Source organism: Chelonoidis abingdonii, chromosome 4 (assembly GCF_003597395.2).
Source record: "Chelonoidis abingdonii isolate Lonesome George chromosome 4, CheloAbing_2.0, whole genome shotgun sequence".
Taxonomy (NCBI): domain Eukaryota; kingdom Metazoa; phylum Chordata; order Testudines; family Testudinidae; genus Chelonoidis; species Chelonoidis abingdonii.
In genome coordinates this window covers 11,638,178-11,709,146 of record NC_133772.1, presented here as the reverse complement: position 1 = coordinate 11,709,146, position 70,969 = coordinate 11,638,178, and the positions used below count along the sequence as shown (strand labels likewise).

At 43.1% G+C, this 70,969-nt stretch overlaps 4 protein-coding genes across 11 annotated transcripts in view; 2 read left to right on the top strand and 2 right to left on the bottom strand.

The window, feature by feature from the left end:
- TRAF3IP3 (TRAF3 interacting protein 3) overlaps positions 1-30,117 on the top strand; it is a 58,586-nt gene extending 28,469 nt beyond the window's left edge. For 2 of the 8 annotated variants that reach the window (XM_075064827.1, XM_032794145.2), the window contains exons 2-15: positions 9,576-9,987; positions 13,091-13,226; positions 14,096-14,153; positions 14,433-14,457; positions 14,986-15,015; positions 15,311-15,406; positions 20,111-20,182; positions 20,608-20,748; positions 22,119-22,256; positions 22,958-23,093; positions 24,156-24,218; positions 25,624-25,683; positions 26,564-26,712; positions 29,299-29,630. In XM_075064827.1, coding sequence (XP_074920928.1) covers positions 9,646-9,987; positions 13,091-13,226; positions 14,096-14,153; positions 14,433-14,457; positions 14,986-15,015; positions 15,311-15,406; positions 20,111-20,182; positions 20,608-20,748; positions 22,119-22,256; positions 22,958-23,093; positions 24,156-24,218; positions 25,624-25,683; positions 26,564-26,712; positions 29,299-29,586 — 1,734 coding nt within the window. In that variant the 5' untranslated portion in view covers positions 9,576-9,645 and the 3' untranslated portion in view covers positions 29,587-29,630. Of the gene's footprint in view, positions 1-503; positions 602-6,244; positions 6,382-9,575; positions 9,988-13,090; positions 13,227-14,095; positions 14,154-14,432; positions 14,458-14,985; positions 15,016-15,310; positions 15,407-20,110; positions 20,183-20,607; positions 20,749-22,118; positions 22,257-22,957; positions 23,094-24,155; positions 24,219-25,623; positions 25,684-26,563; positions 26,713-29,298; positions 29,634-29,879 lie in introns of those variants that run through there. The other 6 variants (XM_032794143.2, XM_075064828.1, XM_032794147.2 and 3 more) reach the window with 6 other exon arrangements.
- Positions 30,118-30,201: 84 nt separating this feature from the next.
- On the bottom strand, positions 30,202-33,646 carry C4H1orf74 (chromosome 4 C1orf74 homolog). Its single transcript, XM_032794154.2, has 2 exons — positions 33,299-33,646; positions 30,202-32,484 (listed from the first exon to the last, which is right to left on the bottom strand). The coding sequence occupies exon 2, from the start codon at positions 32,352-32,354 to the stop codon at positions 31,554-31,556; it is 801 nt and encodes a 266-aa protein (XP_032650045.1). The 5' UTR covers positions 32,355-32,484; positions 33,299-33,646; the 3' UTR covers positions 30,202-31,553.
- Positions 33,647-36,990: 3,344 nt separating this feature from the next.
- On the bottom strand, positions 36,991-50,966 carry IRF6 (interferon regulatory factor 6). Its single transcript, XM_032794167.2, has 9 exons — positions 50,921-50,966; positions 47,470-47,520; positions 45,787-45,963; positions 44,253-44,457; positions 41,146-41,268; positions 39,172-39,318; positions 38,529-38,921; positions 37,924-38,042; positions 36,991-37,561 (listed from the first exon to the last, which is right to left on the bottom strand). Exons 3-9 carry the CDS (start codon positions 45,958-45,960, stop codon positions 37,340-37,342), a joined length of 1,383 nt encoding a protein of 460 aa, XP_032650058.1. The 5' UTR covers positions 45,961-45,963; positions 47,470-47,520; positions 50,921-50,966; the 3' UTR covers positions 36,991-37,339.
- A 9,593-nt stretch (positions 50,967-60,559) lies between these two features.
- GUCA1B (guanylate cyclase activator 1B) lies at positions 60,560-69,816 on the top strand. The gene is made up of 4 exons (XM_032794169.1): positions 60,560-60,763; positions 64,368-64,517; positions 67,723-67,837; positions 69,689-69,816. The coding sequence occupies exons 1-4, from the start codon at positions 60,560-60,562 to the stop codon at positions 69,814-69,816; spliced, it is 597 nt and encodes a 198-aa protein (XP_032650060.1).
- Positions 69,817-70,969: the final 1,153 nt, after the last annotated feature.

The window sequence follows — 70,969 nt, the reverse complement described above, 5'->3', positions numbered from 1 at the left end:
GTGTTAACATTGTAGCTGGAAGCATGTCTCTCAGCCCAGGGCTTGAGCTCCTCTTTGCCTTCTCCCATCAATCAGGGTCTGTAGCTCTGGTTCTTATTTTCCAAGTGTTCTTGTCAAGTGTGTCTTCCAAGCTAACAGCAACCTTCTTCATATCTTCCTTCAGCATCTCAAACCACCTTTTTTAGGGGATCTTTGTCCTGTGTCTACTAGCTTTTGAACTCTCTGCCCAACACATCCTACGTCTTGTCATTTCACATGACCCAGTCATCTCTCTCAGCTTTTCTGTGATGGAGGCTACCTGAATCCTGGCTTGTACCATTTCATTGCATAGCTTGTCAGCTCTTGTCTTACCCAGCACCTGCTTGAGCATTCTCCTGTTGGCAGTGTGAAGTAGTAGTTCTCTCTGTTTCACTGGTCAGCATTCTGACTCACATATCATGGCTGACTTAATCATGATCTTATACGCTTGGCTCTTTAGTTTACCTGGCATATCCTTATCGCAGAGAATTCCCGTCAACTCTCTCTATTTACACCAAGCACTCGTCAGGTGATTCCTAACATCTGCATCCACATCCCCATCATGGCTCCACAGTACACTGAGGTATGTAAGTTATTGCACAGCCTTTAACTCTTTACATCTAGTTTTACTGACTTCATGTTGTCCCTCCCAACAAAGCATTGCATGTATTCCGTCTTTTGTCAGCTGCTTCTTAAGCCATTTTCTTCTAATGCAGTCCTCCATAGTTCTAGGTCCTTTCCCAGTTTGTATTCATCTTCACGGCACAAAAAGTATGCTCCATGGAGCCTCTCCCCTAATGTCCTGCATTGAGGCGTCCATTGCAATCACAAACGGGACTGGGTTTAAGGTTGATTCTTGATGTAGAGCTACACTCTCAGTGAATGCTTCTCACTACTGTCGTGCTATCTTCATACATATCCATCACAGTCCGAATATGTGTCTCTGGCAGATTGCACAACCAAAGGCATCACCAAAGCAATTTTCTAGGAACCCTGCCATAAACCTTCTCTAAATCTACAAACATCAAGTGCAGCTCCAGGAATTTATTCCCATACTTCTCCTGCAATATTCAGATTGCTAATACTGCCTCCATTGTTGACCTTCCAAACATAAACCCAGCTGTGTTGTCATATATTTGATACTCCAGCTCCTGCTAAAATCTTTTCTCTAATTCTTTCTAGCCATTTCACAGTGTTACTCACTAACTTAATGGTGTGACCCTGAGAGCCCCTTTATGCCAATTAGCAAAGAGTGCACTCAAAGAATATTTAGCCAAACTATGTCTCATAGAGTATCCTTAAAAAACGTGTGTGATGTACATACGGGTTGTGTATACAGAGTTATGTATTTATGCTGGAAATATGTTCTTAAAATATGTTGTGGAGACAGTTGATAAACTAGCCTGCCCTAGACAAAGGAATGTAGATTTACCTGTCTGCATGGATCAAGCAAACAGTGAAAGAGAAAAACATCATGGCTTGATTACAAGCACAGGCCAGTAGAAAGACATTCGTATCGAAGGTAAACAAAGTGATCAAGTGAATCCAAAAAAGCAAATTGACCCGAGGATGAAGAAGGGGCTTGGCACCTGCACCCCAAAGAATAAGCAGCAGGGGAGAGGAACTTTGTCTGGATTTATTTTCAAAGAACACATTTCAAAGGCTTTTTGGACTAAGGAGACAAAGGGATCAGCACCCTTTGATGCTGTGAATGGTGGATCCTTCTGCCTGAGTGGCTGGGGATGCTCATAGCTTGATGTGAATAAGAAAGCTGCTCAGGCAAAGATTGTAGCTTGCTAAAGTTAAGTTTCAGTCACTAGAAAGTAGGTTTGGTTTTGTTTGTAACCAGACCTATCTCTTTTCTTTTGCTCACGATCACTTAAATCTATATTAACGTATTATTAGTTATATTATAAACCATCCCCATCCTGTTATATTAAAGTGAGGCATATATCCTCAACTGAGCCAACAGGCTGAGGTGTATTCTGTCTCTTTGGAGACAGGAGACTTTGTTCATTTCGATGAGTGTCCAAGTGAGAGGGACTGCAGGCTGCAGAAAGATGCCTCTAGGAGACTCAGGAATCAGGGTTCACTAAATGTTATCTGCAAGGCAAAGTTTAGAATGGCAGAGTCTGGAGATATTTGCTGGTGAGGTGGACAGAGGCCTGGTCCACACTACGCCGTTAAATCGATTTTAACAGCGTTAAATTGATTTAACGCTGTACCCGTCCACGCTACAGTGCTCTTTAAATCGATTTAAAGGGCTTTTTAAATCAATTTCTGTACTCCTACAAAACGAGAGGAGTAACGCTAAAATCGATAGTATTACTTTGGAATACTGTTAGTGTGGATGGAAATCGACATTATTGGCCTCCGGGAGGTATCCCACAGTGCACCACTGACCGCTGTGGACAGCAATCTGAACTCGGATGCAGTGGGCAGGTAAACAGGAAAAGCCCCGCGAACTTTTGAATTATATTTCCTGTTTGCCCAGCATGGAGCTCTGATCAGCACGGGTGGCGATGCAGTCCCAAATCCAAAAAAGAGCTCCAGCATGGACCGTACGGAGATACTGGATCTGATCGCTGTATGGGAGACAAATCTGTTCTATCAGAGCTCCGTTACAGAAGACGAAATGCCAAAGCGTTTGAAAAAAAAATCTCCAGGCTACACAGTGCTGCGTGACAAGCGTAACGGGAAGCCAGAGACTCAAATGGACGCTCATGGAGGGAGGGGGGAGGGGTAGTGAGACTCCAGCTATCCCACAGTCCACAGCATCTCCGAAAAGTATTTGCATTCTTGGCTGAGCTCCCAGTGCCTGTAGGTTCAAACACATTGTCCGGCGTGGTTCAGGGAATAGCTCCTCAGTTTACTCCCCCCCCCCCGCACACGTGAAAGAAAAGGGAAAGAAATCATTTCTTGACTTCTTTCAATGTCACCCTATGTCTACTGAATGCTGCTGGTAGACGCGATGCTGCAGCAGTGAAGAGCAGTATCGCTCCTCTCCCCTCCCGGTGGCAGACGGTGCAGTAGGACTGGTAATCGGTCCTTATGAACCCGAGCGCCAATGCTTGATAATGTTCAATATCTAACATGTTGGCCTGAGATGAGGCCAGGCCCGGGCGGGTGCCTGGCTAAAAATAGAACAGAATGACTCCTGGTCACTCCCAGTAGATGTTACAGAACGGCTGGTAACCGTCTTCATCATAGCAAACTGGGGGCTGAGCTTCAATCAGCCCCTCCCTTTCATGTGTAAAGAAAAGATTCTGTACTGCCTGGACTATCATAGCAGTGGCATGCTGGCTCCTCTCCCCACACCGATTAATGTCCTGCCTGGACTGTCATAGCACCGGGAGGCTGCCTCCCCCTCATTTTATGTCACTAAAAACTCAGTGTTTCTTATTCCTGCATTCTTTATTACTTCATGACACAAATGGGCGGGACACTGCCACGGTAGCCCAGGAAGGTTGGGGAGGAGGGAAGCAACGGGTGGGGTTGTTGCAGGGGCACCCCCTGTGAATACTGACACGGAGCAGCTGTGCTCTCTGATACACTGGTCCTCTAGTACACTTGCCCCATATTCTAGGCAGGACTGACTCTATTTTTAGAAACCATAAAGGAGGGATTGACTCGGGGAGTCATTCCCAGTTTTGCTTTTGCGCCCCGGCCGATCTCAGCCAGGGGCACTCATGATAGCAGTAGACAGTACAGAAGGGGGAGAGATAACCGTCATCTCATTGCCAGTTTACTCCAGCAGTAGACGGTACAGAACGACTGGTAACCATCTCTGCTATCATGCAAAAGCAAATGAATGCTGCTGTGTAGCGCTGGAGTATCGCCTCTGTCCGCGGCATCCAGTACACATATGGTGACTGTAAAAAAAAAAAGCTGAACGGGCTCCATGGTTGCCGTGCTATGGCGTCTGCCAGGGCAATCCAGGGAAAAAGGGCGCGAAAGGATTGTCTGCTGTTGTTTTCCCGGAGGAAGGAATGACTGACGACATTTACCCAGAACCACCCACGACAATGATTCAACCCAGAATTCCAAGGGGCGGGGGAGACTGCGGGAACTATGGGATAGCTATGGAATAGCTACCCACAATGCAACGCTCCAGAAATCGACACTAGCCTCGGACCATGGACGCACACCACCGAATTACTGGGCCTAGTGTGGCCGCGTGAAATCAAATTTATAATATCTATTTTATAAAACCGGTTTAATGTAATTCGGAATTATCCTGTAGCGTAGATGTAGCCAGAGTGGTGTTACAGGAGGCTGTCACACTGTTTAAGCTCCAGGAAAACTCTCTCTTGCTGAGGCAGAGCAGTAACACAGTGAGCCTATGGTTCTGGACTCCCTGAGAAGAGCATCACAGATGGGTTGGTAATTACTATATTCCTGCACATCTCCTTTACACTTGAAGACAGGGACCAATGTGCTCTTCCTCCACTTGTTGGGCATTTCCCAGTACAGAAGGTTGAAGAAGTCTGTCATCATCATCACCACGACCTCATGGGTGAATGCTTTAAATCAGGGGTTCTCAAACTAGAGGTTGGGACCCCTCAGGGGGTCGTGAGGTTATTACATGGGGGGTCACGAGTTGTCAGCCTCCATCCCAAACCCTACTTTGCCTCCAGCATTTATAATGGTGTTAAATTTACAAAAAAAAGTGTTTTTAATTTATAAGGGGGGTCGCACTTAGAGGCTTGCTATGTGAAAGATCACCAATGATAAAGCTGGACAACCACTGCTTTAAATGCCTCATTTGGTACACTGTCCAGTCCCACTGCATTCCCATGTTTCATCATCTTCAGTGCTGAGGCTCCACACTGGTCATAGGTCTTATGAAGCTGCTGCTTGTGCATACTTCCCACAACTATTTCTTCGCATTCTCTTCACTGAGCAGTTCTCATAAAGCCTTGGCCATCTCCTAATGATTTCACTATCTTCCACCAGTTCTCTTCTGTATTCCTCTTTGACACACTTCGCAGCTGCCAAGTCTTGTGTGTTTCTTGGCTAATCTATATATTCCTTTCTCCCCTTCCTCTGTTAGTAGTCATGCATAAAAGCTTTGAAATGCTTTCCACAACTGCCTTTTTGGGGGGTGGGGGGTAGCAGGGCTTGAGCTAGTGTTCTAGAAATAGCAGTGTGGAAGCTGCAGCTCCAGTTACCAAAAAACTACTCAGGCTATCCACCCATTCTCAGACCCAGGGGGTCAGATGCGCTTGAGAGTCCATCTGCCATCTGAGTTGCAATGTCCACACTGCTGTTTCTAGCACGCTAGTTTGCTAGCAGGAGTCTGTCTCACTGGGCGGGGAGTATCGTTCCCAGCTGCAGTGCAGATATATTCTACTAAATGTCCAGTTATTCAAAAGAGCTTCGCACTCAAGAGCTCCTATTATCCTCAGTAGGGATAGAGAATATTCTCCATTGCTCTGAATGGGAGCTGCTGGCTCTGAGCACTTTTGAAATTCTGGAGACGGGAATTTTTTTTCACTCATTTGCACCTATATCAACCCACAGTAACTCCACTGGAATCAATGGAGGTAAAACCAGGGTGAGTGAAATGAGAACCAAGCTCTCGGCTTGGATCCTGTTAGCTGGTCAAAATAAAATGGATATTCCATCCCAGGGCTGCAGTGTGATACTCCTCCCCACAACGCCCAGAACCGAGCAGGGCAGACCCCTCCATCACACACTGTGTGGGCACTAGGACCCAGGCGATGCCCTCCACCTCCTGCACTCCACCAGCTATGTGTCCTTAAGGAAAAAGTGAAGGCTAATAAGGAGGTGTAGAAGGGAAAATGTAACATTTTAGGGATTTTGTCAGTGTGTGTCATGTTATGCTCTGTTTTCTCCCTCACTGGGGAAGAGGAGAAGACCCAAACACCTTCCATGTGGCCGCAGTCTAGTAAAACGAGTAAGAAGGAAGCTTGCAAGTGAGCAAAGAATTCTGTAGGAGGAAGTGGAGGGAAGGGATTATCATTCTCTCTGCACATGTACACACTGTAGGGAGGTAATGCCCCAACAAAGGAGCTCATTCTTAGGGCAGGCCTCTGGTGCAACCTACCTGCTTTGCTTGAGCTAGACACAAACAGAAGTGGACGCAAAAGGACTGGGCTGAGCAGTGCCATTCAGCTCTCCTGCTTGCTCTCCCCTCATCTCCAGTCCAACAATGTTTCTAACAAGAGTAAACATTAATGTATTTAATATTTACAACTTAAGGGGACAGGAGGCAGTGCCACTAGCCAGGAGAATTAAGGACACGGTATTACAGCCAGACAAGCTTTGGTGAGGAAAAAGAAAGAAAAACGTGCAGAGTGCAAACTGGAATGTACCATTTAAGTCAAGCTATTGCAAAAGGTGAGTGGAAAGGAAGAGGAGCTGAAATAATGCAACACTCAACATTAGGGTGACCATTATCTTCAGACACTAAGGGCTCTTAAAACTGATGAGACAGAAACAACATGGGATTTTCCCAAAGGTTCTATACAGGGCCGTCCTTAGGATTTATGGTGCCCTAGGCGGGATTATTAATCTGGTGCCCCTGTGCCTGTCTTGCTCTTAGCAACACAAACATGAGCTTACACTATTGGAAAACTTGCCACACGCATGTTATTAAAACCAGTTTAACGTCGTTAAGCACACTGTAATGCTGATGGACTAGCACTAAAGAAGTAGCACTATAGAAAAAATTCTGATTTGACAGAATGATGCAAATAATATAAATTTTTTTAATTTGTCAACATTTTATTGGAAATTTCTATGAAGAGGTATTGAAACAAGGATTTGTTTTTAATTAAAAGCAATCTTTCTGGCTTTTTTGGCTGCAAAATCAGTAATAATGTCATTGTATGACAAAGACAAAGTGATGTCTTGTTTGATTGCAAGAATAGCAAGACCAGTCAAGTGTTCCTGACTCCTTGTAGAGCGGAGATAGTTTTTAATGAGCTTTAGTTTTGAGAAACTCCGTTCTCCTGATGCTACTGTTACAGGAATTGTCAGTAGAATATGAGTGGCAATGTACACATTAGGATATATGTCAACAAGTTTGCTGGTATGAGTAAACTGTACAATGTCCATCATCGATTTTGCATGTGGCAACATTGATGACAGTGTACTCAATTCTTCATACAGTTCAAGTCCATTTAAATCAAAATGATCGCCGTGCTTCAGGAGGCTCTCTAGGTCAGGGGTCCCCAACACGGTGCCCATGGGTGCCATGGCGCCCACAGGGGCCTCTCAGTGCACCTGCGTACTGGCCGTGGACAAGCATCCGCTGAAATGCCACCGAAATTCGGCAGCATTTCGGCGAGCGACGCCTCTGGATGACAGGCGCTTGCCGCCGATAAGCAGCGTCATCCAGAGGCGTCGCCGCTGAAATGCTGCCGAATTTCAGCATTTTCGGCGGATGCTCGTCCACTGCCACGGTCCTTCGTCTGGTGACCGCCAGACGAAAAAAGGTTGGGACCACTGCTCTAGGTTCTTGCACTTTGTCATTAGTTGCTCTTGTTTTCCTATTTCGTTGAATTTAGTCTGCTCAGCCCACCTACCAGCTGAGTGAATGGAACCCCAGGCCGACAGCGGGTTGAGTGGCTCAGCCAGGGTATCAGCCGCCAGCCTGCTCAGCCTGCTGCCAGCCTGGGGTTCCTTGGGGGTCCCCAGGCCAGCAGTGGTGCTGAGTGGGGCCTGGTGGCCGGGACCCCGGGTGGCAATGGGGCAGCAGCTGGAACCCCAGAGCAGTGGGTGGGCTGAGCCGCTCAGCCCACGCTGCATGCCATCAAAAAATCAGCTCGCGTGCCACCTTTGGCACATGTGCCGTAGGTTGCCGACCCCTGCTCTATACACTAGTAAGGAGATGAGCATATTACAGTTGTTGGAGGGCTCTATTTAGCAGTAACAGGGCAGTCAACATTTTTTTTGTGTCATCTGATTGAAAAACTTTTTGTGCCCATTCCCCTTCCCCATACCAAACTTAGTGTGTCACAAATTAAATGTCAACTTAATTTTCTGTTTTTTTGGCTAAGATTATTTGATTTAAAAACAATATTGAAATTGATTCAGATTGTTAGCAAGCATTTTTGGGCACCCAAATTTGTTAATATGACAATCTAAATGGAACACAGTACTGCTTCATGCTTGGCTTCAACCCGCCCCCCCGCCTCAGCCTGCTGCGTTCAACTGCCTTGCAGTAGAGGAGGAGATAAACTTGAAAACTTGCCGTACCTAAAATCCACTCTTGGGTGCAGAGCTGGCAACAGCAGCAAGGCCAAACCCTCAGGTCAGATCACATGCCAATGGGCACCACCGCCCAGGCCCACAACTGACCATGGTGAAATTAGCACAGCATCTGATCTCAGGGACGGAGCACCTATGAAGCCACAGCAGCTCATCCTGCCCTGTGCAGCTCTCCCCAGATGAGATGGATCGGTGCCAGTCCGGGGGAGAGACACACTTTCCAGCTAGGGTGTCCAGATGCAGATGTCCTGATTTTACAGGGCCAGTCCCGATATTTGGGGCTTTGTCTTATATGGGTACCAATTACCACCACTTAGGGTGACCAGACAGCAAGTGTGAAAAACCGGGATGGGGGTGGGAGGGAATAGGTGCCTATATAAGAAAAAGACCCCAAAATCGGGACTGTCCCTACAAAATCGGGACATCTGGTCACCCTACAGGTGAGTTCCTTCCCTCACCCCTTCCCAGAGACCCCAGCAGCCAATCTCCTCCCTCAGACTTTGCTGCATTCATCTCTCTCTTGGACCCAGCAGCCCTGCTCTTACATGCTCCACTGCTTTCCGTCTGTCCATGCTCCCAGCAGAGCTGTGCCCCCAGACCTAGTGGTGCCCTAGGCGGCTGCCTGTTCTGCCTATGGCTAAGGATGGCCCTGGTTCTATAGAAAAATCCATGCAGACAAGCTCCATGTCCCAGGCCTCTCTGGGTGTGCACAGAAGGCAGATAGGATTTAGAAATACATGCAGCTGCATGAAAAGTAAATTATATAATAGCAAATTTCCTACATCTACAGTTAGTCTTTGGGAACAGACTGGAAAAATATATGTATGGAGGAAAGGAATGAAAGGCCACTACTACGGAAATACCAGGAGCCATTATTCTTGCTGCAATCTTACTTTTTTAGGTGGGCCAAGGGGTTATAACTAGGAGCAGCAGACTGAAACTGAGCAAAAAAAATTTAGACTAAACAGCAGGAAGTATTTGATAATGGCATGATCTAAGATTGAAGAATAAATCTCCCAGGGAAGGTGGTAGAAACGTCATCATTTTGAACATGATTGAAACTGAACTGGATAAAGCACTGGAAAATCTACTTCAGGGAGCAATCCTTTATTAGCTCCCAAGTGTGTGCGTGTGTATATTTATCATTTATCTATGGCTGGGGGTAGAGAGATGTCAGGAAAAGGATGCCACCTGCATCCACTGAATAAGGAGAATATTCCTAGAGTTGGTGTCTCTCATACATTTATTCAGCCTCCAGCCTGATCATTTGTTTTCACTTAAAATGTCTCTCCTTCCCCCACTCCCTTTGGTTTCATTAGGAAAGAACTTCACCAAAGCAGCCAGAAGATCATCACAGGTTGGTGTGTTGTGTGTGAAGCCGTGGACAATATGATCAGTCAAACTGAGACGTCCCCGCGCCAGTGCAAGCATCTGAGTGAGAGTTACGATGAGAAGTGCGAGCGCTGGCAACGGACCCGTGAGAGCTTGTGGAGGAGAAACAATGTCACCACATGTCGCCATGTGAGGCAATGTTGGAAAAAGGCAGAGGAGCAGTCCCAGAGCCCCCGCCAGAAAGAGTTCCTGAAGAGAAGGAACTTAGCCACCGAAGAAGAAAAGAAACAAGTGAGGTTTCCTACTGGGACACCAGTATCTCCGGGACCAGAGTGTGCAACAGGCATCCCCAAGGAAGCATCCTCCTGGATGGATTTGAGGTCACCCACATCCCTCCAGGTAACAGCTGCAGCTATGACAATCATACTTTTCATAGATGGTTGGCTACTTACTATGGGCCTTATCCAATGTTCACTAGAATCAATGGGAGTCTTTCCATTGACTACAAGAGGTTTGGGATTAGGGTCTAAATATTTGATGGCAAAAACTGAGAATTCAGTGACAAAAATGGATATTTCCTTGACGATTCACAAACTTGATCAAGGGCAAGATTTTGTCCTGTCACTCTTGTTGTGTTCCTCTCCTGCTTTCAAAATCTTCAACTTTGACCCAGAGGGAGATTTGCAGCCATTTCTCGTAGTTCAGACTTGCATTTTGGTAGCAAAATAATTGTTTTCCACTTGTGCAAATTGCTTCTCATTCTCATCAAAAGATCTGAGATGATCACCATAAGCAGTTGGCTTTCTTTGGATGAACCTATGGAAGCATGACTTCCCACCAGCATCTTCAGTGGGAGGAATTTTCTCATGTTGAGTTAGTAATGTGTGTCTGATTGTGTCCTAATTTCAGCATCCTTCTTACAAACTACACATTAACCTATATTTAGGCTTGGAAGTATTAGATTTTTATCAGTAAACATTGGTAAACATTGATATCACCACACATATACAACCAATAAAGTATTTTCATTGACAGTAACCAAAATTTACAGATAGGCAAAGTTTTAAAAATGCTGTTTGAGAACTTATTGGAGTTTGATTTAAGGATATTTACATTGTATATTTTGACAAGTAATGTTGATTGCCCCATAATTTCTCTCAACTGTGAAAAATTAAATGGATAAAAATCAAAATGACTCTGCCAAGCCTACTGATTTTATATGCAGCCAGCAGTGAACCAGATGAGCCAATGCATTTAATAAAACCAGATTACGATCATACATAAATGCTCCAGAGTCAGACAATCAGATTGTACCTTCTAAACTCACAGCCTTTCAAATGAAATAATTCCCCCATCTGTTTTCGTACCTAAGTAAAGTTATCCAAGGGTCTTTTAACTTAAATGAACAACCAAGGACAATAAAATAAAAGCACAGACATGCCCTGGGGGCTCCTCTACAAGGCATGAGTGTGGAGGATAATTATTTACCTCATGCTACCGTTTACTTCTTTTGATCACTGGGTTTAATTACAAGCCAGACAGCAAGACCTTGGAGCAGGCATTCACATGCTTGCAGCCCATGTGCCTGTAACTTTGGCTGCTGAACTACTCTCATCCTAGTACCTGCAGGGGGCTCTGAGGAACTGAAGTAAGGGAGAAAAGAGTTCATGCTCTTACTACCAGAGATCCTGGAAAGGCACTCAGATATAACTCTGATGAGTGCAGAACAAATATCTAAGGGCTGGTCTACACTACGGGGGAAAATCGATCTCAGATACTCAACTTCAGCTATGTGAATAACATAGCTGAAGTCGAAGTATCTAAGATCGAATTACTCACTGTTCTCACGGCATGGGATCGATGTCCATGGCTCCCCATGTCGACTTCGCAACTCCGTTCGGGTTGGTGGAGTTCCGGAATCAATATAAGCGCGTTCGGGGATCGATATATTGCGTCTAGATGAGACGCGATATATCGATCCCCGAGCAATCGATTGCTACCCGCCGATATGGTGGGTAGTGAAGATGTAGCCTAAGCCTACAGCTAGCCAGCTGCTAGCAGTAATGCTAGCCAGGAGCTAACTCAGGGCATCAAAACTCTTTTCTTACTCTCCGTGTAGTTAGTGAAGCAACTGGCCTCCTGGTCTCTCAGAGTCTCAGAGGCACTTTCTTTCCCTGCTGCTTCACAGTTTACCAGCAGTTAGCAGGTTCCCCCACTGCCCCGTCAGTGTTGCTGAGTGGCTTCACCTTGCACTGACTCCAGTGGAAGTTGAGGGTGCTCAGCACCTTCTGAAAAATTAGGCCTTGAACCCAAAAATCATTGTATACTTCAGTCTCCACCCATGTTATTCCCCAGGTCAGTTGCACAGTCTATACCAGGGGTTGGCAACCTTTCAGAAGTGCTGTGCTGAGTCTTCATTTATTCTTCGAATTTAAAGGTTCGTGTGCCAGTAATTTACATTTGAGATCAACTGTTTTTAGAAGTCGCTTCGTATATAGTTTAATCATATATAGAACTGAACTAGTGTTGTATGTAAAGTAAATGAAGGTTTTTAAAATGTTGAAGAGAAGCTTCAGTTTGTATATTAAATTAAAAAGTGCTAGATGCCCCCTGGACCATGGTCAGAGACCCAGGCAGTGTGAGTCACTGAAAACCAGCTCGCGTGATGCTTGTGCACGGTGCCATAGCAGAAGCAGGTGCGCATGAGGATGTTTCCGCGCCCTACGGCAAAACTCCACTGCGCGCTCCCCGTCCCCCCGCCCTGAGCGCCCCGCGCCGGTGGCAGCCCCCCCGCTACAGTGCCCTGAGGCATCCCCCACCCCGCAAGTGGCTATGTCCCTCCGCGCTAGCTGGGGAGGTCCGTGTGTCAGCTGCCACCCCAGCTTCGCCTCCTCACTTGAGCACAGACGTGGCTGCTTCACCTGCTTCCTCACCTCCCATGGTTTGCCACTACCTCAGCTGATTGGCGCCGTCATAGCCTTGGGAGCGGTCAAGTGAAGCAGCGACTGGTGTGCTTAGGGTGAGGCGGGGCAGGGGTGAGCTGCTTCACTTCTCCCGCCTCCCAGGCTTGTGGCACCTAAGCTGATTGGTGCTGCAAGCCTGGGAGGCGGGAGAAGTGAGGCACCCAGAAGGAAGGAGGCAGAGCAGGGGTGTGCTGGGGTGGGGAGTTCCCCTTTGTGCCACCCACCCCCTTACTTGCTGCAGGCGGCCGTCCCCGCACCCTCTGACCCAGCTCCCTCCACCTAAATGCTGGCAATGACCGGGGCAGCCGAAGATCCAGCCGCCGCAGTCGCCGCCAAAGAAAATGCCGCCTCCCAAATCCTAGTGCCCTAGGCGACCACCTTGGTCACGTAATAGGTTGCACTGGCCCTGGTGCCATAGGTTACCTACCCCTGATCTATACAATTCAAAGTGACACCATGCCACTTGATTAGTTGCTTCCCTTTTTCTCTCCTTATTTTTAATAGGCCATTATAAAAATTAAACTCTCATTTCATTTCAGAACTACAGCACCTCCATGGTCCATCACAAACATCCCCAGCACAGCCTCAATGATCCTCGCACGCAGAACAACTGGCACTCCTGTGACATTTCATCACAAAACATCCTCCCCAAAGACATTTCCAAGCTTAGCCGAGGTACAAGAAGACTGGTTAAATGAGGCTTAGGTTTTGCAAAAGGGAATTCAAGCTTACTGGGATCTGGGGACTGCATTTTATTTAAACCTCTGAGGTTCAAGGGAATCACCTGGATTATTTTGGTTTGGACTCCCAAAGCAGGCAGAGAAAGAGGATCTGTATTGATAAAGAATCCCCTCAGATGCCAAATCACAAAGTGCTGGAACCTGCACCTCTGAAAATCAATGGGTGTTTTGCCTTTGAATTGCATGGGAGCAGGATCAGACACAATACTAACATGCCAAAAGAGTTCCTGTTCCTAGAAGCCCTGTTCCAGTGTTTAAGGAGGATGTTCTGTATCAGCCAAATCTGACATTTTTCCGTTTCCAAACTCTGCATGATAGGAATATGTTTATTCACCAGGTGCTATTCTTTGTGCTGAGTCAGTAATGACCTCGGCGCCCCAGCCTGCTGCAAAATGGCACTGTGCTCCAGAGGGAGCCATCTTTGCATACAGCCGTAAAATGGAGGCTCTGAACACTTACAATCATTAAAATCTCCATGGCACTTTTCTCAGAAACAGGCGTGTTTGACAGTAGCTTGGCCAAATTTTAGCTTAGGTAAATTACTTAAATTCCACTTGCATTTTCAGTTGCATACTCCCGCTCTAAATTGTTGTGTTATGCTGCCGTGTGCAGTTTAAACTGCCATGTGTCATCCCAGAAATGGCTGCATTTCTGTGATGGCTGAAATAATCCCTATATATAGTTGGTAAAGTACTTTATGAGCCTTCAGAATGAAAGGGGCAGCTGTGAATGAGGGTTTTTATACTAGCTATCTGCTGACAATTTAGGAACCAGTAGCCCACCCTCTCAATTTTATCTTAACAGGCACTCAAACATTAACAGATTCTAGTGCAATAAAGAAAAATTCAAGCCAACAAACAGAGTAAGTATTTTGTCATCTATCCTATTAGGAGCACATTCTTCCTGCTTCTGCGGGGCTGGGGATTCACAGATACCTGTAAAGGCACTTTGACGTACTTAGATGCAAGGTGCTATATGAGTGAAAAGAATTATTTTTATTGGCATTATTTATTGTTCTATGAATCGTCATATGATTGCTCCTCTTCCTAGCAAGTATTTTCAGCGCACCCATTCTTGTGATCTTTTTCATAAATCTGTATCACGTCCATCTTAAGAAAATCCTTGTCTTTTTTTATTGTAGCTGTGGAATAGCAGTGCTAGATAAGGTAAGCAAAATGTACGGAAATGCCTACGAGAATCCTGTTGTCCTAAGAAACATGAACGTCAATGGGCCAAATTCTGCACTTCCAGGGTTTGAACAGTGCAACGAAAGCAGGATTTGCTCCTGATTATTTCTTATTGGAATGTAGATGACAGAGATTGCTGGAAACTTATTTACTGACAGGAAGATCTATGATAGTACATCTAATGCAGTAGACAGAGACAGTCTTGTTCCAGGGAAAGCACTGATTGCAGTAAAATACCTACTTTGGGTTGAGCCAATGAATGACACAACAGTTATATTATTGCACAAGCCTAAGCGCAGTAAAGGTCTGTACAGCTTATTACCATTGCCCAGAGAATGTGATAACTTAGGGTTCCCGTGTAATTCTTGTTAGAACTCATACCACTGATTGCAGGCTCTGGCGAAATGGTTTCCTTTATGGACGAAGTGATTGATTTAAAAATATAACCCAATAGAAGGTTTGCACCAACTGAATCTGGATTTTACTGCACTTTTCTTTCACTTTTAGGAAATCATTCAACTTTCCAACTACCTCAAGGTAAGCACAAAAATGATAAATACCGTTCTAGAAATGGGTGGAGGGTGCGTGTGAGGATGTAGCTTTTACTAAACTGGTATCATGCACCTAGTTTTAAGGTGGCCAGAAAAACAAAAGGAGCAGCTACTGAAGTCCAGGGAATAAGTTCCCAAAACACAGTAAAACAGAGGAGTGAAAATAGCTCTAATAAGTCCTAGAGGGGAAACAGGTCACCCCTGGATGTCCAGATGAACTAGGGTCAATGAGACACATTCAGAGCACCTATATTAGCCTGGCTTTCTCATTTTGCCTACAGGAGGCGTTACATCGGGAGCTGCTGCTGAAGCAGAAGATGGTGATTTTACAGGAGCTTTTATCCACATTGCTGCAAGCATCAGAAAAATCTTGGAAGGTACCAAATGGCTACGCTGCTACAGATTATGCCAGGATCTGCCAGGGCAGAGTCCCATGCGTGCAAGGGGGAAAACTCCATCAGGTCTTGCTTATTTCTGCCAGCTGAATTCCAGCTCTGTTTCTGGTCTTCTAATTTTGGGATTATCCTTCTCTCCTAAAGGAGAAGATGGTATAGCTCTGAAGCTGAGCTGTGTCTGCAAGGGGACATGACTGAGCTCAGAACTATTTAGCATGTGAATATCATTGCCCTTCCTCACAAAATTGTTTCATTTTAGAGCCAACTGAAAAACAACTCCCCATTGTTAAGAAAACTTTCTTTTTGTTTGAAATTTTCACTGTTTTTTTTTAATGCTTTTTTTGGACAAAAAATGTTGGGATGAAACGTAAGTTTTCATTAAGTTTTGAACTAAAAATGTTTCTCGTCTTGTTTCTTTTTAAAAAAGTTTTGAGGATTTTTCCCCATTTTCTGTCACTCATGTTTCTCCTCCTTTTCCAGTAGGAAAAAAGTCTAAGATCGTGGGGGGAGATCATAAAAAAATCTTAATTGCCACCCTGAAAAAAGTTTTCACTTTGAAACAAACTTTTGTTTCAATTTTTTTGAGGGGGAAGGGAAGGCCAAAAGATTTGAGCCAAAATGAATTTTTTCACATCATTTTTCATTTAGATTGAAGCACCATTTTTCAGTTGAGAAAACACTGATTTTTTTTTTTTTTTTTTTAAAACCAACCACCCCATTTTGTGTATTGAAACAAAGGGGGAAAGAGGGATTTTAACAAGAGGGATAGCCTCGATAAGCTCTGCAACAGCTTGTTTCTGTGTGTTCTCCTGCCAAAAGCTGCCAAGGTGAGGTGCTAAATAATAGCGCAAAGAATGAATCCAGAACCGAACGGAGCAGGCGTCTCAGTTTAAACCGCCAGTGTATGGGAAAGAATTTCATTCTGATGAAGGTGCTAGACACAATCCTGGAGGCTGAATATATCTATTTATCTGCCAAAACAGATACAACACAGAGAGCAGCAGAGCAAGCTTCTCCCACGCACTGTATCTCAATCCATTCTTGATATATGTTAGAGGGAGTCCCTTCAAGTTAAAGTCTGTTCACCTCTTTGCTGCTCTGTTGAAACAAGCAATCAGGAGATGACGCAGAGCCAGGTGCAGCAGCAGTTTATGTTATATGGACACTCTTCACAAAGCACAGGCCCAGGGCCCTGAATCAGCAAAACACTTAAACAAACACACCCTTAAGTGTTCTGCTGAATTAGGGCCTCCATCCCGCCAAATCTAGTTCCCATGGCTCATCAAACAGGTAGCGGATGGTAACAATTTCTGATTTCAGCTGACCCAGAGTAGATTTTTTAACCAGCAGCCTGGAGGTGACATTAAGCAACTACTTCTGAAAAGTATAAGCCATTATGGACTAGGTCATAAAGCAAATTTTAAAATAGAAATTTAAAATCAAGTTGCACTGCAAAATATTTGCTGTTAAAAAACGTTAATTTGGAACTAGGCTGAAAAAAAAAAAGATCTGAAAGAGTTCTGTCAGAGCAGAGGAGCCAAGTGATTGGGTGAGATGGAGCAAAAAATGTGTTAAGATGTACTGCGGTTTGAGACTTCCTCCGTAAACTGCTTCTGACAAATATAATACAAGCAGGAAAAAACACGCTGACACACACACTGGCAGGAAGTAGCCATGAAACCTCAGATTAGAAACAGGTGGGTGCACTTTGCTTCTTAATGTCTTTGCTATAGAAAATAGATTTCTCTGCTCTCTCTGCTTTTAGCTTTTCATGAGACAATCAAATTTATTTGTTGCTGGTGGTGTACCTAACAGAGCAAACAAAGTAAATGATATTTAGAAATTGGTCCTCTGGGAATAGTTGAGCACATAGGATGAAAAGAACAGGCCAGGGGGAAAAACGCTCAGAGAGGCTTCTGCAAGACCATGGCTGGCAAATGAAGTTGCCAGACTCTTAGGGGTCCCATCTGGAAGTCTCTCTAAAGCAAATTAGGTGACGGTTGCCATGTCCATAACTATCTGAGGCACCAAACCTTGAGGCAGCATTTTAGAACCAGTAGCTCCTATAATGGAAAGTCTGAAGGGGAAAGAAAAATGTGATCATGCTATACAACAATGGTCTGGTCATAATTACACTGAGAATCCCTGTCAGATCCTACTTAATATTTGTGGGTGCATCTAGACCAATATGATGAATGTGTTCATCAGTACAACAGGAATATATCTAACAGTTGGGCCAAGGGGCTACATTCAGGACTGTAGGATTCCATTTCCTCTGGGTTTTATTCCTAGCTCTGCCACCAACCTTCAGCAACCCACATAACCGATCTGTGTCTCCGTTTCCTCATGTGCAAGCAGCAGGATAACAACCGGGCTGTTGTAAAGCTTAATTACTGTTTGTAAAATACTTTGAGACCTTCAGACGAAAGGAGTTAACTAAGTTTCATGTTGTTATGGTAACTAGTGATGATTTTTTTAGACCTGTCTTTTGAAGTGTAAAAACACCACTGGAATATATTTTTTCCCATCCCCCAAAATGCTGTCTGACCTTGGGAAATTTGGGACATTTTCTGCATAGTTTAAAGACACTTTCCACCCACTCACTGCCACTTTCAGGGTTCACTTTTCTCCATTTTATTTGGCATGGGCATGGTGTTTGAACAAAGGGAATGCAGTCCAAAAACAACGCTTAAAATTGCTTCTTTAAACCAGGAATTTAAAATGACAGGTTTAAAAAAAGCAAAGAGGGAGGGAACATTAGACACAGTCTACCAATCATGGGCTAGCCAGGACACCACAGAAAACATGCTGTGATTCGCTGACAGCTGAACAGGGATGCAAGCAGAGGGAGGATTTTGCAGCCAGGTTTTTTGGAGTGGTGACTGACCATAGATGTCCCAATTTTGGGGAGCCCAACCTGAGATCCAGAGTACCAAGCATCCGGCGCTTCTATTCACTCCACATAGAATTGAGGTCATCCAGTCTCTGAAAATCAGGCCCGAGGGGTACCCAAGGACTGAGGCATCCAAAGTCAGCAGCCACTTTTGCAAACATTGGGCCTCCGACTAACTTTGAGCTCCCTTCTGTGCTGCCTTCAGGCTGTTGAGGCAGGGATCTGTGAGAAGTGTGAGCTGCCATCTTAAGAGAACTCAGACATGAGGAACAACCCTAATGTAACTGTGAGAATGAACAGCTAAGAGGAGCATTGTGGTGTCTTCTTAGCAATCCCTTCTGGGCTAGTAAATACAACCTGAGCCTTGTAAACAGTTTTAAGTTTCACCACCATGGGTATGTTGGTCAGGGGCGGGTTTTTTCCCCCACATGTAACCATCATATCTGTTCTGGCAAAAGCCCAGTTTAGACACAGTTATTCTGGCAAAAAAGTCCTTTTGCAGAGTAGAGCTTACTCCATTCAGGGAAATGGTCTAAGTTAGGGGGACCAAAGGGCTCCTGTGGGTGAAAGCTGCATCTCCATTTAGGGGGAGGAGGGAGTTTGCTGGTATAAATCTACTAGTACCAGCAAACCCTGTCAAGTACAGACAAAGTCTGATTCTCCCATCTGGCCCTCTGTGCTCTCTTACTCATATATATAGAGTGGGTGAGAAATGCAACCACTCTGACTTGGCAATGCTTTACATCCACTTTCCACAGGCTTAAAAAGACTATCAGTAGAATCTGGCATGAAATCTCTTCTGGTTGCTTGCATCTAAAAATATCTCTTAAAATTCCACCCCCTTCTTTTTATTTTATTTTATTTTATTTTTACGATTGGCCTCTAGTTTGTTATGGGAACTGACAGCTGGATTTATTGGACTTTACACTTTTGGGGCTGGGATGCGCAAACATCTCTGTGTTGACAGAGTGCCCGGCATGCCAGGGCTCGGATTTTACTTGGGACCTCTGGATGCTACCATGATATAATATTAAATAATAACCCAATGGATGTTAAGCGTGGCTTCACACAACAGTGAGCGGCAGTGGTGCTGACATCCTTCAGATCAGAGGTGGAAGACGAGAGTCCAGGCAAGCACTTTGCTAGAAGCCTTGCCTGGATTTGCATACAGCCTGCATTTTACAAATCCAACTGCAAAACCTGATCAACATTGGAAAAAAAAATATGACTCAGTTTCCCCATTCCTCTCTCCACCCTCAGCAAAGCTCCTTGTAGTACAAACCCAATCTGTTTTCTGTAGAAGCTGCTGAGACAAGATGCTGCCACCAGCTGGAGCTGTAAGCCAAAATTTTGTTGCAAGAGAGAACTGTGAAGCAGAAAACAAGGCTGTGTGTGTGGGCTTGGGAGCAGTTCTGTTCTCAGTACAGATTCATCCAGAGTAACCATGTGACTCCTTTGCACCTTTAACTTTTCTGAGAGCTCCTGCGTTCCTATAATTGATAGAGCTGGCTAGGAAAAAAATGGGGGAAGGAGGAGGACCTGCAAGTGTTTCATTTTTTTTCCTTTTTTCAAAACTTTGAAATTCTAAATTTTTCCCCACTTATTTTTTAAATTTTGAAAGTTATTCTAAACTTTGACTTTGAAAATAATTTGGCCAGCCTTGGGTATGACACTAGGAGCAGAAGAAAAATCAGAAACATGAGTGAGCCAAAGTATGATGGATTCACTTAGAAATCTGCAGAGGTTGTTGTGTAATTCAGTATTCCAGACCTTGCCTCAATTGTTTCTTCCAGGGTCAGCTGAATGAAGACAAACTAAAGGGTAAACTGAGGGCCCTTGAAAATCAGCTTCACACCTGTGCCCAGGTAACGTATGAGACTTTTTAAAAAAAAAAAAGCAAAGAGAACAGATAGAAAGAAAAAAATTGCATCCAAGTAAAAACACAGAACAATGTAATTAGATCAGGTCTTACTTTCCAGAAGGCTTTTATTAAATAGGGTGAAAAAATGTTATATTGTTTGCTGCAGCTTGTTGCATTTATCCATGTACATGCTAATACTCAGATCCAGTGAGATCACTGAGACTGGGCAGTAGCCCATCAAAGGTAGTGGTGTTTGAGACATTTAAAACTGAATCAGGACAAAGTTGTGGAGAATGTATTAGAGAGAGAGAGCAATCCTGAATTAGATCCTGGTGGATCTTTTTGAATTTCTAGGCTTGTCCCTCACCACTGGGTTAAGAGTCCATTGATAATATTTATTCAACTGTCCATTCAATTGTCCCTTTAAAGAATTACTCAAAGGACAGTGTGAAGAGGATTCTGATGGAGATGGAGGACCAAAAGCAGTCCTATGAGCAGAAAGCAAGAGAAGCTCTACAGAAGCTGCTGGAGGAGAAACTCCAAGCAGAACAGCAGCTACAGAATACTCAGGTGAGGAAAATGAATCCCACAACAGATGTCCTAGCTAGAAGGACGGGCCCGTTTTCAGGCTGCTGAAAAATGTAATCACATGGCCAGTTCAATAACATTGGGCCCAATCCTGCTCCCAGTGAAATCACTGGAAAACCCCTGGGCTTTAGTGAGAAGAGGATTGTCCCTTTTACCATCTTCAACAACTGTGCAAAATAATATTTTTTAACTACTGAACAAAGGCAAAAGTGGTTGTCCTCCCCCTCGACCCCCTACCCTCCAGCCCCATACTTAACAGTACAATGCCTTTGGGTTTGGGTGCATGTGTTTGGGTGCATGTGTGTAGACATATTTCAGTTGTCTGAGCCAAATGATGGGTGATTAAATAACGTGGTGGGAAGGAGAAATGGTGCTGCTTTGGGCAGCTTCATGGTTTGTAACCTCGATGTTGCTGTGTTTTTTAAATGTACGTCCAGAGCTCTGGATGGGTGCCCTTTGGTGTGGCTTTTTTTAGACCAAAATCCTAACAAATAATGCATACATCCAATGAAGTGGGTATTCACCCACGAAAGCTCATACTCCAATACGTCTTTTCGTCTATAAGGTGCCACAGGACTCTTTGCTGCTTTTACAGATCCAGACTAACATAGCTACCCCTCTGATACCTAACAAATAATGTCACTGAGAGAATCCTCCTGTGCCACATTTGTCAACTGGGCCAGGGAACAAAGTAGCATTTTCAACACTGGAAAACAAAACACTATGACAAAGCAGCACAGAAATAATCTGTTTTAAATCTACAGAAACACACAAGAGATCAGGTAATCCCCTATGTCAAACTCACAGCAGTTATACTAAACACTCCTCTTATATATACAGTCATATATGTACCTTTAACTTCCAGAATGAAAAGCTCCTGCTTGTTTCTCTCCCCCCCATCAAGTGGCACCGTATTCTAATATGTCTCTGTGCTACTTCACTACACAGAAACAGGGCAATGCAATCATGTCATATTACAAATGCACAGAACCTCCTTTCCCCTTGCATTTCCCAGAGGTGTTAGAGAGAGTGCTGTCAGCATACAACCTTGAAAGAGAAAACCCTACACATTCATGTGTGCACGCGCTTGGATTTTGCTGCGCTGTATTCATTTCAATGAGGGGAATGGGGAATATTTAAAGGAGGGGCATCAGGTTGAGTTCATCGCTAGTTCTATCAGTTGAACTTGTGCTTGTAAATGTATAGGTGCAAGATAAAAGCTGGTATCAAACAGATATAGGAGCTGTACTAGTTTAACTAAACCAGTATAAAATCACACAGTGCAGCAATGTTGTGTGTAGATCAGTCCTAAGCTAACAACGTTGCGTCCTGGATGTTGTTTTGTTCTTCAGAGGACCCTGGCAGTCACAGAAGACGACTGTGCTCTCTGGAAAGAACACTATGACACATTAAAAACAGAGTGGAGTGAGACAGTCACTAAGCACACTGAACTGGAGAACAAGCTCCAGGTTTTGCAGAACCAGCTGCAAGTAAGCTCATTCTCTACTGTATGGTTGTCTTGTTGCCTCTGCCGCTGTGGTCAGGCTGTCAGAGACCACGGATGTCTAACCATGAATGGGTTAAATTCAAACACAACTCCACTATGGCAAAGGTTTTATCTATATCCTCTTCTAAATCACAGTATTTAGGTGATTATAAGATTTTCCCTAGGCTGGAACTTTGTTTTAAAAGTCTATATACTCATTAAATCTCTCTATGTAATGTCATGTGCTCCATATGACTTTAACCCTGATGTCCCAGCCATCTAGTTCAGATAACTGAATTCCCCTTGAGACTCAGTTGCACACTGTGTTCTTTTGTGTGGCATTTCTATTTACTGTTAAATAGCCACCATATTCCACTTCAGAAGAGGCTGGATTGCAATTATAGGCCAAGTGGGTCCTGTAGAAATGGAATCAATTACACAATGAAATACATGTTTCTAGGTGTGCAGAAACTTCAGCATACACCTATGCGGGCCAGAGATTGAGGCCAATTTGAAAACAAAGCCTCTCATTTTGTTGATTAAACAATACTGTGTTATTTATGAATCAGACAGGACCAGATTTTCAGAGGTTTTGAGCACTCAGCTCACTTTGACTTCTGACAACCAGGCCCACATTGTGTTTTCTTTGAATTGTTACATATAACTACTTTACCAACCAATGCCCTGATGCTTTCTTGAACGTAGTGGGCAGACACCCAGAATGATCAGCTCCACCAGGCCCTGCGTAACTTGGAGAGTGAGCGTGAAGATCTCTATTCGAGAATTGAGGCTCTACAAGCAGACAACCAGCTCAGAATGGAGCACGTCAGTGCAATGGAAGGTATCGACTTTGCAAAGGGAAGAGCAGGATCAGTAATGGCAGAGATTTCTCCCTGACAAGTTACCATCAGGAAATACTTTTTTAAGAATCCCAGTTGCTAAAGCCTGACATAAAAAAATACCTTCCTTTAAGCATTTTGAACATCTCAGCTTGAAAGCAGACTCTGGTTTCCAAAAGGGATCCTAGATTAAGTTTTATCCAATTTTCTCCACCTAGCATGACTGAGCTATGAGGAGGTCAAGTGAGTTTCCCAAAAGAATGGGTGGTCTCGGAGCCAAGAGATCTCGGTTGAATCACCAACTCCGTCACAGGTTCTCTGTGTGCTCTAGTCTACAGCAAGTCACTGCATCTTCATGCCTCAGTTTCCCTACCTGTAAAATGGAGATATCACTAACCCACCTCATACGGTTGTTGACAAATTCTTTAACATTTGAGCTGCATGGGAACAGTGCTGGGCATTATGAGGCCATAAATAAAATGCTAATCATATTGACAAGTGGCAGTTCAGACAAGCAGTATCATGCGTCTGTCGAAGTGGGTATTCACCCACGAAAGCTTATGCTCCAAACACTGTTAGTCTATAAGGTGCCACAGGACTCTGTTGCCTTTTACAGATCCAGACTAACACAGCTACCCCTCTGATACTTGATAGTTCAGACAGGGGCACTGAAATTCAGTTACTACTAATGTGGCTATTTTAAGTATATCAAACACAAGTAATGACTGATAAATGACTAATGGCAGCCCCATCTACCTAATGGATTAGGCTTGCAAAACATAATTTAAACTAAAACCAAAACATACAGCATTATTAATAGAATGTAAAGGGCACCAGAGCTGCCATCACTGGTTAGACAGCATTTATCTGGGCATGTGTGATTAACAGGAAATCACTGGAGTCTTAAGGGAAAACATTAGCTCAGTAAGGCTCTCAACACCTTTCATTCCACTGTACAGAAGTTGTACAGATTTGGAGAGAAGAAAACTTGCAGCATTTACACAGATTTCCTCAGAGATTTTTTTGTCAACCCTGACTACTAAAAATTAATTTGTTAATTTCAGGTAAATTGCAAAATGAACAAAAGCAAAAGCTGGCGCTGGAGGTGACAATCACTCGTTTGCACAGTAAGTAGCACTGCAGGGCACAGGACTGCATTTTTTAAATATATTAGGTCTGACGCTGCCGTTGCAGTGTAACTCCAGTGAGCTCAAGAACCCTGGCTTACATGGATAAGATGAGAGTTAGGTCCACTGCTCTGTGAAATGCGCACTACAGGGAAATGCAAGAACATTCTCCAGTTGCATCTATTCTTCTCCATTCATGGATAAACTCCCCTGCACAGAGACTGATTGGATTGTCTTTCCTATTTGTTATATAAGAGCAGGTTTACCCATCACCCAGAATGACTGTGATTGGCTGTAACGGTGACCAGGTTATCAGAAGGTCTCAGCTGATTGATTCTGCACACAGAAAATCCAGAGATCTGGAGGGAGGGAGGGATGGAAGGAGGGTGTGAAATACCCCCACCATTCCCCCCGCACCTGCTCATCTCCACTAGGAACATCACCAGCGCTTGGCATTGATCATTAGCACAACTCAACCTCATTTTACAATGTGTCTTTGACACAGACTTTATCCCAGATTGTCTTAAATATTAGCAGAGAGAGAAAAAGTACAAGAGAAGAGGGCAGAGGAGATTGTTTTCACCTGACAGTGAAAAGAGATGGAGATACAGTGGTGGGCAAAAGGGAAGCTGTTTCAGACAACAGGAGAGTCAGAGGAGTTGGCTCTCACTTTAACACAACCTGGCTACTGTTAACAGGACACTGGGACTAGAGAGAAGGGGAGAACTATGAGGCGTGACAGACACAGATAGCCAAGCTCTGTGGCTGGAGCAAGACCATGGAGGGTTTAACATAGAAGGACCTGGATTTTCAAAAGTGACTAGTGACTCTGACAGCCTGACTTTTTGGGTGCACAACTTGAGATGCCTTAAAGGGGTTTGATTTTCAGACAGTGCTTGGCTCCTGCTTCCTGAAAATCTGCTCCCTTTAAGATCTTTCAGCTTGATTGCCCCAAATCACGTCATTTAAAAATCTTGGACATGGAGACCCACTTTGTACTGGGTCCTGCATGCTAGAGTCTATATTAATTAATCATAAACAAATAAGATTTTGCCTTTCAGAGTAAATCTGTCCAGACTTCACAGTATCTGTTTGGGTATTTTTGTATAAAAATCAATATTGGCAACAGAAGATCTAATTCTTTTGTCTTAGGGGATAGCCATACAACGCTTGAGCTTTTAGCAGAATAGTCTGGGTATAACCGGTGGCAGAATTTTCCAATAAATTGTATGAATGAAGCGAGTCAAACCATCCACAGAGTAGAACCAGTTTACAGTGAATTAAAACAAACAAGGAGGGCTGAGATAGGAGAAGGGGCAGATTAGAAGAGAAAGAGGAAATGCCCAGAATGAAACTGACTTGTGTACATAGTTTGGGTGATAATCGTGGCTTATTCTATTTGCAGACCAGTTACAGAACCAGTCCAAGGAGAAGGCGGCTCAGGAAGAGGTGGTAGTAAGAAAAGGTCAGCAAACTTTGTAACTCAGACTCTAGACAACCATTATGCTTCTAATCTCACATGAAAAGGTTAAACGGTAAATTCGAATGAAATCTGTTTATGTGTTTAGCATAAAGGAATTGTACTGTTCATAACAGGTTGCTATGTATTCCTAATGGATACCAAATTTAGCCTCACTATATTCGAATACGTGTATCTGTGATGGCAAATGCCTTAAACAATAAATTGATTTGATTTCAACACTCCTTCTTCAGAGACCCTGGCAGTCATTGTTTACTTGATATGCTCCAGCTCCAATTTCAGCTACCCCTGCACACCAAGAAAATCATCAAAGTTTTGACCCCCTCCCCACCAAAGGTAGCTTGTTTTGCCAGACTACTGTCAAACACTTCATAATTGTTTTAAAAATAAATGTTTCTAATTCACATTCATAGCTGAGCATGAAGACAACTAAGCCATGTCCTGCATTCATTTCCAGTTGCTTAGCACCTGAATACAAGTTGATAATCAACTTGTAGAACAAGGGTAGGAAACCCGCGGCACGAGAGCTGATTTTCAGTGGCACTCACGCTGCCTGGGTCCTGCCCACTAGTCAGGAGAGCTCTGCATTTTAATTTAATTTTAAATGAAGCTTCTTAAACATTTTAAAAACCTTATTTACTTTACATACAACAATAGTTTAGTTATATATATTATAGACTTATAGCAAGAGACCTTCTAAAAATGTTAAAATGTATGACTGGCACGCAAAACTTTAAATTAGAGTGAATAAATGAAGACTTGGCACACCACTTCTGAAAGGTTGCGGACCCCTGTTGTAGAACAATGAAGAGGCTGACCAAAAGCCTGGACTCATTTCTCACTGGAAGTCTGGCTGTTTTTTTAGATCAGGTTTTAACTATGCAGATCCAACCCCCCAGTCCAGTCAGAGAAAAACAAGATGCTTTGTTAAAGCATCCTGATGATGAGGGAGAGGAAAGTCTGAAGGACCAGATGCAGAAGAGGACAGCCCAACTCATTGCAAAGGAAAAGGAGGTGAGAAGGTGATACAATCCGTTAATGAGATTCAGTGTTCTCATTAGCAGATTAATTGCTATTTTTAAAGGCTTCCAAGGCAGAAATAAAACTGATGTGTGATGATTTTTAGGAGTAACCATACAAATAACATCTAATTCTGTAACTGGAGACTCATGGTCACTACATTTTGATTCTGACCTCAGCTAAACCCCCTGTTGGGTTTCCTCTAAGTATTTCCAGGTAGAATAATAGTCATGCAATGACATCAAAGCAAGCCCTTTACCTAGATAGCCTTAAAGTCACAAATATTTCATACCCCGAATAAAACCTTCACATGCACAAGCTGAAATGTACGTTGGCATGCGAGTTAAATACTGCAGGTCGATCTTGTACATAAGACAACTCAGGGCTATCATAAAACAACACATTGGTACCCATCTTCCCAGACAATTGACTTCCCCCCCACCCGCCAAGCCAGCTCCTTTGAGACTTATCTCCTGGAGCAGAGAAGTGAATGATAGAAACATAGCTTTTGTCTACCAAAGGGAATTGGCAAGAGAAAATACCCAAAGGCATATGTTAAAATTAAATACACACAGAGCTGTGGGATGCAGGAGCAGTGCTGGACAAGAACAAGTCTCTCCAGCAAAGTGCTCACAATGTGACAGCACATGCACAAGGCAATGCCACAGGGAGCAGACACCAGGGCAGACTGATCGGGGTTCAGGGAGCAAAGAGGGTACAAGGGACCTGTATGCACCCGGGTGGGGGACTAGAATTCTAGAGTAAGTGCTTCCTAAGCACAAGCATGTGTTAGCAGCACCATTGATGCTAGATACCCCTAGGGGAGTGCTGTGGGAGCTGCTGTTATGGGGAGTACACACCTGCCCCTCACAGCATGCAGTAGTTATCATCTCAGTGGGCTCCCCCAGAACCACAGAGATGTTCTGTCAGTCTGCCCTCTGCACTCAGAAGCCCCTGGCAGCTGCCAGTGGGGCAGTTACTCGCTGCTCATCCCAAACACGCCTGTGGCTCCAGCACTTGGAATGTAAAGGGTCAATTAAAGTGAGGCCTGGGGAATTGTGGCTCTGGGAAATTTAATTGCTCTGCTTTAATCTCTCTTCCCCTACTTCTTTATGTCCTCATCAGCCCCACCCCCTTCAGAGGAGCTGTTTAGGTGGGGAGGGAGAGCTGAGGCTTTTTTTCTTTCTTTATTGACCGTCTAATATAGTGCCTAGAACAATCTCCAGGCACCAAGAGACTTATACGCAGGAATTTATAAAATAGGCTTTTACCCTTCTCTGTGGCAGATGGAGTTCAGTGTGTCTTACTGAACCCACACTGTCTACTTCAACGACTACAAGCACCAGCCACTGCAAATTAGGTCTAAATCAGCTGGGGGCATGGCGAGTGCAAAACACCATTAAATCTAAAGGAAACAGGTGAGAGCAGGAACTGGCTAGAACACACAAAGTTCTTGCTTTTCCAACAGCTTATACAGGGCTACATTACATACCGTACTGTGCGCCGTCAGGAAAAATTTGTGTTGCACTTCACATAGACCACTGACTCCTCATACAATGCAGCCTCAAAACAATCTGACCAGCCCTAGGCACACCTGACTACTATGCATTGCCACAAACATCAATGCAACCAACATAGAATACACACAAACACCAGGTCATCTCCATAGGTAATAACAGTGCCCCCCAGCCATAGCCAGAATCTTGGTGCTTTGGGGGGAGCTGCTGAAAGTACAACTTCCCCTCTCCAACATGAAAAGGAAAAATCTAACAGCCACTCACCTGCTGGAAGAAAGCAAGATGCAGCCAGCAGCAGCCCCTTCCAAAGCAGCCATCCTAGGGCTGCAGCTGCTTGATTCTGCCCAATTTAAAGGGTCAGGGGATTGGCCCTGCTTTGAGCAGGGGGGTGGACTAGATGACCTCCTGAGGTCCCTTCCAGCCCTGATATTCTATGATCTAGGCATTGCTCTCCCAGCTAGAGGATGCTAAAGGGTCACTCCCACAAGGCATGGTGGCGGGGTGGGGAGGGTGAAAGTTCTGGGGAGAGCTAATAATGACCAGTCACAGAGGAAAATGTTTTTTGGGGGGAAGGACTGCTTCTGTGTGATGGCTTTCCCTTCCCTTCCCTCCCCTCAGTCCTACTGATTTTGCTCCTACCTTCCAGCTAGTGAAACTCTGCATGGAGGCAAGCCATTTACCTATATGGAGCCAGCTGCAGACCTGAGGACTTTCTCTTCAGCTGTCACAGGCAGTGGGATGGGATTAAATATGTTATGTTTTGGTGGGGGAAATATTACTTTTTCTCCCACACGACTTGAGTGCTGCTGAAAGGTGCCAGCGTACTAGAACGACAGGCTAAAGACCCCAAGAGGGGTAATATACAGGCTGAGGCAGAGTGTGCTTCCCCTGGGCTCCTCTTAACAATAAACAGCTGTCCTGCCCTAGATGTCACAATACTAGGGGTGAGAGGGAAGATCACTCTCCACTACATCAGTCCTGTTGCCCTGGGAACTTCACCGAGACCGGCCAAATTCTTGGTACACGTGAGCCATTTCCTAACATTCCTCTGCTTTGTTTCCAGTGCGCAGATCTCCGCTCTGAGCTGGAGGCCCTGAGCGACGAGTACCACTCCTGCATGACCAAGTTACGTCAGTGCCGAGACGAGCTCAATCAGTTCCAGAGCAAGCAGTCCAAAGTAGGAGTTCACTTTTACTGTGTGCAGTTACCTACTGCAAACATCCTGAGCAGTTTGACACCTTTGCAGGCGCCACACTGGGGCTGGGCTTGGGGAAAATTTGTTTCTCAGCTCTGTTCTACTCAGTTTCTTATGCTGCATGCATCACTGTACTGTCTGGGCCCCCTCCAGTAGTGCATTAAGCAACATGACTACACATCCATCACATTGGTTCCTTCCTTTCCCCAGGATTCCTCTTCCTCTTGTTTTGGTAAGATTTGTCTTTCTTTTAAATACACATTGCTACATGTTTATGTTAGAGAAAGCAAAGTGAAAGAAACACATTGCACTTGGAGCAGAAGGTGGTGAGGTTTGTGAGGTCATCTGGACAACGGAGGAAAGATAGCACCTGTGTATTTACACCAGACAAATTAAAAATTTCCTTTTTGCATACTGAATCACTGAACACATTTAATTCTCTCTTTCAGAGACGATGTGGCCACTGGATCCCTCTCCTAATGGTGGTGATAGCAGCAGCCATGGCGGCTTTCTTAGCCAATTTTGTACCATGAGAATCCATCAGTTTCAATTACCTCAGCACAGCAACTGACTCAACTTTTTTCATTGTAATGTATAAAAATTTTGTAGGGTTTTTGGGGGGGATATTTTTGAGCTGGTCTCACTCCTCGGCAAATTCACACTGGTCCAATAAATGCGGTGAGATCATTCCTCTTGCTTGGTTTAATTTTTAATTGAAGGTTACATTAGAAAAGGTTCAGTTTCTGTGCTGCAGCAGCCATATGTTTTATTACACAGTATCAGTCACTTAAAAACTCCCACTGCGGGAGGAAAGAACTTAGTAGGAGACACAAAACCCTGCTCCCTCCCCGCCTTTTCTGTTCATCTAGACAGTCTCAGCTCTTGTCCAGCTCCTCATCAACTCCTAGTTGCTCATTGTAGCCTCATCCTCTCCCCCCCCCCCCCCCCCACCCTCCAATCCATACAAAGCACTACAGGTTGCTAATTTTTTTTTTTTTAAATTAAGTGTGGGCAGAAAAATTGTGAAATGTCAATACCATGTTAATCCAAGTCAATGCTGGGTACTTATTGAAATTCCTTTAACAGCTGAGTTCTGTTGCTTTGACAACAGCACGTATCTTTAATGCACACATCTGTGCTGTGAGCACAAGCAGAGTCTATGGTAGATGGGTTACACTAGACAACATAGGCAATTAGTAACAATATTTATAAAATTTTACATGTTCAAAGCACAGTACAAATATGGACCCCTTTTTAATCCTCATATTGTTTGTGAGAGGTAAATATCCCCATTTTACAGCTAGGGAAACTGAGGCACATATGGGGAGAAATCACTTGCCCCAATGGACCCAGAGGAAAAAATGAGATTAGAACTCATGGCTTCTTTACTCCTGTCACTGTGCTCATTCTTCTAATCAAACCGCCATTAGGAGCACCTGTTGATGTGGTACGGCAGGGAATGGAATTGAATTACCACAGTCCTATTTGGAAGACAAAATGAGGTGGAGTTCAATTGTGACATTTGAGTGAGGTTACTAGGCCCTGGTCCATACTATGAACTGATGTTGGTATAACTACATCACTCAGGGTAGTGGAAAATCCCCACCCCTGAGCAACACAGCTATATTGACCGAACTCCTGGTGTAAACAGTGCTATGTCTACAGAACAGCTTGTCCCGTCACCATAGCTACCGCCTCTCAGGAAGGTGCAGTACCTAGGCTGAAGGGCGCAGCTCTCCCATCGGCAAAGGTCACATCTTCACTAAACACTACAGCAGTGTTGTAAGTGTAGACAAACCGTAGGAGTTGAACACCCTACAACTGGGATCCATCCCACATGAACTGCCTGCAACCCAGCTGTGGGTGCCTGAATCCACAAAGTGCACTTCCAGGAAAAGCAAGTGTTCAATATATCAGTGACAGGACAAATACAGGTTCAGCATCTAACATGCTCACCCTTCACATCCAGTGCTCTGGGCCCTAAATTCCAGGTGTAGGGGAGAGCTGTGGTTTCAAGATATTCTCGGGGGAACTTTTGTCCATAGGGCAGTGTTAAGTGTCCCGCTAGATTTCATGCTTGGCATCCCCCAAGCCTATGATGAAAAGAAATGAAGAAACTAGATTTACAAAGCAACAGCAGCTACAGAAACCACCTCCGTTGAGATACAGAGGTTTGCAAAGTCATTCTGCGCACTAAATACATCCTTCAGATTTCCACTCCATGCATCCAGGGCCTCCTTCATGGCAAGATACAGGTTCTCTGGGACACTAAAGGAATAAATTCGGACTCTGAGATCTTTACTTATCCTACAGCAAGAGGCCTGGACAGTAAAAACTCTTAGTGGGGTCAGAGACAAACAGTTGTCAAACCCCTGCTCGGTTATGAAAGTATAGGAAGCTGGGTAGCCCAGGAGAACACCAAAGATGGTGCATAGATTCCAATCGGCAGAGAAGATCTCACTGGTAGTGACTGGCTGGGATGTGATATTTGGCAGTGTTTTAACATGAGCCAGTATTTCAGCAATGTGGCCTTTTATAGATTCCACATACTCTGGCTCGCAATGGCCAGGACACGTCTTAGAAGCTGAAACATCAATGAAGGGCACTTTGTTTGTGAGTAATAGCATTTCCAACCACAGTGCCGTCTTCTCCAGGTTGAGTATCAGAACATTGTCTGCTATATTTAGAAGGTGCAGCCGATGCTTTGTCAGGCCAATGCCCTGGATCTGCTGAAGGTACTTCTCGATTTTGTCTACTCCAACTGAATTGTAATCGTACAGGAGAGCGGGTTTCAACCCAGAAGCTACAGCTAAGATCTCCCCAGCCAGGTGCAAGGAGGCAGCTGGAGATAAACTCTTCTTCCTTCCTGGTCTAAGGTTCTGCTGAGCTGCCGCAGTTAGCAACTGAGGGGACAGTGTTGCCATCTGCTCCCTAGTTTCAGGATTATTCTGGAACTGGCTGATCCACAGTGAAATCTTGAATCACTGTTCTCTGTACCTCCACAATCAACTTTTCTTTAGGCTTCTGCTGCCCTAAATCACTTCCTGAAAGATACTGAAATAAACAGTATTAGCATTTAAAAGGGATCCAATGTATTTGTGAGCTTCTGAAAGTTAAGATTCCCTGCCCTCCCCTGGCTTTAATTCCTGCAAAAGCAAATATATCCCAAAATCCTCACATTTTCACCCTTGGGTGCACAAACATCCATTAAATCCCCATTTATCCTGCACAGGGCAGGGACAAAATAAATTATGTCTATCTACATTATAACAAAGATTCTCTGGAATGTAATCCCATCCCTTCAAGCTCTAGAAGCAATTTACAGAGTCCACTCCAGGATTTGGGGTTTTAAAGACTGAAGAGAACAGATTGAACAATAGCACAAAGTTTAGGGCAACACAGATAAGATACAGGCCCCTAAAACTGGAGGTCCCTAAACTGTGGTCCACGATCTGCAAAGCCCTTGCTGGTGGGGGCAGGAAGCCAGCTGGCCAGGCTCTCCTCCTGGTTCCCAGCTGAAACAAAGAATATAGGAGAGGAAATGAAATGAAAGACGGTTGTTCACCGGGTTCACCACCCTGCTGAGCATTTAGCACCAGTATTTCAAAGTAGACTATTCTTAGCAACAGTTTGCACACAAACCCTCTTTCCCAGAGGTCCCTCCAGCTCAGAGCTGTGCACTGTCTGTGTGCACAAGGAGGGAGGAAATGCCTGATGAGAACAGCATTGTGTTGATCAGTTTCTCAAGTGTGCCTCTCCACGCGGATACGACCCACCGTGTGTGCATCGGCTTGCGTATGGGGCAGAGGAGGAGCGTGCAATCCTGCTGCAGGACCTCAGCCGAGCCCGGGCTCCCTTGTGCACTGACCAGCTGGTGCTTTCCTTTCTCCACTGCGGGAAGCAAAGGGCAGGACATAGGATCCGACTAAGAGCTCAGGCTTCCGCTTCCCCTCACTTGCTGCTCCCTCATCACCTGACACAACAGCGGCCGGGCGAGTCCCGCCTGCAGCTTGCATTTAAAGAGACCTGCTGTGTTGCGGCTGCACACGGAAGCGCTCCATGGTCACTCCTGCAAGCTGCACCCCTTGGATATAGCTAAGCTAGCCCCAGAGCAGGCTACAGGACTGGGAGATTTCCAAATATTGCAGATACAGCTACACCTTTGCTCCTGGGGACTGTGTGTAGATGCAAGTGAAACGCCACACTTAGAACACAAGTAAAACACACCTTTCCATGTTGCATTTGCAGCCCAGAATCCTCTTTTAGGTGCTCCGCTAACAAGAGTTGCATTGCATCAGAATCATATTCAGTGCCCATTTCAGAGACAAAAGCCGAGTACTGAACCAGCAGCGACCAAAGCACCATGCAAACCTAGTGTCCAAACTCCTTGTAGGGAAATTTTTCAGTCGAAAGACTGTCTAGGTAGAAGCATCAACTGGAGTGTCACAGACATAGAGCTGGACCATCCTATTTGGCAAGTCAGGAGGGTTCCACAAACCTCACCTCTGGGCCTGGCTTGCTCCCTCTCCTGCTAGGTATTTCCAAGTAGGTCAGAGGAGCCCATTTTCAGCGTTAAATTGCTGCCTCCCACCCTACTACAGGGATAAGTCCCACAGAAACAACATGCAGACAGCACCTGCTCCAGGCTCTTGGGAGGTTCACCCACTCAGCAGCTCAGAGGTCCATCCTGATACACCCCTTTAGTAAGAGGGGGCATATTGCTACTCAACCTTCCCCTCTAGCAGGCCCAGGGCATAACAAAGCCTCAGTGAGCCTGGTACAAGAATAGCTTTGGGGCCCCAGCCCGTCTCAGCCGACCCACCCCCAACCTGGCCCTCAGCAACCCACACACCTCCTGCCTCTTTCCAGATGAGCTCCTTGCTGTTGTGGTGGCAGCAGTGAGAGTCCAGGGCAGTGGCTGTCCCAGGGACTGAAAACCTGACAGTACCACCCAGACAAGCCCCAGGCTGCTAAGAGCCTGAGCCACAGCAACAACCTTACCCAGGAGACAGAGGTGAGAGGACTTCCTCAGATACCTGGGTGGCAGCCTACCCTGGCCCTTGGGCAGCCCCACCAGCCTCATCTGCCACTCCCATCCTTTGAGGCAGGCACAGGTGATCCCAAAATCTACCACTCTAGGCACCTTCTGCTGCATAGGCCCCATAACTTTTGGACCCTGGCATGACTAGCACTACTGTAGCTAAACCACTGTAGCTGGCTTTTAAAAAGGTTAATCCATATCACATCACCCCACTTTCCCCTCTGGTAGCCTGCAATCCTGTAAACTGGAAGGCAAACTGTACCTCCACGCCAGCTGATCTAAAGGCAGCTAAGTTCCCTCTCTTATACATCCTATTTTCAGGATGACAGAAGATTTACTATAGCACATGGTTGAGAGGGTAGGTAAACCTCAAAGCAGGTAGCAATTCAGAGTTTTATCCAGAGTTCCTGTTCTAAAAACCCTGAAGATCTGTCAACAGCCTAAGGTGGGAGCTTAGATACAATAGGTAACCTAAAAGCTAAACCCTTGTAAATGTACCCAACACAGTATTATTTTGGAAACAAAAAGCACAGAGGCAATTAAAATCAAGAAAATTTTAATGCATTTCCAAACCTCAAAGTATTTAGATCTACCATAGGATTGGTTCATGCTTTGCCCAGATCGGGTTTGCCCATCTATTACTTATGGCACAATTAATTTAGGGAAGTCATGCTCAATGAACTTTGAAATGCCAGTTTGTACATTAATAGATATATTGCTGTTTTGCCTATAGGTGTTGTGTATTCTGGAAGCATCCCACGGTTTTTATGGTGCTTAACTACATCAGTTTTCTTGGGTTACAGTAAATCAGAAGGAAAGTACTTCCTGCAATAAGTTTTAGTAGACTTAGAGGTTGACACAGCAGTACACAGGTACTCATTCACCCATGAGTATGGTACAGCACGGATGTTATAAATCTCTCAGTAAAGGTTTGTGTAAATGTGTTATCGTTTGCTTCTGAATAGAAGGTGCTACGCTGTGCGCCCTTTTTGCTGGGTATAGGGAAAGTAGAATGTCTTATTTTTTTGCAGTATGGTTATATGGTTAGTCTATTTTTAAAGTCAACTGACAAACGCATCTCTTGCTTTACAAATCCAAATAAGTGTTCTGCTTACCTCTGTTAACTAAATAAGGAAAAAGGCTAAGTTCTATTTAAGTGGGTCTTTTTGATTTAGCAGTTTCTTTCCACATCTCTAGCAAGGGAAGCCTGTTAGTTTAATATGCAATATATCAATTAATTTTTAAACTTCCGCAAATGCATGCATAAGCAAGATAGCATGAAACTGTAGGGAACTGCCTGTCCCAAAAACTATTTTCTAATAGCAAAACAAACTTGCGTTATCTTTCCATTCTTATCCGATTATCAGTTTGCATTCGGTAACTTAATGCCTTAGATTTTGGGTAACAATCTCTGTGAGACATCAGTTATGATTAAATTTTATGGACTTCATAATCACTAAAGCACCCTTCTCTTCGGTGCCTCCATGCAGCATCTTACCATCATTCTCTGCTTTAAAGGGGAAAAGGTGAATTAAACATGTTTAAAAGGGCAGACACAAAATACACTGATGGATAGAAAGCGTGGCACCTGTCCTTTGTTAAACAGTGCAATATAACAATCTCATCATATTTACCTCCTGGGAGATGCATGTATACAAAAACATACATTGTACATTAAACATGAAAATGATTACTTTTTAGCTTTACAAAAGGTATGATTTCTTCTTTCCTATTTTCTCGCCTTTTAAAATTCAACTTTACTAAGTTAAAATCTAGTCAGAAAGGAACAATTTTACTTTCAGTTTTTCTGGTTTGTCAATGCTGTATTCATGCAACTGAGTAGCATTTGCTACTAGAAAATGGAGCTGAGGGCTCTTGTCTAGCCTTTATGGGAACATTAGCACTGCCACATGCCCTACGTGCATTTCCCTCACACAAATCCCGTGATTACATCATATACTGACATTCAAGAATATAGTTCCTAAGTGCTTCTCAGAGAATCAGATGCATAATGCAATGCTTTAGCATGCAGAACACTCGCCTAAGACACTTCACTAAAGCGAGATCCAGGAATACTTAAGAGCAGCACAACTATAGTCAGGAAGTGAAATAGGCAACTGAATAATGAAAAAATTACACCTATTAGCCTCTTTTCTCCTATTTATGCATGAGGCAGTTTATACAGAAATACAGGTATTTGGGTTTGTGATGACACAGGGAATGGGAGAAGAGAGCTCCTGGAGGCCAAATTTAGGCTGTTTGATAAGAGATTGAAGTCCAGGACCTGCATGGTAGCATTCTCTGAAGTGAAATCACAGAGTCAGAAATGTAGGGCTAAGAAGAGACCTTGAGAAGTCATCAAGTCCAGCCACCTGCATGTATCAAGATATAATGCATGACTGTAGATGAAGCACCAGACAGTCATTTGCTGCTACAGAAAATTCAAAATAACTATTTTAATCTTGGTCCATTATTTCTCAAAGCAATTTTAATAGAGAATAAAAAGCACATTGACAGTTGATAATTAAAACTGTTTTTTACATTGATCAACTATTTTATACACAAGGTTGCAACATTAGCTATTTAAAAATATTTAAGATGTTAAAACCTGTGATTTATACATAGATTGCTTAAGCAAACTAGCCTGAGATCAAAAGTGTAGTGTAACTAAAGGTACTGCTTCAAAGCCTTTCATTTTATTCTCTCAAAAAAGTGAATTTCATATACTGTTGAAATTTGACCATCTGTATATAGGATTTACACAGGTTTTATTTATATAGGGGCAAGGCACCATTTAAAAATATCCTTTTCTATATACATATAAGAAACCAGAGAGTGGAGCAGAGTTAAGTCACAGACTTGAATACATCATTGTGCTGGGAGTGGCTGAGCAATATGCATAGTTGGCGCCTGCATTGGCCAGCCCTCTTGGTGAGTCTGCAGGAGGCGGTACAGCTGTTTCAGGTGGGCAACAATGTTGTCTTTAATGTCAGGTGTGGAGATCTGAAGCCGCACACTGCCGCTGTCAAAGGAACGTGTGAAGTCACCAGAAAACATTTCATAAATCATCCGAGCTACCACTGGAATTACCTGTTTAAAAGAAAGCAGTTATTTTAGCATAATGAGGATGATAACCTAAAAGTGGCAGAGTAAGGTTCCAATACACTCAGGTATGCCAAGACACTTCTGTAGTGGTAGACTCTTTATCCATAGAACAGTTTCATTATCACCTGAGCTGCAGAAACATTCCACTTCACTGTAAGTAGATTCCATTTTACTTTGATTTAAAAGCCAAAAGAATCCTCCAGCTTGCAGTTCTGGTTTCTTATCTCATGAAGAAGTTGTACACTGTCACATATGCTGATATGGAGAAAATGTATCAAGAAAATCTGTATTTGATTCATCCACTTGTTTTAACAGGTGCTTGTTTTGCAGAGCCATAGCTCCCTTACCTGAACCACTATCAGCTTTCTCTCCCTAGGTTTTCCATCAGGCCATTCTTCTCCAAAACAGAAGTAGATCTCATAAGGTGGCTGTTTTTCTACCTGTCCTTTCTGATGGGCAATCAGCTCTAAGGAAAGAAGCAGTGTGAATGTCAAATGGGGGGTTATGTTTCTGGTGGTGATACAGTAACCTGCTCCACCAGCTGAATATGAGTGCTTACTACAAAGCATCCTGTTCAGAATCTCCACTTTTATTCCGGCAAAAAATGTTTACCCTTCCAGCATCACTTCTCTCGCATCTCAGAGCTTTTTTTGCTCTCCTGGATAAAAGGTTCTCCAGGAATTACACTAGCCACCAATGCTGCTCAATGAATAAAATAAGCAGTTAGTTGTTTAGCAGCAGACAATATCTGTTCACTTTTCCCTTCTTACCTAGGCCTTATCCAAAGCTCATTGAAGTCAGTGGAAAGACTCCCATTTACTTCAGTGGGCACTGAAATGAGGAGTAAGACTATCAAGACTGACCCCAGGCTGGCTCTTCCAGCCTAAGCTGGAATAGCACTGTCAGCTGAAAGGCCAGTTCTCAGCATTATTGCCTATTTCAAGTTACTTACCACTTAAAAATGTTTCCAGACAGAAGAGTTTGACTTTCTTTTGTCTCTCAATCAAGTTTGGTGAGATGGATGAAGGAGCACATGGTCCAGACCAGTACACCTTGCACTGGCAGAGCCGAATGGCATAGATGGCATGGCCACTGACCTCCAGAATCAGTCCCCTGTCCATAACATCTAGTAGCCGACTTGTGAAGATCTTCTGCTTTTCATTGGTGATTTGGTCTGTTCCTGGAAATTTTACTTGCTCCAAACTAATAGGTCCAAACAGCTCTTCTTGGTCTGGCATAGGGCCCAGTTCTCCATAGAAGAGTCTACATCCCTGGGGGTTGCTTACAGTCATCGTCTGCCCAATTTCTTTTCCTCGATACTCAAACTTGATTTCTAGATCTGTCACTAAGAGATAAATTGTTAGAATGACTTTGTTCCAGTTAAGCAAAGACCTTGCCATGCACCAGATAAGACAGGGTAGAAGTTATTGCAGGAAGAACATTACAATATAAATTAGACCTGATGAAGCATAGTCTAAATATGTACAGTTATCTGTGTGCAGAAGTGTAAGAGGTCAAAATGCAGTAACAGTAAAGTAAAACAGACTATTTTAGCCACAGTGACAGATGCACTAGAAATCCACAGATACACTTACTAGGAAGAGAGCTAATCCAGAGCTCAGGAGAGCTAAAGAAATCATGCTGCAGAGCAGATGGAGGCATCTCCATATCTAGAGGTTCATTCTTTGGCCACACCGCTTCAGGGCTGCAGTTTTCCACACTGGCTGGCCCCATTGGGGAATCTATACAGAAGAATCAAGTAAGTTTGAGAACAAGTATATTTTAAAAAACTGACAAATTACATTCACCTGCAAAAAATTAGCACAGCTGACCAATTTTTTTTTATTAGCATTTGACAGACATGCCTGGTCTGTTAAAAACTCATGCAGAGATTTCACTCTATTTAATAAAGTTATTAGAAACATATTATAGGTGTTATAATGATGCTCACTCTCTAATATGGTAGCACCTTGTTAATAGAAAGATCTTATTACTATATTCCTGTATAATGCCTTTAAACAAAAGCTAGCTGTTTTAATGAGTATTTTGTTCTAATATTTACGTAATAAGTTTACAAATCCTTGCTATCTTCCTAAGTAAATGTTTAGTTTTTTTAACTATTTATTTATTTGGTAAAGTAATGACTGCATTTTTATTAACGTGACTAATTTATCTAGACAGAACTGTGGCGCAGAATTGACAAAGTGCTGTCATTAGCTTTCCATAGTGTCAAATATAGAGGGATAGAGGTATGAATAGAAACATCTGCTCTCATTCCCTTGTTCCCAAATTATTCTGTTAAGTGCAGAAGCTGCTGTAAGGCAAAACTGGCACAGTTGTTTGGTCTTCCACCCTCTAATCAGAGAGCTGGTAACACATGAACAATGATTTCTCTTACACCACTTCTCCCTCAACACTGCTTCAGGTCAGGTGGAAGCATACTGGTAAACATCTTCATAGACTGGAAGGGAGTTCAGTGTCCAGACAATGTTAGACTGCAATGGTCTGAGATGGCCAAAGAGTGTCAGTGGATAGGCAACATACAACAGCCACACTAACTGAGAAATGGACTAAACAATCTCAATGCAAATAGGTTCAAATAGCTATAAGATGGTAAACTTCAGTCACTCTCTAGGAGTACTGTTATGACAGCTAAGTACTAGCATTATTGTATTGACTGGAGCAGTTTCTAACACAAGAAATGTCTTTAGTTTAATTAAAAACTAGCAACCTTTCATAAAAAACAGCTCAGGTCAAAGATTTAGAGAATGGGAAAGGGACAGCTTCACTGCATCTCGTCTAACCAGACTGTCTAGAAAATTTTAAACATCAGTTCTGACCCTTTGGAAACCTAATAAAAAAGTGCATTTAAGTGCTGAGACAAAATTACAGTTAAAATCTGCCAAACCTGAACCTAGCTGCATAAAAATATAATAGCAACTATTTAAGAAATCACAGACTATCCATTATCACAGGATATTTTGATTTGACATATAGAATAGAGCATCCCTTTGCTTTTTAGCATAGAGCAGTTTTCTTTTCAAAAAGCTTTATTAGAGGAATCAAGTTGGTATAGATGTAAACTGAAGTAGTGAAAGAACAGATTTGTGAATGTGGGATATAATATTGGTGTGTTAATAGATTTCTTTACAAGGCAAGAAGCGAAGGATAAGTTGGTCTGAGAAGAAAACTTTCAGAAGTCTATTTTTAAGCACTCCCTCTCATTTTCTGATAGAATTACAAGTTTTCTTTAATAATACCACCACCTAGCTCTTATGTAGTGCTTCTGATCCACAGATCTCAGAGTGCTTTACAAAGGAGATCAGGATCATCATCCCTGTTTTACAGATAGGGAAACTAAGGCAGAAAGAGGTGAAGTCATTTGCCCATGGTCACCCAGGAACAGAACCCAGTTCTTTCAAGCCCCAGTCCAGTACTTTATGTACTAGGCTATACTACCCTCTATCATAGTATTGATTAACAAACAGACAACTAAATTAAAATGCTGATTACATACATTGATTACAAGTCCATTGCTTCATTGACATATTATATCCTATTCTACTAACCATTGATATTAAGAAATGGAAAGGTATCCTGTATGGGAACATGCTGAGATGGATTCAGTTCCTCTTCCTCTTCCTCCTCAAGGTCATTATCTTTCTCATCCCATGGAGCAGAGCCAGTGGAGCCTGTACATAACCATACAGTATGGGGTTAGCAAGCAATACCGAACTTCATTAACTACTGAGAAGAAAAAAGACATAGAACATCAGTTCCCCCTTCCACTGCCATAGGGAGCCAACAGCTGCACTCGTTGAACAACAAAGAGAGGTCGGTCTCAGTTACAAACTTAAGTCAAAGCTTAGTTTGAAGAAACTGGGCAAAATTAATTACTGGTCAAATTCCATGGAAGTGTTTGAATTTTGCCCAATGTGAATTTAGTTTCTCTTTTCAGTTTTAGTCCATTTACCTTGAACGGTTTCAAAGGTCAGCAGCACACAGTGAAGATAGCAGCTATTTCTCAGGCCCTGACCAATTTCCCTTTTACTTCCAGATTGTGACATTTTTCACTGGCCAAAAGGGTACTGCTCACAGCATTCGCCTCACCGCCCCCCTAAAATCTTAGAACAATCCTTCACTGTAGTGCACTTACTGGTAAATACTGTAAATTAGAAACTAGTTTTGTGGAGTATCAGATGTTATCTTGCATGTTTACCAACATCAGAAGAGTCGGGGCATGTGCAGAAATAAAATAATTGAGGCTTTTGAAAGGGCACCTTCTGTTATCCATGGCCATTCCTGCCACCCCACCCCCCAGCAGCCCAAGGAGCTCTGACACTGACTGACACACACACACACACACACACAGTGACTGGAGGAGCTCACCCCGCCCCTGCCCCTCCCAGCTAGAGTGACCAGATGTCCCGATTTTATCGGGACTGTCCCGATATTTGCTTATTTGTCCCGAATCTCGACCAATGTTAGGTCAAGATACTGGACAAACAAGCAAAGGCTCCGGAGCCCGGAAGAGATCGCGCCCTCCCCCAACCCTTCCTTCCTCCATTGGCTCCCTCCCCAAATCCCCACCTCTTGCCAAGCACGCCATGCCCAGGAAATGCAGGGCCGGGGTGAGTGAGAGTCCGGCCTGGCCCCGAGCAGGCGGGACTCGGGTGTGGTACCTGGAGGGAGAGTAGGGGGGCGGCCCACGGGGCCAAGGGGCGGCTGTTCTCCCCACTTGGGCAGCAGGACTCGGGAGCAGCCGCTGCTGCAGCTCCCACTGCCGCGAGGGGAGGAAGTGGCCAAGCACGTGGCGCTCGGCGGCTGCGACTTTGGCGCCCGGGCCTGAACCCCCCAAGCCCAGGCCTGCTGCGGGGACCCAACAGCGTGCACACTGCACCCATCCCCTGGCCAGTCGCATCTGGGCTGGCTGCCCAGCTGGTGCAATCCCGCAGCGGAGGCATCAGGGAACAAACGGGGCTGGGCTGCCAACGGAACCCGAGTGGGATGAGGGGGCTGGGGCCTGCTGCCCCCACTCCGGGGCCACCTGTGGGATTGCACCAGCTGGGCAGCCAGCCCAGACGTGACTGGCCAGGGGCTGGGCACAGTGTGCGCACTGCTGGATCCCCACAGCAGGCCCGGGGGGTTCGTGGGTGCCAGAGCCACAGCCGCCGAGCATGGCCAGCAGTTGCTTCCTCCCCCCGCGGCAGTGGGAGCTGCAGCAGCGGCTGCTCCCAAGTCCTGCTGCCCAGGTGGGGAGAACAGCCACCGCCTAGCCCCGCAAGTCACCCTCTACTCTCCCTCCAGGTACCGCGCCCGAGTCCTACCTGCTCGGGGCCAGGCCGGACTCTCACTCACCCTGGCCCTGCGCTCCCTTGAGTCTCCCGGGCCTCCCTTCAGCACTTGCAGAGGGAGGAGGAATCGGGGGTGAGGGATTTTTTTTTTTTTTTGCTTGCTCTGCCACCATTTTTTTCTCCTCTGCCCCTGCCCCTGCCCCTGCCCCTGCCCCTGCCCCTGCCCCGCGTCCCGATATTTGACCTGGGTGATCTGGTCACCCTACTCCCAGCCCCAGTGGCCTGAGGAGTTCTGTGCCCCATTAGTTATGGGGGGGTGGGGAAACCCCTGCTTGGCCCCCCCTTGTGCACAACCCTGAGAAGAGTTATACATAATATGCATTAAAATCATGTTTAAAATAATTTAGGCTAACAAGGTAAGATGCAGACTGAGAAGCATAACCACGGACAGTGCAACATTTAATATACTAGGAAATAAGGGCCTACACCTTGAATACTGCATACAGCTCTGGTCACACCATCTCAATAAAGATATATTAGAACTGAGAAAAATACAGAGACAGGCAACAAAAACAACTAGGGGTATGGAACAACTTTCATGAGGAGAAATTAAAAAGACTGGGACATTTCATCTTAGAAAAGAGACAACTAAAAGGAGATATGATAGTAGTCTATAAAATCCTGAATGGTGTCGTAAAAGTGAATAAGGAAATGTTATTTACACCTTCACATAACACAAGAACCAGGAGTCACCCAAGGAAATTAATAGGAGGTTTAAAAACTAATATAAGGAAATACTTCTTTATACAACGTGCAGTCAGCCTAGGGAACTTGTTGCCAAGGAGGCCGTGAAGGCCAAAAATATAACTGGGTTCAAAAAAGAATTTGTTAAGTTCATGGAAGAGAGGTCTATCAGTGGCTATTAGCCAAGATGGTTAGAGACTCAAACAAATGCTCTGGCTGTCCCTAAACTTCTGACGGCCAGAAGATGGGACTGGACAATAGAGGACGGATTACTCAATTATTGCCCTGTTCTGTCTATTCACTCTGAAGTAGCTGGCAGCAGCCACTGTCATAAGACAGTATACTGGACTAAATGGACCAGTGGTCTGACCCAATATGGCCATTCTTATGTTCCTATGTAAAGAGCTAAGCTCACTCCAGTATAACTCCATCAATTTCAGCAAAGGGAGATGAATGTGGGTCTAAATCCTTTAGTTTAATTAGTCATCATGGACCCCCTTCCCCCGCCCCAACCTGTCAGCAATGCTTGCCACTTTGTTTACAGAGGTAGCTGAAGAGTTAATACATCAGGGGAACAAGGCCCTTGTATTGGACTGATGCCTGCTTAGTAACTTGCACTGTGTCACCCTTTTCCTCACCTGGGTTAATGATTGATCCTTGGGACTGTGGGATATCACACACTTCATAAATTTTAACAGGATTCATGGGCACCTCTTTCGTGCCATCATACATCAGGTTGAACTCTCGGCTTTTGTTAAGAGCACATCGGAGCTGTGCTTTCCACTTTGCAGGGTCTGGATCGTCAACTCCTTCTTGGTACTTCCCTGTTTCCACAGCCCATGCCTGGGGGCAAAGTACACAGTGTTCATCTGAGTCCTGTTGTTATGCCGATTTTTAATTGTGTCAGGTTTCCAAATAAATACATTATAAAAAATTGTCATCTTTTACAAGAAATCTTCTAAGCTACAACACGTCTTAGAGCAGCTAACAATTAAAGTACCTTTGTTCCCCTGCACATTATCTTTCTCTCCTAACACAAAAAAGGCTCAAATTTTTATGAGTGACTAGTGATTTTGGGTGTCCAACCTGAGACACCTTAATGAAGCCCGATTTACATAGTGTTGAACATCAGCACTCTCTCAAAAATCAGGTCCCTTCTAGATCTCTCAAGTTGGACACCCAAAAATCACTAATCCTTCTTGAAAATTTGGGCCATAGTTTGTTGGGTTAGAACAAGCTGGTTTAAATAGGGGGAAAATGCACTAGCCAAGATACTAGTTTTCTTTTACACAACCCTAAACTCTGCCTTAGTAACTTGTCTGCAGCATGTGGCTGGATGCTACTGTTACACAAATTCTGCTTGTGTAACAGTAACATCCAGCCACACATTGCAGACAAATTCTGTGATTCCACATGAGACTGCCTTGGGAGACATTACAATGGGACAATAGTGGATATCAGAAAAGGGAGGTGCACTTGAATTGGTTCACTGCAAATTTATTCCATATTCTGATGTCAGATCAAATTATGCACAGAGGAAATATTAATCTAAATGAAAGTTTGCCACTAAATATTCGGAACAAGCCAGCCACTTTCCAGGAAAGGTAGATATTAGAGGAAACAAATCTGTTAAAAGTCAGCAGTAACTAGGAAGTCTTCTACAATAATGGAATTAGGCTGGTAGTTTGAAAGAAACACGAATGAGTACAGTGATGCCTTTAACATTTCTCTCTCCCAACTAAATGCCAAATTTTGCACTCAGATGCATGCAACGTTCCTTCTGAAGTCAAAGGAACTGGATGCATTTAGAGGGCAAAACTTGGCTACAAATTGTTACTAGAATGATCATCCAATAATTATTCCGAACAACTCTCAACACTTCATTTCCGGCCTAGAGTTGTTGACTATGTGTTGGAATTCACAGGATTATAGGTAGCAAAGAGGTGTGTTCAGTTTGTGTAGGAAGTTAAATACAAAGACTCATGGGGTCGTTTGCAAGTTTCTGGTCTGACTTATAAACATTAGGTAGCAAGAGAATAAAGCATCACAAAGCATTTGTTTTTAACAGTTCATGCGGAAAAAAATGAAACAGAACAAGATTCAAACTGCTTAAAAGTAGCTGGAAAAGCAGTGTAACAAAATTAGGATTTTTTTTTGCCCTTCCTCCCCCACCTTAAAGATGGTGTTCTCCTCTTCATGTTGAGGACTGTGTCGAGTTGCATGCTTCCAGGGGATCTGAAATCGCTTTGCTTCCCGATTAAGCCATACGAGGCCTGGATACATGCCACTATCTACCTGGGCTACTAGCCAGGGTTTCAAACGAACTCGGCGTGGATGTAATGCCATTATCTACAGAAAGACAAAAACCAATCAGTAGGAAAACCACCAAGAATTAACTGAGTCTCTTATTCACTAATAAAGTTAACAGTTTCTTGAAGCTGAGCAATAGAAACTGATTTAGGAATATCATATGTGATGGTTAATTGCCGTTCTTCTATATTTATCTGAAAGCATATTTTAAATACGTAATAGCTACTAGATTTTAACCAGATTATATTCTACTAAAAACAGTTACTAATCTGTCACTAAAAAAAGGCCTTAATGTTTTCAAACAGTTTAAACAGTCTGGGTTAAATCATTGTAAAAGCAGAAGCGTTTTACATTAGAAGTTGGTGTATAATTTGTGTTAATAATTGAGCAAAGTGAAGGATAAAACTCACTCAGAATGTTGTTGTAGATGCTGCAAAGCTTGTTATGCAAGAGATAAAGCTAAAAACAAACAGTGGAAGATAAGATATTAGAGTTTAAAAAAAAACTTGAACTACTTGATCAGATTATCCACAATCACAATATTCTTTTCCCTTCTCAACTGAGATAAAAAACATGCCCCCGCTCAGCCCAAAAATTCAGCAATTGCAGGGTAGTCTCAAATGAGTCTGTTTTGTAGCGGAGGATACCAAATACAGATTTAATTGGAAAGTAGTTGGTGTATTCCAAACAGCCATGAAAGTCATCTGTAGTTCAAATCTTGCAGCTATTTGCGAAGGACATTCATCTCTCTCATTATTCAATATGCCAAACTACACTAACCAGTACATTTTTAGTTTGGTTACAAGAGAGCTTTGAAAGGAAATGAACAACAAAGATTTACTTTTTCCCAAGTTCAGGTTTTGTGATCAAAAGGTTTTATTCAACTTGTTAACAGAAATACCTTCTCTTTTTAAAAATCAACTGAAAGTTTGTTGAGATTTAAATAAATACTCATCTACTGTGTTTGCAACTCAAACATTGCAGTATTTTACCAGTGTATTAGAACCAGATGTCAAATGAAAAGTAAAACAAACAATCTAACATGTACTCCCAGTTTGAAATGAATCAAGTAAACAACCAGACAAGGTGAAAACTAGTTAAAAATCACATGAAAATTACATGTAATCAAGACTTATATTCTATAAAAAAATTCAAGATATTTAGAATATAGAGAGCATTCTTCAGATAATTTTACAGTATATTAAATTTCAGGCTCAAATTACTTGAAAAGAGGCTTAAATTACATGTACATGTTTAAAGTTTGCATTTTTGAGTGGTTCAAAACTCTTCTTTATAACTATTTGTATCTGGCCTGATTTTTAGCATACAAAACCTTGGTCCAAAAGGACTTATGTATTGGGTGTATAAATCTTACAACACAAATATTTTTCCTAATCAAGAATAGTTACTGAAGATACATGAATCTCTCACTATCTACTGAGGATTATTAATGTAAAAGTCACAAAATATGATTTCAGAATAGGTGCAAAAAGCTTTAAAGAAGCTACCATAAGACTAAATACATCAATGTATTTGTAGAAATACCTGCAGGTCCAATTCCAAGGCACGTGATACAAGTGATCAGAGAGAGTTAATCTGTAACCAGAATAGAGTTTGTTTTATTTATCAAGTGGGAAAAATACTCAGATCCTGTTGCAAAATGCTGTTTTAATTTAGATTTAAGAAATACGTTAAAAGATGCCTATTCAAGACTTCAGATGCCCTAACACAGCATTGTTAATAAAATAATATCCCAACAGCATAAAAGAATGTCAACAAGAAGTCAGCTATCCACCTACAAAAGCTCCTTTCTGTTCCTTTATTGCTCTGGAAAGCATATCTTGAGCTGTCTCCAAAAATTGTAACAAACATACATTTTGTTGCATCCCTATAAGGTCACCAAGTTCTGTCTTCTTTGGACTAAGGGTTTGTCAATTTAGTGTGCAGCCAGCCATGGTGTAAAACTACAGCACACCAGACTGCCCTGCACTAACATACCATGTGGTGCACTCCAAGACTTTCACTGAATTGTAGCAGTGACCACATGAGACATAAGCACACAGCAGGTGGGTGCAGTGTAGACTCATACTCTGGCTTACTACACACTATTAAAACAGATGCAGAATACACTGGTGAAAAGGACAAAAAGGAATCTCCTAGTGAATTTTCAGCATAACAAAAAAAATATCTGTGTAAAGTTAAACGTGTGTGTTCGCTCCTAACTCTAATCCCATCCATACAAAACCCCTTAACTCAAGTGTGGTAGTGCCTGTAACTTGAGTTATGACTAGCCCATTAGGAGGTACAGGATGGCTACTGCTGAGTTAGTACAACTCTGCTGCTAATCCAAACACTCCACACAGCTCAAGTGTTCTTCTGCTCTCACTAACTCAAGTTAATTCTGCAGTGAAGATGCAGCCCTAGAGCCATATCAAGTACAGTTAATTTTAAGATTTATACACCCAATACATAAGTTTTCACACCCGAGTGATGTAGCTCGGCCCATCTTACTGTTAAGGGTAGAAAAGGCTGCTACTCTAGGGTTGCCAGTTGTGCCTGGATGTATTCCTGGAGGTTTCATCACATGATATACTCTTGAATTATGATTAATCTTTAATTCCTGGGGACTCCAGAACAATCCTGGAGGGTTGGCTACCCTGTGCCATCCTGATACCCAATCCAGGAAACCTGGTGTATCGATGTTGTCCTACCTACATACCTCAGTTCTCACTATATTCCCCAGCTGCAAGGTTTGTGTTGCAAACAGTGAACTGAAAACTACCTTTAAATAGAAATGAAACTGACTTGCTTTTCATTGCCTAAGCCAGGGGTAGGCAACCTATGTACTCCTGCCGAAAGCGGCATGCGAGCTGATTTTCAGTGGCACTCACACTGCCCAGGTCCTGGCCACCAGTCTGGGGAGTAGGGGGGCTCTGCATTTTAATTTAATTTTAAATTAAGCTTCTTAAACATTTTGAAAATCTTATTTACTTTACATACAACAATAGTTTAGTTATACATTATAGATTTATAGAAAGAGACCTTCTAAAAACGTTAAAATGTACTACTGGCACACAAAACCTTAAATTAGAGTGAATAAATGAAGACTCTGCACAGCACTTCTGAAAGGTTGCCAACCCTTGGCCTAAGCCAAGAGATATCACAATTACACAGACAGCAAATCATGGAAAGTAAATTGGATTAGCTGAGGTACAGTCATTCCTACCCCAGGGTCTCTTGCTCTCCCTCATAGCCTTTCCAAACATACTAGGGGAAGAAACTTCCCAACAAGGGACAGCAAAGCACAGTAAGGTACATCATTGGAGTGCTGTACTTTTTCTCTGAACCACTGAGTGGATGGACATCACCACTCAGATCTTGTCTATACTAGGGAAACTTGGCAGAGGTTTCCTACCATTGCCAACACTGGTGCAGCTCCATTACTGTTAGCCAAATTGTGAAGCCTAGTGTAGACAGGCTGCCACTAGTTTAATAAACACTAAATGGATAAATATGGTTAGGATAACAGAGCATAAAATGCCAGTGGCCAAACATCAATGGAACAACATTTTCCTAGTGTAGGTCAGTTTTCAGAGACAAGACACTAGATTAGAGGTGGCCATTGTCCTCTCTCTCTCTATGGGAATCCCCATATAGCTAAGGCCTTGTCTACTTCAGGAAACTGACCAGCATTTAACGATGCTGATCAATTTCTACATGTAGACTAGTGGGAAGGCTTTCCATGGCCCACCCATAGACTAAGGCAAGAGGGGTCAACTCCCACGTGGTAGTAAGTGACCTAAGGCTTTTTATAACCTAAGAAAAATTGTGCTTTTAACAATCAAGTTAGCTTAACACCAGCATAGATACAGATTAACTTTACCATAAAAATAACCCAGCCAGGCTGGTCAAATACCAGCCAGGTAGTAACCCTGCTGCCACGACTATCATTCAACCTGCTAGAATCAGTCTAGACATGTTAAACTGCCTGCACTGGTGCTTACAGGGGGTCTGAACTGGGTTAATCCAGCTCAGTTGAAAAGATGTACCTTCTTTCCCTAGTCTAGACAGGCCTAGCTCAGCTTAAACCATTTTCCCTCAGGGCTTCCCCTGAGGCATAGGGGTCATCCCCAGGGCAGATGGTGGTGGGTGTAAGCCATAGGGTGGGGGCTGGCTGGGATGGAGTCATGGGGTGGTGGGAAGGGGCCAGCTGAGGAGCAGGAGACTGAGGAGTTGGAAGGGCTGTGGGCAGGGGCAGGTGGGGGGGCATGGGGCTGAGGGGTGGGAAGAGGGCAGGAGACTGGGCATAGAAATGGCTGTGGAAGGACAGGCTGCGGGACAGGAGGGGCCGTGGGGAGGGGGATAGGAAGGGGCAGGCTGGGGGCACGGAAGGGGCAGAGGATGGGTGGGAAGGGGCAGTTGGGGGCAGGAGGCGGAGAGTGGGAGGGCAAAGGATGGGTGGAAAGGGGCAGGTTGGGGACGGAGGCGGAGAGGTGGGAAGGGGCAGAGGATGGGTGGAAAGGGGCAGGTTGGGGGACAGGAGGCGGAGAGGTGGGAAGGGGCAGGCGGCTGAGGGATAGGAAGGGGCCATGGGATAGGAGACTGAGGGACAGGAAGGAGCAGGCTGAGGGCATGGGGCTGAGGAGTGGGAAGAGACAGGCTGGGGGGCATGGGAATGGGCAGAGGACAGGTGGGAAGGGGCAGGTTGGGGGACAAGAGGTGGAGGGGTGGGAAGGGGCCATAGAGAGGAGCTGTGAGGGGTGGGGACAGGAAGGGGCTGTGGACGGGTGGAAAGGGGCAGGCTGGGGGTCAGGAGGCTGAAGGGTGGGAAGGGAAGGAGCCTGAGTGGAGGAGCCACGGGACAATACGAGTGGGGGACGCCGGGGAGTACCGGGGGAGGGGAGTGCGGGGAGGAAGGAGGGCAGGGCGTGCGGGGGCGGAGGAAGGGGGCAGGGGCTGGGGGGAGGGTAGCGCGGCCGGACTCTCGCTCACTCACCGCGCAGCCGGCTCCGGCGCTGCCCCAGCTCCTGGCTCGGCTCCGCCCTTCCCCCCTTACCTCACCTGGCCAGGTGCAGCCGGGCGCAGCCGCAGCCCGCCCCGCCCCAGGGAGCCGCGCTGGGGAGGGGCCCGGCCACGCTCGGGATGGGGCGGAGCCGGGGAGTGAGGGAGCAATGAGAGCGAGGGGTGGAGGTGTTGGGGCACTGGGGGGATTTTGAGAGCTGTTGAGGTGGGGGCATTTAGTGGGTCCTGTATCCATGCCCCACTGGGTGCCCAGTTCCACAGGGTGCTGGGGGGCAGTGCTGAGGGGCAGCACACCCAACACAGGGGACATCTCGATGGACTGGATCCAGAGTGGCTGGATCTCTGGAGTTATATTCAAGTGTGTTTTATCCCAGGGAGAAGAATCTGGGCCTTGGATTCTACTCCTGGCTCAGACTTGCTGGAACATTGGGCAAGTCATGCTCCCTCTGTACACTTCAGGTTCCCTGCCTCTGAGATGGGGGAACTTACTTTTGTAAAGTGATAATAAAAACAGCCTGCTTGTAGCTCATCTGCAGAGCCATACCTGCTCCGTTGGAAGTGCTTGTCTGCCCAGGAAAATTATAGTGGTATAATTATTCTGCTATAGCTATACCAATATAATGGCCTGTCTGGACACTCTGTTATGGAATAAAAGTGGCTTTATTCCAGTATAATTACTTTGCTTCCACTTAACTTATGTGTAAACAAGCCCTAATTAAGCTACCACTGTTCCTGTGAGCCCTGTGGGAACCAGCATTGCTACAAGTAGAGAAAGCTAGAGTATAGCCTGGCTCCTGCATCATCCACAAAATTGTTAGCCAAATTACAGTTTCAGAGCCAAATTCTGCCTAAGCAACACCTGGGAAAACACAACAGGGTTTCACAGGCGACAAAGAGCCTGAATACACTAGACTTTTTCCCCTAAAATTTCAGAGTGAGAAAAGCTGCTGGTGGCTGCTAGTGTTTTAACTGTTGAGCTCAAGGCCTGATCTGGGCAAGGTTGGAGGACAGAGTACTTAAAATGCTGGGAGACTGCACCAACTCAGCTTCTGCTGGTGAAGCTGAATGCGGAAATATAGGAAGAAGGGGACAAACATCAGAGTCCAAATGGGGCTCTGGGTGATCGCTACTTCCCACTACCCAACACAAATGTAATGAAGTTAAGTGGTGTCCGTATAAAGACATTAAAACTACTGATTATTCCTCAAGCTAGGCCTTTAATGACTTACGACTATAAATGCAACACAGACAGAATAGGAAAAGAAAAATTAAAGACCAGCATTGAATAAGGATTAATATAAATGGCAAATTATATTGCAAACAAGCACAAGTACAGGTAATGTTATGCATTAGCTACTTATTACTATAAAAGCAAGTTCTTAACATTGCCAGTTTTTACTGATGACAGGCATGAGTACATGCAAAGCTATTATTACTTATTAACTATTAACCTTACAAGTTTTATTCCTGCCCTTAATAATTATAAGTACAAAGATACTATAAATTGATTAACAACTTTCTACTATTTCTAAACAATTTAACACTAGTATTAAACTTTTACTACTATTTTTAATACTGCAGGACTAATATAATCTGAGATTAAATTATCCCAATGCTATCATTTTTTAATACTACAGCGTCAGTACAACTTGTGATCAAAACAGCTTGAGCAACCCAGACTTCTGTACTCCGTTCCCTTATTTTGCATGCAACCAGACTTTTTCTTTTAAAACCTTACCCTGCCAAGAATGTTACCTTCTAGTCAACCGCTCTTTGCATTGGCGAGGTGCAGATAGTTGGTGCAGTTCAGGTTTCCTTGGTTCAGGGGGTGTGGGTCAGACCAATCAAGGAGAATAACTTCTTAGACCAAGACGCACGCGCACACACACACACACCTGAGGTTCTACACATTTAATCTCATCTGCCCGCTGTGTTTTGAAACAGGTCAACCAATCAGGTTAGGCCAAATTTAGTGTTGTTGCTTGGCTGTATAATTCATGTTTACTTATTTTCTTGTAGCCAATTATTGTTTTAGTTTTATAAATTATGATCAAGGAGATAGCTTATTTCTATATAGCCCACTATTTTGACTGTGGTTTTTCTTAGTTCTCTAGGTAACTTGCCTCTAAATGGGCTATTGGCTTGATTGTGGGTAAGGTTATCTTGATGACCTATGCCTAAAGGCCTCGCCCATCAAACCCACATAAGAATCAGTTGCAGCTTAATTTTTCAAAGCTTGTTTTTTTTGTTTGTTTTGTTTGTTTTCTAAAGATTCTTTTGCAAAGCTCACTCTATAAAGCTTTCAGAAGTTTTAGGCCTAACACTGGCAATACTGTTGTTCATCTTAAGCTTGACAACACTCTTGCTCAAATTAATCACACTGAACAACTGATAGCACCAGTGGGAGATTATAGGAAAATAGTCTGGAGTAGATGCAGCCATTAAAGGCATAATAGAAAACAATGGAACTGCACAAATGTAACCAACAGGGGAGAACTGGGTTGTGCAGAATCTTTATTACTAATGATGGTGAACAAGCAGACAAGTTTGACCCACATCCTACAATGAGATTGCAGGGCCAGCAGTTAGGAGGGAAGCACGTCCCCTCACTAATAAACAGTACATATATGATTATTTAATATATTACAAGTGTGGCCAGAGGTTCTAGTCAGGATTGGGGTCCCATTGGGGCAGATACAAGATAGACATACATGAAGATATGGTCTCTATCCTGAACTGCAAATTATTGAGAAATAGAGAGAAAGAGCCCCAATCCTGCCATTTATACAGTCTCTTTTCAAAGTAGACCTGCACTTTAAGATACTTGTTAAAAAAAAACCCTTTAAAGGACAAAATCTTATTATAGCAGATGAGGTGTAGGCAGTCATGTTCTTGGTATGTTTCAATATATTCTTCTGTTGCACTCTCTCTTGTAGAAATTTGAACCTTTGTTCTTTTTCTCAATTTGACATAGACAGATCTGTCCTAACAGATCCCTAGCATCAATCACTGAGAAACTTTAAGATGAAGCATGATTAACAGATGAAAGCACAGACAGATGGCATTCTCAGAAATCCATAGAACTACTCCCTCCCTGCTTCATAACAAAGCTCCATCGCTGCTCATAAACATACCTTTTGTTGTGATTCCACTACTGTGCATTACTTCTCCCCGGCACATTTTCTGGCTTCAGTCAGCAAATGATGTCTCTCAGCAATCCCTTACTGATTTTACCTTCTTTTTTCATAGTTGGGGAGCAGTGAGTCAAGGGTGAATCTTGGTTTCGAGAGAGGAGGTTGAACATTACAGTTCAGTTTCAATGAATCAGAAAAACAGCAGGAAATTCCCTTCTCCTTACTGCCCACGCAGCTACCCAGCACCTAATGGTGTTCCTAATTTTGGAAAGCCTGGACTTTGCCTAAGGTTTAACCTTGTGCCAAGGTTTTACGTTTATTTGAAGTTTCAGAACTTTTCAACAAACATTCAAAACATAATTTGCATTTCTCGAGTCTTTTGTTGTGTGCTTTACAATTTTTTCATACAGAAATCACAACCTTCACCACTGAAATGCAACCACCTCTGGGGTGAAAAATGGCAGATGTTTAGCAGTACATGGTACCATTACCTCCTCAGTAGTATCTGCATTAGTGGATTTGGGAATTTGTTCATTGTGCAAAACTGTGTTTATTTAACAGACTGGTGCAATATTGAGGGCCCAGTTTTGGATGGGGCCTTTTGGGTACTACTGTAATAAATTATAAGTGATAATAATATCTGCTATACTGTCATTTTTTTCCCACATATAAAAAGCACGTGGCAACCCAGATCCCCTGGTGATGGGCTCAGAAGAGGTGAACATCTAGATAGTTAGCTCAATAGATAGATATTGGCAAAGATCTTCCCACTGCCAGCTGTTTTGATCTATTCTGTGCCTTTTGAACATGTCTGGGCCCTTCTATTGCTGCTCCAGCCTGGCATGAAATATCTGCTGGCTCCTCTGAACCTTGGTGCAAAATCACAGATAGCTGCTTGTGAACTGGCTCTGGCTATTGCCTGATTTTATAGCTAATTTTCCAACTAATGAGAATTTTACAAGACATAGGATAGCACAAAGACTTGCGCAGGCAGCTGGAAAGAGGTAGCAAATGAGCCTACAGAAGAAAGAGAAATAGTGAGCCTGATTCTTAGTTTCTCCATTCCTGCACTTTGGGCAGCAGTGGGACAGAGGTGGCATAGATCTCTTTAAGTCACCTTTGTATTTCCTGTGTTCTGGGGCTGTGATAGAGCCTGCCTGGCCCTTGGTGTAAATTAGAGATGTTTCAAGTCTTCTCCAACTTACAATCTGCTTCCATGGCTCCCAGTGGGCCCAGTGAAGCAGAAAATAGCCATGACAGTGTGCTGTGGCCACACAGCAGATCTGTACACTATGCCAGCACCTGGGAACAGAGCTGCTGTACAGCTCTTACCTTGGCTTATGCTCACCTTAAGGCCTGCTTAGACTGAAAGAAAAGTTAAAAGGGATCTTATTGTAAATGAGAATAAGACTCAGTTTGTTTAAGAATCATGGAACAACAGAGCAAATGAGTTACGCTTTGTCCATTCTTGCATACTTATAAAGATTGGCATGACTCTGCCTGGGACAGAAGACACCTGGTGACATCCTCTCACCTCTTTGTGCCATTTTTATGCTCAGCAAAGACAAACTTGATTGCTAATGCAGATGCCAAACAACTCAATCTTCCCACGCCCCTGCAGTCATTTTCTGATTTCCCTCCAGGCTTCATCAAAGCTGGCATATGGGAACACGCTCTGTCAATGGACTGAAGGAGAAAAAGCAGTCTAGTTTGCCTAATTCTAACTTTTCCTGCTCCTGGCTGGGAAACACAGCAGCTTCTGAGTTGTTGTCACTGGTGATAACTTAGGGATGGCTCATCTGGCAGAACCTTCATCTGGATCTCGCCGGTTCTTTTGCAGCTCAGTCATCTAACAAACTGCTCACTATACCATTGCACATCTCTAGTCTGTGTGTCATTTTATCCAGCATTGGTCATCCCCTGAGGGCCATTTATTCCTTATTACATGGAGCCCTAGTCATTCCCTGAGTATCAGCTATTTACTATAGTTCAGAATTCTTCAGAGATCTCTTCTTTTGTTTTTAAAACTAATAATCTCTACTTACATTTACACCAATTTGCACAGCTGAAGTAGTGCAGGAAGAAATCCTCCAGACTGAAATAATTACAAGCTATCCCATACAATAATATACTGGCAGAATGGAGATAATTTTTGCCTGCGCAAAAATCTGCAGTGTAAAAAATCTGAACAGCTGGGAATTCATGTAGTATGCACAGGAGTTTTCATACCAGCAGCTAGGGGTTTAAAATTACTTGGGAGGAGCAAAAATAAATAGAGGAGCCATTATGTTTGGTGGGAAAATATCACAAAATTACCACAAGGCAAAACCAAGTTACACAATGAGGTAACATAATGTCCCAGGCATGTAGAACCTTGTTTTGTGCACACAGTAGTCACATTCCAAAATGCAGCTGTTTTTCAAATATAACAGCAGAAAATGATGAAATGCTGTACACCGCTGGCATTCAACCTTCCATACCAAGATCCCAAGTTACAACAGCATTTATCTATCTACAGGCTGAATAATTTCTCACCCAATAATTTCTGCATCAAGCTCACAACTTCTGTTTGAGCTATAGCATAGCTTTTTAAAAGATATCTAGTTTGTTTTCATGTCTCCAAATGATGGAGAACCCATCACATCCCTAAGTAAGTTGTTCCAATGGTTAATTACCCTGATTGTTAAAAATGTATACCTTGTTTCTAGTCTAGGTTTGACTAGCTTCAAGTTCCAGCCATTGGATTTCTGATTTTGCATGTTTGTTTGCATTTTATATAAATATGATTTGAAAGAGGAGAGTAAAGGCAGAGTAAACATATAACATGTATCATTAATCACGTATCAACATGTATAATTTACCCCTCGGTTATTGGTATGTAGTGCCAGATTTAGCAACTGGCTTAATATAGTTTCATCTTTTCAGTGAGAGTAATTAATGCAGGCTTATCCAATACCTGATGAGGGTGTACCTGATGGCTTCCCCTACTTCCTTGCTATCATTCCTCTTCAACTGGCCTCTTGCTATATTGAAATGATGCTGCAAAGACTTCCTAGTTTGGAATAATATTTGCAGGTCTGTCACATATAATTGATAAATCTTTTCTGACTGTTGCCAAATCTTCTGATTGAAAAACTGACTTGGAGCAGGCATGACTCTTAAAAAAAACCACATTTTCAGTAAAAAAAAAAAATTGTTTTCCAGTAAAAAGTTTCAAGTTTTGGTTGCAGTTTAGGTAAAATTGAATGGTTCTGGTTTTCAAAAATTACTTTTTTTTACTGAAAACCAAAAATATTTATCAAAAACTGCTACTGAAATTAAAAATATTTAAGTTTTTTCATGAAAAACTGAAAAATAATCACAGGAAATTTTGAAGAAAAAAAAACCTGAAACATTTTTTAAAATTCACATGAGAAATAATTGGCATTGTTGACAGTTTCTGATTAGGACAGCAACACAAAGTATGTTGATTCCTTTGTAAAGAAAGACTGCAGACCTTTCCAGTAAAAATTAGCTTTACTCAGGGAGTATTATTAGCCCCATTTTCCAGAAACAGTACTAAATTAAAGCACACTAGGGGACTTTTAGTTCACCCTAGGAGGGTCTACACAGACAAATTAGCATGCCACAAGTTGGTACACTTTAGAAATCATACCGTCATCGTGTGCATTGTTGCTCAGTGTAGACAATCCCTCAGCTTCCCATTCTGTAAAATGGGGTAATAATGCCTAACTTTATAGGTGCTGTGGTCTTGCAAACCCTTATGCATGTGCTTACACTATTAATGGTACTAAATTTAAGCACATGCATAAGTATTTACAGGATCATAGCTTAATTTCACTGGGCCAAATCCATCCCTGTTGAGGCAGGGTGGTGCCAATTGGATTTCTCTGTACCATCTTGGTACATTGCACTTCAGTGAAATTCACTTGGCATTTTGCTAGGGGAAAGCAGCTTTAATCTCACTGCTGACTCCACTGGACCCCATTTGCCTGCTCTGACCATGCCCTCCCCCCTTGTACAGACTCTGATGTGAAGCAACATGGTGCTTATAGAGCCTTGATTGGAAATGCTGTAGAAATGCAAAGTATGGATGTGCTCTTGCAAGCCCTCACCTAGGTGTTTAGTCCCATTGACTTCCCTGGGGCTCCTTGCATGAGTAAAAGGTCAGCATGAGTGAGTAAGGAGTTGCAGGACCAGGAGCTATTCTTCTAAACAGCAGCCTGATTTCTTTGTGGTAGCGTGTGCCTAGCTGAACTGTTGAACCATGTTCTTCCACAACATTATAAATTCCAACCTACTGCTAAAAAAGTGACTTTAATCTTCATGCCCCTTGCTACTATAAGTGTGGAGTCTATTGTTTCCTATTAATGCTGCTCCAATCCTCTTAGGGGTAGAATCCTATCTGTGAGTCAGGAGGGCTCAGGCACATTTATAGCAATAGGTCATTTGTTTCCAGCTATATGGTAAGACCCGTTGAACTCCAACATCTGGTGCAGCAATGGATAATGTTCTGGTATTGTCATAAAAACTTGACAATAAAATAAAAAGTAATATCAGGCACATAGAGAAATGAGGGCCCAATCTTTGGGAGTGATGTATTAAATTGTAAGATGTCTGGTACAGGGGCTGTGTTATCTGTATACCATGCCCAGCATAATACAGTCCTGATTTTTACTAGGGTTATAAGTGCTATCATAACATAAATAATAAATAATCATTACTGGTAAGCTATTAGAAGCTGATATTTCTCCTCTGTCTATAAGATATGAAATATTTCATTACAGCATGTAGTAAACACTTCCAAGCATTTCAATGAATGAGACACAGGATTTGAAAAAAATTATTTTTAATATGATTTTTCTTTTTAAACATTTTTTTAAATAAATGTATAGAAGTGCTGTTTTTTGAAAATCAAACATCTTATATACAAACCATTAAGAGGTTTTATATATATATAGTTATATATAATTTTCCTGGTTTTTTATCAATTCTCATAGCAAAGGTCTGAAGCCCACACAACGAACTCTGGGAATAGTTCCCCTGATGTTAACAGGACTTCTCATGTGTATAAAGTTACCCATATGTGTAAGTGTTTGCAGGATCAGGGCCTATAATAAACAAGAGTTAGTCATTAATACAACCTAACTGACAATATTTATGCAAAAAAATATCAGAGAATGAAAAATTCGTAATAGGAAAATCCAATGGCCAAATTTTCAAGCCTGGGATCCTAAAGGCAGGCACCTAAATCTATATTTAATGCAACTAGATGGGCCTGATTTTCAGAGGTGCTTGGAACCCTAAGCTCCATCTGAAGTCAATGGAAGTTCTGCAGCTCTGAGATCCAGGTATTGATGCCTAACTTTCAGCACACAATTTGAAATTTTGAACTGCAGTCTCCTTGAGAGAAAACATAAAAAATTCATGTATGTTAAGCACTCACACAATGTTTGAAACTGCTTTTGCAATAAATGGTAGACAGATGGGGAACACCCATTAACAGTGAGATGGTTATGGAAAGTGTAAATAGCAACAGTTGCAACAAAGGGTAAGAAGCAACAAGATGACCATATCCACGTAATTTCAGTTTAATTTATGCTATATTTCCTATTGGGGTACTATGGGTGAGATTTCCAAAAGACCCCAAGGCTGATGAGTCACTCAGACGCTTTAAAAATTTTTACCTAAAAGCTCATTTTCACTGGAAAAGGAGCCCCTTTTTTAATTAAAAATGTGCAAAAATGGCACATTTGTCACCAAAATGGACCTGTTTTAGAGTTTTTTTAAAAGTAAAAACACCCCTATTTCTAGTAGTTTCACTTATCCTTGTGAATATTTCACACATTTGAAGAGAAGCCTAGAGTTTCCATCCCAAAAAATTCATACATGTGTCAATGATTAGAAACTACTCATTTCTGATTGCTTTATTATTCAAATAATGCACAGTCAGGGAGAAGGGGATTATACATCACATATTAGTGGGAACCTCAGCATTCAAATCCTTAGATTGACATTAGAAATCATTTTGATCCTGCCTGGAGTTTGCTCTTAAATGAGGCACAGCTCTGGAACATGTGAAGGTTTCTGTGACGCATCGTGGGAATCTCCTAATGATCTTAGTTATTCTTATCCAAGTCTGATACCACATGTACTAATTTAACTAAGGAAACCCACTCCAGGATCCTCTAGTGAGGGAATGAGATTGTAGGAGTGAGCAGAGACCACAGAATAGAAGGAAAGAGAAAGAACGAAGAGAAGAAATAAAGCAAAAGCAACACAAGGTGATAAAACAGAAATATACAGTACCCATGAAAGACAGGAAAGAGAAACAAAGACAGGAAATAACCCAAGAAGAAACTGAAGAAAGAAAAAGCAGATGAAGGAGAAAAAGGAACAATATAAACTAAAGGACATTGACTAAATTTTCCTTTCTTTTTTCTTTCTGTCTTTTTTTCTCTTCTGTTTTTGGGAGCAACATGGGACAACATTTCACCAGTGAGGAAGGGGAACAAACAGATATTGATGTTGCTGAGTTGCAGGAATGGTATAAGAAGTTTGTAGTGGAATGTCCCAGCGGGACTCTCTTCATGCATGAATTCAAGCGCTTCTTTGGAGTCCAGGATAACCAGGAAGCAGCAGAGTATATTGAGACTATGTTCAAAGCTTTTGATAAGAATGGGGTAAGTGTCAAAGACCCGCAGTAGTGGTGCTGGTTAAGTCGAGCAATCAGCAGTCTTCTTTTCCTTCTAAAATTTGGGAATTATCTTGGCTCATTGCATCCTGTTGTTTGTTTTTTATTAAGTCTGAGACAAAGTTAGTGACAGATCTATCAGGGTTGAGCCCTGGTAGTCTACGAAGAGGCTCTAGTTCCTCCTATGGTGCAAGGACTAACTAAATGAAAGCATCCTCTGGTAGCTGAATCTAAGCCAGAGGTAACAATTAAGGTCAAAATTTTCTCACTCCGATGCCTAACTATGGATTTAGAAGCTTAACTTTAGGCTCTCCCATGTTAGGCAATTTTTCCCAAAGATTCTCACACAGTGGAGCTGGCTAGGGAGATGAATGCCAAAAAGTTATCTTCCTCTCATGGTATAGAGGGAATTGTAGTGAACGAAAGTCTAGTGAGGTTCTGTATTCTGTGAAATGGAATGAGAGTCTTGTACTGACAGTGCCATGAATACACAGACTGCAATCCCAGTTTTAGTGAAACATCTGGTGAGTGAAGCTGTCATGTGCAGGAACTCCCTTCACTTTGGGCCTCCTCTAAAGCCCACCAAAGTCAATAGAAAGATTCCAATTGACTTAATTAGTCTTTGGATCAGGTCCTAAAAGAGAGCCCCATGGTATATAGTTAATATAGAACTAAGGTGCAGCTGGTTGGCCAAAATAACAGGACGAAGTGCTCTTTTTTTCAGTCACTCTGGAGCACCCCCTGGAGCTCACTGATCCAGTGCTGAGATGACTATTACTGAGCCAGATTCTGCCATTCTTACTCATCCTGATTTGTACTTCACTCTGCAAGCAGCCCCCCTGATTTCACTGGCTCATTTTACTCCTACGGTAACTCATTATGATGATTGATGATTAATTCAGCACCAGAAATGTGCAAGCCACAAAATAAGACAGTCTCCATCTTGAAGAGTTACCATGTATCTCATTTCTGTTAACATTAATTTATTTGTACTATCATGACAATATTTGGTCCTTGTTAGCTTCCGATGCTCTGAAATTTCATCTCCACTGCTCTCATAGGAAAATTAATAATTCTCTGATATAATTTAAATAATTTTCATACCTGCTGTTTCCATGAGCAGTGCAAGATAAGTCCCTAAGTAGTGACGACCGACACATCTTAATAACATCAGCTAAGTTATAAACAAGAAAAGCATTTTGAATTGGGAAAAGTGCTCTGTAAGAGCTAGGTATCATTATCAGATGCGCAAATAATGATAAACAGGTGGAAGTTAAACAATATATTGATTTAAACCATTCAAGAATTAAGAAGTGGCTTAAATAATTATAACATTCTGGGCCTGATTCTCTGTTGTGTTGTCATTTACACCTTTGCAAAAAGAGTGTGAAATGCTACCATTCCAGTTCAGTAACACTTTATGCCCACTGTGTGCTAACTTTGTGTTGGTGAAAATGATGACACAAGGTCAAGGCAATGGAGAAATAGGCTTCTAATTTCAATCTGCTTTGCTGAATGTTAACCTTATCAGTTAATTAGATAGATAGGTAGATAGATTTTGAAAGGAGTGTAAGGAGTTAAGCAGCCAGCTCCCACTGACATTAGAGGGAAGGTGGGTTCGCACAACTCTCCTAAGTTTCTTTGAAGACCCCAGCCATATTAGTTGTATGGTGGTGACCCTTATTGCAAGTCATTGTGGGACAAAGAGGTGACGGACATCAGCCTTCCATTAGATATAAGAGGGTCCCTATCTTGCTTCCATTTAAATCAGTAGGGTCAAGTCTAGAGAAAGGATAGTAGAGGAGGCCATGAAAGAGACTGACAAATCAAATTTGGCTCAGAAATTAGGTTGCTGAAAAGAAGCTTCTACAAAACCTTAAGCCCAAGTACTGCAACTGCAGCCATACCAGTGGGCACCTGTGTAACCCCATTGACTTTCAGGGCCTTGCTGTTTACATGAGCAAAAAGGAGTGTTTTTCAATGTAGTTTAATCTTATTAAGATTGTTTCTTAAAGGTGTTAAACTATGTCTAAATGGGCATTGGGACTAACTAAGTGTCTGTGTGGTTGCCTCTGCATTACTCTAATTTGAGATGATATAAATTCAGCAAAGATTGCATTTCCAGACAAACACAGGCCTCTGTCTTGCACCTGACAGCACGTGAGTGCCTCATTTAAGCCAATGGAACTCCAACCAGGGGCAACCGGGGACCTGCACACTAACAGTTGCAGTATCAGGTCATAGAAGTCAGTTTTGCAGTGAGTGCACATATTGTACATTCTTCCCATTAGCACTAGCAGGAGAGAAGCACAGGCATGAATGGAATGAAAAAGGGGATATTTTTAACAACAATGTGATGAGCATAATACTCGCAAAATGTTATGAGGGTGAATATAAGGAAATCTTTCTGACATCATGACCTGCAAAGCATAGACCTTTTGGCCTTCCCATAAAGCACAGGCCCACCAAAACTGTTATGAAATAGCCATAATAAACTGGATGAACATGCTGGGCATTGGCAGGTGATTCCCACTGCCTCAAGAAGTGCACATTTTTGTAGGCTGTCTGAGTATTCTCCTGTGCATCTTCCAATGTCCTGATCACTGGGCATGAGCTGATATGTCTGTAAACCTGGCATTACATAGCAGGGCCTGTCTGAGGGCAACCTGCCCTGAGGGGAGACAGTCCTCGGATTTAGTGGTAGGGAATGTGGGGCCAGATCCTCAGCTGATGTAAACTGGCTTAAGTCTATTGAAGTCAATGTAGCTTCAGCAATGTGCACCAGTTAAAGAGCTAGCCCCAGGTCTGTAGCTTTAGGTATTCATGAAATGTCACTAGGTTCTCCCTTTGAACCTCAGATCTCCATGCAACAGCACATTACATTATAGACACCAGCTCACAAGTACCTTTGTAGACTGGATCATGGTTTATCTTTATATTGTTAAAAAATCTTCTGTTGTTTGGAAATTCAGATTACTCTGGGCTGATGTCAGTTTCAATCCAGCAGGGTCACAGAAGGTGAAATTCATCCCTGTGCAAAGGCCTATGTGGTACTAAGTCCCAATTAAAACTCTCAAAGCAGAACTTGAGTGAGGCTTAAGCAGGATTTATGCAAAGCATAGACTTTGGCTGACCCTCTGCGCATGGGTGAATTTCATCCACTCTGAGCAATTCTAGAGCACACTAAAACAAATGCACATTTTAAACAGTTTTTTGTTCCTTATTAAAATAAATAAATAGACCACAGCTTAAAAAATTCTCTATATACAAGACTTGACCTGATTTTTTCCTTGTCTTTTCCCTTCTCACCTAGTTAAATATAGCAGCTGGGAAAGGCTCTGGTTTTTATTTACAACAGTGAACATCTGAAACCTTCAGATCAGATTCAACAACAGATCCCACTTTGCACAATCAATTAATCAATTGGCTTGAAAGTGCACAGGATTCCTTTAAAAATGTAAGGAAGCAAATAAATAAATAAATAACCACATAATCAAGAGAATCACCTCAGCATATTTTTCATCCTTGTTTACACAATTGTATTGATCAGGTCTGACTAAGTGTATCTGCGGTTGCCTCTCTTGTGTCTACAGGATAACACCATTGATTTTCTGGAGTATGTCGCAGCTTTGAATCTTGTCCTACGAGGAAAATTGGAACACAAGCTGAGATGGACATTTAAAGTGTATGACAAGGATGGGAATGGCTGCATAGACAAACCTGAGCTCTTAGAAATAGTTGATGTAAGTAAGACTTCACTATTACTAACATCTAGAGGACCCAACTGAAACCAGGGGCCCATTATGCTAGGCTCTATATATACATATAGTAAAAGCAGCCTCTTCCGCAAAGAGCTAACAAAATGAGTAGACAAGACAGACAAAGGATGTAAGTAAAGATTATTATCCCCATGTTACAGATGGGGAAGGGAAGCACAAAGAAATGAAATGATTTGCTCAGAGAAAGGGAGCCTGTGGCAAAGCCGGGAGAGAACCATCTTCTCTGCCCCAGTTCAATGCCTTAAGCCCAAGATCTAAATCTATCTACTAATTTAAGGTAAAATCACCCTAACAGGGAGGCTCTTTATACCACATACTATTCATGAGCCAAGGGATTAATATCATTAAGCAAGACACCCTTCCCTGCTCAACATAATGACTTGTACTGTTCTCAAATGAGTAGCAATTGCAGAAATAATTTGGGATAATAATGAAGCCCTAAGTGAGAATGGTCAGACTTAGTGACTACCTGCAATGGCCTGGCAGGTCAGGGAATAAGTTCCATGATCTCCAGATATGTGGATCAGTTGCCAACAGACCATACACAAGAGGCCCAGGAGGGCAGGAGGCAGGCACAGTTGCCAGGGAGGACCTGTCCTTGTAACCACCAGTGAATTCCTCATAAAACAACATACTCTGGCTAGTGTGGAAGGGGTGAATTTCACCCCCATATTATTTATGAGTCTGGATTAAGGTTTCCTGCCTGAATAGCGTGCAGTAAGGGGAGAGAAACACATTAGTGGTAATACTGGGCAGAATCATCCCTGCTGATCCACACTGTGAATTTCTGTTATTTATTCTGCAATTGCTGTTCATACATACACAGCTGTTGAGGGAGAGCTTGTGGCCTAGAGGTTTAGGGCAAAGGGACTGAGTGCCAGGACTCATGGATTCTAGCTCTTGTGTGACCTTGGACAGAACTCTCCATCTCTCTGTGCTGTGGTTACCTGATTTGGATATCATTATACATACCTACTTCACAGGGATATTTGTGAAACCCCTTTGAGATTCTCTGAAAAGACACTGTATCAAAAAAGCTGGTCAAAGAAAGGGAAACTTTCTGCAAAAAAAAATCCCTTTGTTTTGTTGAAAAATCAAAATTTGGAAAAATTTGGCCAGCTCTAATTTACTGATGTCATTGTCACATGTGAAATGAGTATGGAATAAATAATGATCAGGGTGAGAGAGAAGGGTGAATTTTATTCTCTGGTTCTAACTGAAGAGAATAAATTGCTGGGATTAGGCTCATAACTAGAGTCAAGTGAATGCTGCAAAAACAGCATTAATAATATCCATTAGAATCCCCATCAGTGTTCGGTTTGATAAGGTCTCTTTGATGAACCTTTGCTTGAATGTGCTTTGTACACACAAGTGGTTGGAAAAAAATCTGTTTTTTCTTACGTGAGCCAGGTTGCTTGTGCATGAAACAAGGATAATCACTATGCCTTATTCAGTCTTCTACTGTTTAAAAGTTTTCAGTTACCCAGTCAGGGATCAGAAACATACGATGTGACATAACTGATCAGTCTGACATGATGAATAAAAAACGAGCAAATAGTCACAGTCCCCAGTTCATGGATACCCTGTAGGCTGAAAATGTATCAGCTGAAATCTTAGAAAAATCTTTATGAATCATGAATGTGTTCAGAGAAATCAGGACAGACTAGCTCTTCTTGGCACAGGTTCTCTTTGACAAGGCAGGATCAACTTTGCTTTGAAAGAATTAAGGCTGCGTATCTCTCTGTCTCTCTCTCTCTCTTCACTGTGGTACCTGAGCACGTAACTTCTTCTGGGAACTTCTTCCCAATTCTTAGAGCCCTGCAAATCTGTGGAAATCTGCTTTATATCCACAGATAGCCACATCCACAAATGCGGATATCCGCAGGCCATGTTTGCGGATCATGGATCAGATGCCGAAACAAATTTTGTATCTGTGCAATTGTCTCCTAATCAACCAGGGAAATACTTAGTAGTCACAGAGAGGATTATAATTAGCCAGTATCTTCTTCACTAAAGCCAACTGACCCTCTTTTGGGATAGGTCATGGGCAGCAGATGTGGTAAGGATCCTTTGATCAGCACCATCAGGGAGGACAGCCCTAATGAAGTTGAGCCATGGTTTTAAGGTCAACACGGAATCAGGCATGGCTATGTCATGCCCTCACCAATCTCCAGGCTGGCAAGATGCCAGCCGAACACTTCGGCCTCATGAACACAATTGGTGCTGAAGAGGCATTTGTCCCAAGACCAGCTGGGATGGAGGGGTGAATAAAAAAGACCTGTCTAATTCTAGTGACAGAAAACAGAATAGACCACTCTGTGCTTTCAACTACACCACTCCAAATCTTGACTTCAGTTTGGACCAGATATTTTAACATGCTAGTGCATCTGCTCTTAGCCTGAAATTGTACATCTATTTGGGATCTGCTTGGATGAAAGGAGCTACATAAATGCACGGTCATTATTATTACTGAGTTTTTGCATTTTAAACATGTTTACAGACTAAAATGCTTCTAGGGGGTTGCATGCAAGGATCTGTTTCTGCTCCCATTGAATTCAGTAACAGAAACTTCCATGAAAGCAGAATTGGACCCAGAAGAGGAATCAATCCTGAGGATTTAGATTAATTAATTAATTAATCAATCAATAATAACATTTATTCTTACTTTCACTTAATTATTATTATTATTTCCATTCCCCCTCTTTTTTTTCTATTAGCAGAGAAATTTGTTCTGCAGCTGGAGAGTGACAGGGCCAGAAGTAGCACAGTGCCTGCCAAGGCTGGCCCCAATATCGGCAACTATCTACACTCCCAAATATATTAGTAATATACTAATAATGCAATGTGAACGAGCAGTCTAAGCACAGCTCTGGGAGGCATGGATGGATGGATGGATGCACTAGGGTCCTTTCCCCAGATATGCCACTGACATGCTATGTAGCCATGGGCAAATAGTTTAATTTTTCAGCATGAATTTTCCCATCTGTAAGATAGGGTCAATAATACTTGCTTCCCTGGCTTGCAGGGGAGCACTGAGGTTTGATGAATGTTTGCGATAGACACAGACAGACAGCAGGTTCAAAGTGCTAAATGTCATAACTAATAACTCACTTTCTTTGCCGTTTTGTACTTAACAGCCCTGTTTACTCACAAGCTTCCTTTCCTCCAGTCTATTTACAGGCTGAAGAAAGTGTGTCGGTCGGAAGTGGAAGAGAGGACTCCACTGCTCTCCCCCCAAGAAGTCGTGGACAGGATATTTCAGTTAGTGGATGAGAATGGGGACGGTAAGAAATTTACAGCTCAGGTTGGATTCATGCTTTGTGAACAGACATCTCTGCTGGCTAGACCAATTTAATCAGCTTTATTGTTGATCCCCTAGAAGGAAGATCATATTATTCATATTAGACATGATGGCCCAAGCTCTGATCTCAGTTACATTGAGGTAAATCTTGAAGTAAGTCCTTTAAGGTCAATATCGAGGGGAGGGAGAACATTTCCTGTTATCATAACATAAGAAAACAGGAGTTCAACATGGCAAAGATCTTCTAATCTAGCTAAGTAACTATACCACACCCATCTACATCTCTGAGATCATGAGGTACCCTGCAAAGGCAAAATACAGGGATCAATCCTGAAACCCTGGAGTAGTCCTTTATAGTGCCACTGAAGTGAATGGGACCACTCACATCAATAACGGTTTGCAGGATCAAGTTCAGAGTTTGCCTGAGAAAGGATGTATCAGATATCAGACTATATCAACATTTGATCTTAGTCAAAAGTCCAATCAATGAAGGATAGGCCTGAATATTTTTCTGTCTCTTAGGCCTTGTCTACATAGGGAAATTGACCAGAATTGCTATTTTAGAATATTAGCTATTCTGGAATAACCCAGTGTGAACACTGTTCCAAAATAAAAGTGACTTTATTGAAGAGTAATTACTCTGCTTTGGAATAATTCCTCCAGATAAAATCACTTTTATTTACTAATAGAGAGGCCACACAGAGGAGTTATTCCAGAATAGCAAAAGTACAACAGAATAGCAATAGTTGAATAGTTATTCTGAACAGTCAATTTCTCCCATGTAGACAAGGCCTTAGGAAAGGGATCTGATGATAAACTTTGTGTAACTGTATTGGGGAATGGATTGAAACCTGAAATACCTATCTATACATTTGGTGATTTTACAGCACCCTGGAAGACAGGTCACGTATTGATGATCAGAGGACTGGCCACTGAATTGTTGCCTTCATTGTTACATTTGCATTTAACATAGAGAATATCAGTTTTACTTCCTTTTCTCCTCTTCTCTCCAACTTCGAGTATGTCTACACTACAGGGACTACACCAACATAGCTATGGCACCATAGGTATGCCAGTATAACTTCATAGGGTGCATCTACACTGCACCCCTCTTTTGGCAGCATGTAGGGTACATATATACATAGTCCCCCTAGCATAGGTAAAGATAGCAGTGTAGTTGGTGAGGCATAGCTTAGGTAAGTAAAGACATGCCTGCAGGTTGTGGGTATGTATTCAAGTCCATACCCCACATACTCTCTATTTGCCCAAGCAATGCCTCTCCTGCTACAAAGCTACTTTTAGCAGTGTAGTGTCCTGCTGCCTCCTCACAGCTGGAGCCTTTTCCCACCACAGGGAAGGACTCCAGCAGAGGGTGAGCCATTCTCCCGCTGTCCTCCAGCAGAGGGTGAGCCATTCTCCCGCTGCCTTCCCTTTGCCAGAGCCTTTCGCTGACATGTGTAGCTACACACCCCAGTGTGGAGACGATGTGTTTCTCACTGTGGCATGTAGTTCCATGTCCCTTAAATGCCACTACCAGTGGTGAGTAGTGTAGACATAGCCAGAGTGTAGACACAGCCTATGCTGATTGAATGGCATTTTTTGTCAGTGATGGAATACCACCCCCCTGAGTGAGGTGTAGCTAGGCTAACAGAAGCATTCTTCCATCTTCCTAGCTGTGTCTACGCCGGGGGTTAGGCTGGTATACCTACAGTGCTCAGGAGTGTAGATTTTTCACACCCCTGATCAACACAGCTATGTCAACCTAAATTTTAAGTGTAAATCAGGCCTTTCTGTCACACTATTTCGATCTCTGTCTTCCCCATTTCTTCTACAGGGCAATTGTCCCTTGATGAGTTCATTGATGGCGCACGGAAAGACAAGTGGGTGATGAAGATGTTACAAATGGACGTAAACCCTGGAGGGTGGATCGTGGAACAGAGAAGGAAAAGTGCTTTGTTTTAATTGACTTCACTGTGATCATGATATGAATGAAAATGTGTGATGCCGGGTGCACTGGCGACTATTTCATTTTGAGGGTGAAATCACCAGATGGCAATCACCTGTCACTCTTAATACTATCTCAGCATCCAAATGAAAACTTCAGATGGCTTGAGCAACCATCTTTCCATATGTCACACCTGTTTGCTGAATAGAGCATGGAGACCATTGCTGGCAAGCCACTGTAGGGAATAGGCCTCTTTTTGTACAACCCTGCTTGTCAGCTCAGGCTCCTGGTTGCACCCAAAGGAACTAACTCCTGCCTTGGCTGGTATTCTGAGCAGTGTTTGTTACTGAGACTGACCCAGGGGACTGGGAAAGGAGTGTTTCTGATGCAGGGGAATTGCTTTCATTGTAGATCAGAGTGTCTGTCAACATCATCAATGCCTGCAGAGAGGTGAAAATATTGGAAAACAACTACCAAAAATAAGTGCTTTGATAACAGACTTTGTTCACTCAGGAAGTCTGTTATGATGCCTAATACGTGTGTGAATGAGGGGTGAATGTATTTCATAGACTACAGTAAGATCTTTGGGACAGGGACTATCTTTTTGTTCTGTGTCTGTACAACACCCACCACCACGGGGTCCTAGTCTGTGGCTGGGGCTCCTAGGCATTCTGGCAATACAAACTACTCTTTGTAATAAACGTATTGCTGCTAAACTAAAATCATTAGACATCAATATATTAGCATCACAAATGCAAATTACATTCCAGCCCGTGAGACAATGTTATGTTCTGAATTTCTGTACTGCTGGCCAAAACTGTATGTATACAGAGCACAGGAAAATATATCGTAGAGAACAATAGTATACTGGCTGGGCGGATGGACTACAGGCCTTTTCCGTCTCTCGTTTCTATCTGCCAAATCCTACTCCCTACATCGAGCCAGAGGGTGTTGGTTGTGATAGGTTCTGTATGAAAATAAAATCTCCAGATTATGGAGTAGCAGTAGAAAGTGCAGTACTCCTCTACTGCAGGATTTAGATGCTGGGTTGACATAATTAGAGTCCTCTTCTTTTTGAGCCTCTGTTTTCTTATCAAGTCATTACTGTCAGGCAGATTTCTCCACATTGTGAATCTATTCTGAACTCATTCAGCTTGCAGACCTTTCGCT

Coding starts and splice junctions, on each gene's coding strand:
- C4H1orf74 (XM_032794154.2), bottom strand. CDS start 32,354: ATGGCAACACTGTCCCCTCAGTTGCTAACTGCGGCAGCTCAGCAGAAC.
- GUCA1B (XM_032794169.1), top strand. CDS start 60,560: ATGGGACAACATTTCACCAGTGAGGAAGGGGAACAAACAGATATTGAT. Junction 64,518..67,722: donor AGCTCTTAGAAATAGTTGAT/GTAAGTAAGACT, acceptor CCTTTCCTCCAG/TCTATTTACAGGCTGAAGAA. Junction 67,838..69,688: donor AGTGGATGAGAATGGGGACG/GTAAGAAATTTA, acceptor TTTCTTCTACAG/GGCAATTGTCCCTTGATGAG.
- IRF6 (XM_032794167.2), bottom strand. CDS start 45,960: ATGGCATTACATCCACGCCGAGTTCGTTTGAAACCCTGGCTAGTAGCC. Junction 39,319..41,145: donor TCCATTTCTTAATATCAATG/GTTAGTAGAATA, acceptor TCTTCTGTATAG/ATTCCCCAATGGGGCCAGCC. Junction 37,562..37,923: donor GAAAGCTGATAGTGGTTCAG/GTAAGGGAGCTA, acceptor TCTTTTAAACAG/GTAATTCCAGTGGTAGCTCG.